The sequence below is a fragment of the Panthera tigris genome, chromosome A2 (assembly GCF_018350195.1).
Source record: "Panthera tigris isolate Pti1 chromosome A2, P.tigris_Pti1_mat1.1, whole genome shotgun sequence".
Lineage (NCBI taxonomy): Eukaryota > Metazoa > Chordata > Mammalia > Carnivora > Felidae > Panthera > Panthera tigris.
Genome location: NC_056661.1, coordinates 109,017,529 through 109,089,617, shown reverse-complemented (window position 1 = coordinate 109,089,617; position 72,089 = coordinate 109,017,529). Strand labels below are relative to the sequence as shown.

Genomic DNA, 72,089 nt, shown 5'->3' with positions numbered 1-72,089 from the left:
CACTACTTCTTTGAATAAGCTTTTTGCCTCTTTCTCTTTCTTTTCTCCTTGTAGAGCCTCTATCATGTGAATATTGGTCTGGTCTGCTTGATTGTGTCCAATAAGTGCCTTCAGTTATCTTCACTGTTTCTCCTTGATTTTTCTTCTTGCTACTCTAATTGGATGAATCCCACTGCTGTGTCTTTGAGTTTACTGATCGTTTCTTTCATTTGATTGAGTTTGTTATTGAATCCCTCTATTGAATTTTTCAGTTAATTTATTCTCCAATTCTATGGTTTCTGTTCGGTAGACTTTTTAAAAATGATTATTTATTTTTGAGAGAGCGCAAGGGGGAGGGGGGCAGAGAGAGAGGGACAGAGGATCAGAAACAGGTTCTCCATTGACAGGCTAACAGCAGTGAAACCGAGGTGGTGCTGCAACTCAGAAATCGCAAGATCATGACCTGAGCTGTCATACTTTCAACCAACTGTGTCACTCAGGTGCTTGCTGTTTGGTAATTTTTAATATTTTCTATTTTTTTGTTCTTGTTGAAATTCTTTGTTCATACTTTGCTCTCTGGATCTCGGTGAATATCTTCATGATTGTTATGTATCAAGTAGATTATGTACATCTTTTTCATTAAAAATCTATTTCTGGAAATTGATCTTGTTCTTTTGTTTGAAACATACTTTGGTTTCTTTATTTTGCTTGCCTTTTTGTTGGTTTCTGTGCATTAGATAAAACATCCACCTTCTAGGTCTTAACAGAGTGGCCTCAAGTAGAAGATAAACCTTATCTATCAGTTTGGCCTGGGCTCTCAGTTTTCTTTCAACCTTTGTGATTGTCCAAGCTGCCTTTTTGTTCTTAGTGAATCCCAGTAGTTGAAGGCATGCCGAGACCTATCATTGTCCAAAAGGAAAGGAGTGCCTTCAGTGCCAGATGTAGATTAAATGGAAGTTGGAAGCTCAGGCAGCAGCTGAAAATGTATGCAGTTAAGTCCCTTTCAGGGAAAAACAAGGAGATGGGTGTTCTGTCATTCTTTGTCTATCCTGGGCTCAGGTATATAGCCATAGGAAGGTGATCCTGACTGACTTCTATAGTCTTACTGGACTTGTAAGTGGAAGCCCCTTAGCTACTACAGTAGGCATACCAGGGATTCACCCTTTGAGCAGAAGCTGCAAAAGCTGGGGCATGGACATGTGTACATGCTCCTTCCAGGGAGATACTGGTGGCTTGGAGAAGACTACAAGCAGTCAGTGGGAGAGGTGTTGGTCAGTTTCCTTGGTTTTTAGGGATGAGTGCAGCCAGCCCCTATATGTGTGCTAAGTTAGAAGCCTGACTGAGGCAGCAGCTTTCAAAGTTTGCAGATGTATGCTTTCAGACAAAGACTAAATGACGGGCAATTTTGCCTGCTCTCTCTGCACTGAATCCTAGGGGCAGAGCCTTAACAGCAAGTGCTTCCACAGTGTTAACAACTGCTCCTTTGTTTGCTGTTGGTATGGACACAGTCTTTGTTAGCTTTATGTTTTGGGGGACTGTCCCTCAGTTGAAAGTCTTAAAAGTTAAGTACTAAATGTTAGGTCCAAACCCTGTGCTCCTCAGGGAAAAGCTGAGAGTTGGGAGTTCCCTCCCAAATGTGTGGTGTTGTGCCAGGGGTAGGGTTTATGGCAAAGTGTACCTCAGCCTTTCCTGCCCATTTTGATGTTGGTATTTTCTCATTTGCCTGATGTGTAGGAGTTGTTCATTAGTTTCTAGATTTCGTTCATTGCTTTGTAACTATAGATTTGATGTGTGGGGGGGAGAAGGGGAATTTGGGAACCTCCTACATTTCCACCTTGATTGAGCTCCTCATTCATAACTATCTTGATGGTTTGTGTCAAACTTTTAGGCACTTGTAGATTTTTACCTGAAACAATTAAGGAAGATTAAAGAATTTGAATCTTCTAACGTGTACACTGGCACCATTATAAAACAAGGAAAACAATCATGTCATGAGCATCATTGACATTGTATTCCAAGTTAAGCGATGAATGTTAAATGATCTCACAGCATCAGTTATAGCCAATACCGCAGCGTGTAGTAATCACGGTTGGAACCAGAATTATTTTTCTTTCTTTTCTTTTTTTACATTCTTAAAAATTATTCCAAGAACTAAAAATGAATTTGGTTAGAATGAGAACACATAAAATAAAATAGGATAGCATGAAAAGAAAAATAAATGCAAAATAAAGCAGTAACAATATAAACTGGAGTAGGAGGTTAATGCAAGTTAGGGAGAGATAAAAATGTAACCCAAATGTGCAAGCTCTAAAGGCATAAATCATTGTTCTAGTTGTTCCCTGATTTGGTTTTAAGTTGCCTGGTGTTCAAAATAAAAAGAGAGTCAATTACAGTTTGATGAGGAGAAAACATGCTGTTTTCCTAGTTCTAACACTAAGCATATGGATCCTTTCTAAGGGACTTAAATACATCCCCCACTGTAAATGCCGTAATTTCTTAAAACTGCTTTTCCTAGTACCCCGCAATAAAAATTCAGATCAAAAACACCAAAACAAAACTCAATGAAACTCTCTGCGAGGATGGTGAAAATAACATGCCTAAACCACAAAGAGTTTTGTGATGGTTAATCTTGACTAAAAGAAAAATTTAGAGTATGTTTATATGTGATACAACTAAGAGACCATACAGTGAGTACTTTGGGTGTGAAAATAACATTAAACTCTTCCACATATTAAAAAGCTGGATAGGGGAATCTATGTGCTTAGGCAGAGAAATGGCAGATAAGTTTAATGTAAAAGGGCATACCATAGCTATTCTAATCTTACCTATAAAATAATAGGACTCTGAACCATAGGAACAATCCAAGAGAAGATCCTGGGATCTTTTACCATAGTTCAGAATTTTCTCAAAGTATTTTCCTTGGAATAACTAACATCATTGGATGAGCTCTGAAGATGGTTCCATCGTCAAGTAAGTTTGGAAAATATTAAACACCAGTTCCCTCTCTTGGATAATCATGATATGCAGTAACACATTAGAGACCTGTAATAAAGGATATTTGATTAACTTTTCTTTGCCTAAGTTTCCCCAAACTTATTTGATCATAAAATCCACATGTTGACATCTTGTGTGACTAATATTCTATAAAACCATGCATTTACAAACATTTTGTAGTTTCAGAAGACATTGACTTGATGTGCTGTTAAGATTAAAATAGCTTTAATAATGTCATTGTGAAGAAAGTTCTAACAAAGGAAACAATAGACATTAACTCAAAGCTCTTGCATACCACAGCCAGAATACAATTCTGGTCAATCTATTTCAAAAAAAGTGTGGCTTCCTCAAAATACCAAAAGGCTAGTGAAAAATTGTATATTGAACACTTGGAACATGGAAGAAAAACAGAAGTCAGAGTTCCTTTCTGTACTATTAAATCTGTTTGGTAAGATGACTTTTAAATGAATTTTTAAATGCTGTAGCTGTGATTTCAAAGAAAGCATGGGAGTCTATTATCTAAGTGTTGTCATACTTCTGTTTTAAACAGATACTGATGTAAGTCTTGTAATGTCCATTTGTCAATTAAGAACTTTGATAAATACACAAATGTGAGTATAAATTTTACAAATGGACTTTGTGCAGAGAGGCACATGTTAATTTTCCAGGAAAGATTCAGTTCTGTCAAGAGCGAGGAGCCATCATGAACATCTTAGCTGATGAATGTTCAGTGGGAGATACTTAATTTTACATTTCACTTTAATAAAGGAGGGAAACTTTCTGAATGATTGGTCAGTCAAATGGCCAAATCTTAAATTTGGTTTTATTTGCTAGACAAATGAGTATTTTAGGTAGAATAAGCATTAATTATCTCCCATTCTAGTCTCAATTTCCTCAACTATAGTGATAATAACTTTTCAATAGTAACTCCTCAATAGATTCCAAAGTAGTAATCCTGCCTTGCTATCTGAGAGTTAACCCAGTTGAGCACTTGACCTTCAAGAGAAATTGTAGCTGCTTGGTGCATGTAGTTAAATAGACGATTCAACTCTTGTACCCGATCAGAGACCACCTTGAAATATTTTTTTTTAAGTTAGAACTTGGAAAAAAAAATAATCAAAATTTGAACTTGGAAGACAGATGACTTGAGCAGAGTCTTTGATGCCACCTGTTAGTCGCTATGTGTGCTGAATAATCTTTTTTGATTGTTTTCAGTAAAAACTCCCCTTATACTAGAGTAGTCAAAATTAATTCTGAAAATGGATAGGAAATTGCTGTGCAAATAACACATTGAACAAATGTATGCTGTACTATCTTCAGAAAAAAAAGCTTTTCTGATAGTTTTGGGTGGCTTCCTCTCTTTTTTATAAATTCTATTTCTTAAGCATATGCTTCTTGCCACTTATTCTTTTTTAATGATCTTTATTAGACATGAGTACATGATCACATCATGGTACCTACCAGTAAAAAAACAAAACCAAAAACTTTTCATACTCAAGCACTTTAAATGCATGGCTATAAAAGGATGTGCAAAATAGTTTTGTTAATTTTAAATGCAGAACAAACACTTAAAGATGCATATCTGACGCTACTTGTGTAATGTCTAACTTACTGAAATAAAGCAATTTTTCTTCTAGGAATTAAGCCAATTTTTTGGGTTATTTGGAAAGATCAGACACATTTATCAGGACCTTCTTCAGAAACACATGTGGGGCTGTAAGCAATGTATTTCCTGGCTTCTGACATGAGCTAAACATCTGGAAAAGCCAAAGCTGTAATGAAGCTGTGAGTTGGCTGTGTTCTTGCACATTTCTTTGCAATGCCAAAGCAAGGCTGGAGCCCATCAGGCACCACTATCATCCTCATAAAGTGGAGGTCCTTTTGCAGGCCCAGATGTGTCTAAGGGTGGAGAGGAAGGATGGGGAACACTGCCAGACCTTCCTGATCCTCCCTTGCAGAAAGGCCAAGAAGAGATATGGAGAACAGCTTGTCTATTCTTCTCTATATAGTATTATAATGGAAGAGTAAATATTTTCCTCATAATGGCTCCCCTGCCTTCTGAAAATTTATAACCATGGTGTTGGTTTTCTATTGATGCTGTAACAAATAACCACAAATTTTGTGGCTTCAAACAATACAAATGTATAATTTTGCAGTACTGCAGGTCAGAAATCCTAAAATCAAGGTGTTGGTAGAGCTGCCTTCAAGCACTTGGGAAGGCTTGGTTTCCTTGCCCTTTCCAGCTCCTGGAAGCTGCCCATATTCCTTGGCCTGTGGCCCTCCATCTCCAAGGCAAGCAGCAGAGTATCTTTAAATCTCTCTGTCTCTCTCTCTCTCTCATTGACCTACGCTTCTGTCATCACATCTCTTTATCTGACCCTGACATTCCTGCCTTCCTCATAGGAACTTGGTATACACCAAGATAATCAAGGATAGCCTTCCTATCTCCATCTTAATAACATCTACAAAGTCTTTTGCTATCTAGTCTGGGGATTCAAATATGAACATCTTTGGCAGTTGGGGTGGGGGAGGCATTAGTCTGTCTACCACAATCATCTTGGTCATTTTGATTGCTTTTTTAGAATACTTTCATCATGTGTCAATTGGGACAATTATATTTACCTTATGGGATGTATCATGAGTCAACGAGATAATCTGGATTAAGCAATATGGCAAAGCCCTTGAATGATGGCCTTGGGAAAATTTACTCTTTGAAAGTATTGTTCATTCAGAAGTACAAAGCTTGGATTCTGTACCCACTACTGCCTCTGTGACCTGAACAGGCAGCTTTGCCTTTTGGCTCTGTTTCCTCATCTGTATGCATAAGTGGAGTTTTCAGATCAGGCTATGAGGATTGGTAGCCCTGACATAAGTTTCAATATAACCCCACCTACAAAAGAAAGGACTTACAACCTTCCCACAGTCCCACCCACTTATTTATAAGAGTATTGGGGCAATGTTTCTCTGGTGTCCACACATCAGTTCTCAAGTCATCGCACTGGGTGCCCTCTTGGTTCTCTGGTCCAGCCAAGAAAACTGAGAATCTATAAGACAGGAAACAGTACAATATGTTAGACAACTAGGATTGGGAATATGAGAGGGGCCAACAAACAAAAAATCTCATGGACATTGCAAATAATTTTACAAAAGCAGCGTCAAAGAGAATGATAATGAAGACACTGCCATAGCCTCTGGAAAGGCAGACAGGATTAAAACCAGTATTCAGAGTCATCATCACATTATCTTAAGGCACTACTTCTGCACTGAGCCAGTCTATCTGCTGTAAATGCTCCTAAGTTTTATTGGCCAACATTTTATCTTACTCATCCCTCCATAGGAGAAAGGCCAAGTGGGTGACAGCCACTGTCCACATTCTTCAAATATGTGAAACAAATCCATCAGTGGTCCTGGGCACAAGGGATTTGATTTTTTCCCATTTTTTCCTTTGGTTGAAAGTGTAAGAGGCAGTGACATGGAAAACTGGGCTGGCTCTGCCAGCTCAGAGCATCTCAGAATAGTCCATTCTAAGGTCTAGATGGAAGACTGGGGAATAGAGCAGGTGATCCCTGTTTGACTTTTGGGCTAAGTTACCATTTGTAATGATGACAAATTTTCATATTTCTTCCTTATTTCTCAATAGCTTCAAAATTCAAATGGAAAAGAGAAGTGCTGTTTGTTTTTTGTTAAATGCTTTATGCTATCAACCAAAATCTATTTCTTCTTCTTCCATAGAAATATAATGTTAGCTGGGCCGATGGTTGCAACCAGGTGTGACCACGTGACTAACTTCGTGGGTACAGAATGTGGGCAGAAGTGTAGTATGTGTAATTTCTAACTTACTTTCTCAAAGATCCACGGTCTGGGAGAGTTCCTTCCTTTCCTTCCTCCTGGTTGGAAAAGACAGTGGCTAGAGCATATTGAGGATGGAAGGGTTGCCCGACCTGTCTGGGTGGCTTTGTGGAGTAAAGCCTATTTATAATAGACCAATGTCTATTTTTGACACGATGCACTTTTGGTCTCTTCATTATTACCAGATTGGCCTTTACCCCAACTAATACAGTTTACAAAAATTTTAAGAGCTAGCAATTTTAACATTTATTATCATGTGCTAGTGACTATGCTGAGCAGTTTACATGTATTATCCTATTAGTTTTCCAGAAGATCCTATAAGGTAAACCTCATTATTTTATCTTCTTTTTTTTTAATGTTTTTCATTTATTTTTGAGAGAGAGAGCGAGTGAGCAAGCATGAGTGGGGGAGGGGCAGAGAGAGAGAGGTGGACAAAGAACCTGAAGCAGGCTCCAGGCTCTGAGCTGTCAGCATAGAGCCCAACATGGGGCTCCAACTCACAAACTGACATCATGACCTGCACAGAAGTCTGAGGCTTAATCAAGACTGAGCCACCCAGGTGTCCCTATCTTCTTTCTACATAGAAGGGAACTAAAGGCACATAAAATTTAAATAAGATCCTCATATCACACGTCTAACAAGAGAGCAGAGCCAGAGTTCAAACATAATGTACCCTGGCATATTGCGTTGGGACAAGGACTTGGGGCAGAGTGTTAAAGTCACAGTTTCAGAACAATTTCCAAGGAGCTTTAGAATAATGTATTTTGAGGATAGAGAGTATTTCTGGTTTGTCATGTTATCTCTGTGGTCAAGAATGGAGAGCATATCCAGCAAGGAAAGCGGTATGCTTGAAAGAGCAAGCAGAACAGTCATAAGTCATGGAGGCAATTTTCTGTGGGCTTTCTGCAAATTTTGCAGAAGGTACCGATTTCTTTTGTTCGGAAACAATCTTTTCAAGATGTTCGCGTAATGAACAGCCTCAGAACAGGTAGTGTCTCCTTTCACAGCAAAGGGTCAGGCATGCCTACCACCATTAAAAAAGATGAGCGTTCCCTCAGTTTAGGGTTCCTTTCTTTTAAGTGCATGTCAAGATGTTTGTCTTGCCTTGTGGGGAACCAACACATGCTAATCAGTTGATAGAATTAAGAGGAAGGGAAGTATCTTCAAAGGGAATAGAAATTAATACCCGAGAAAATAGATACCCACTTAGAATTTGTTAAATTCTAACTATGTTAACCTAATTCTAAAACACAGATTACAGTCTCTCTTCTAGGTCTTTATGCCAGAGTCCTCAAATTGGATGTCAATACCCTAAAATGTCAATAAATAGGTAGTTTAGAAAACATTTTAAAGATACAGCATCATGGAAAAATGAAGTTGAGAATAACTGTATACATATTCTGCAAGCATTACAATATCCAGCATTATCTGAAACTATAATTCTGAATAAAAGAAAATAAGCAGTTTCATGTATCAAGGGTAAAAAAGGTATTTGAGTATTTTGATTTTCCTAAGTGGAGAATAATGTGACCTTCTTGTATTGGGGAAAATATACTGGACCAGAACTCAAGATACATGAGGTCAGTGTATCACCAACTAAAGAGACTTGTACAGGATAGTCTGTTTTCTTTTCAAACATAAAATGGGGGGACATGAAATCATTCCAAAGATCATATCTAACACAGAAATTATGTAATCACAGATTGTCAGAAGTAGAAGGAAATTGAGTAGTGATAATGTGATATATATACACATCAGAATTTTGAATTTTCTCATAAATTGTAAATGATCATTTCTAAAGACAGATCATTATAGTTCATATCTGCCTAATTCATCTCCAAGTATCTTTTAATGATAGTCTTCTTTACATTAAGGTAAACTCTAATAGCTTGTAACTTTTATCATTGATCCTCAATTAACTTCTGTACCATAAACAAGAATGTTTTTTCCCCCACGTTAGTATGTCAGTTATCTGAAGCAATCATGTCACAGACAATTCTTTTGTTTTCTAGTGTCTTAGTTCCTGATTTCTATTAATTCTTCTATGTATGAATTTGTATTCCCTCATGGTTCTCATTGGTTTTAAAATGTGAGTTGCTTCATGCAGGCTGTATACATCAGATACCACAGATATAATTTTGTCTATCCATCCTCCTGAAAAATTTCATTGGAGCCTAGGGCCTAGGGCCTTTCTAGGGCCTAGTTTCAGAAGCTGATCCTTAGGAGCTGTGGATCCTGTCCAAGCTGGTGGTGGGATTGGAGGTGGGGAAGGAAGCCAAAATGTGTTCTGCCTAGGGTGAAGTTTTAAAAATTTCAATTAAACAGCACAGGAAAGCAAACTAGACAGACATAAATTCTATCCAAGCAAGTGTTGATATCTTAAAATCATATACTAGGAAAGCAGACAAGTTTACCTAATGAAGGTGATTTTGCTTCTCAGGTGGGAGTCAGAGGGTCCCCAGGACAGGGTAGCCTAGGGCGGGCCTCCACATTCTAATAATTAAATCATAAGAATGTGTTGTTTTCCACATTTTAATGTACATATGAATCGTCAGAAATGCTTGTTAAAAATAAGATTTTCGGGGCACTTGGGTGGCTCGGTTGAGCATCCGACTTCGGCTCAGGTCATGATCTCGTGGTTTGTGGGTTCGAGCCCTGGGTCAGGCTCTGTGCTGATGGCTCAGAGCCTGGAGCCTGCTTCGGATTCTGTGTCTCCTTCTCTCTCAGCCCCTCCCCAACTTGTGTTCTGTCTCTCTCTGTCTCTCAAAAATAAATAAATGTAAAAAAAAAAACAATTAAAAAAACCAAGATTCTCAAGATTTTTGAGCATGAAGTGTCTTCAGAAATCTAACTTTTAGCATTCTTCATATGATATGAATGCAAGATGGCCCATGAACACCCAGGAAAATACACTATTTCTGGTTTATTCATGGACCCCATGTCCTAAGGACCTGGACCGTTAGTGAGGGACTCCCTCCTGATGGGAGGGAGTAAAATAGAAACTATTCAACTGGGTTCTTGAACATCAATCTCAAACTACACCCTATTGCACTTGGTTGGCTAAATGTTCATGGAATGAATGATTTCTTACTCCCTCTCTCTAACCACTCCCAAATCCTTGCTTGTTGAAAACATGTCTTTAATTTTAAAACTTATCTCAATCCCTATAATTGTTTGTCTCCTACACAATCCTTTGCCATCTTATGTAGAAGATTTTTGCCCCTTAGTTTGCCTTTTCCGAGGTGTGGGTCAGCACATCATTCTAGCTGAGTTCTAGCTGTGATTGTAATCTAAAGTTTGTAAGATCGTTGAAGTACAGAAGCAAAAGATGTCACTGTCCAGTGGAAGTGACTCCTATGGTAATGGAGAGGGAAGCACAGAGATGGAGGTGTGAACAAAAATGATGGGAGAATCACTAGATTTATGAGGGAGAATGGTTCATTCAGTTTTGTTCAAAGACCATTTAAGTTTCTTGTAGGATATTTAAAAACGGTACTAAATATTGTACAAAATAAACCATGGAAAGTCCGGGCCAGAAACTCAGAGGAGAGGTCTAGACCACACACAGTCATACATAAGTGATATAATTAGGTGAGATCATGAAGACAGAAACATACAGAGACAAGAGGAAAAGGGACAGACCAAACCTTATAAAAATGTCTATCTGTAGAGTTACAGAAGGTTGGACAGAGGGACAAAGAGTGATCCGAGATCAAGAAATTTGAGGACAATGATAGGGAAGCCAAGGAAAGAAAATATTAAGGAAGAAAAACTTTCCCCTTAATAGTACACTTGCACCCCATAAAATTGGAAATAGTGAAATTCAGAGTGTGAAGATTAAGTAAGAGGTCAGTGATGAAGTAAAGCAAGCAAGTCATAGCCAGCTGCTCTATTCAGTAATGAAAACAAAACAGAAGAATGATATAATTTGATTTCTTTTCCTTAGAAGGGAATGGACTATGCTTGTATGCTGAAGAAACCATTGCACTGAAGATGTGAGCAAGTGGAGTAAGGGAAATCTGAGAGGATGGTTGGCAGAAACGTAAAAGTCAAAGAGTAGAATACTGAAGTTGATGTCAGACTGTTTCCAGTCAAATTAGAATGTTATTGTAGCCAGAAATGAGGAGGCCACGGGGCCGGGGGGTAGATATTAGAAAGATGGGGTTAGATGAAGATATTAGATGGGTTCACTGAGACAGAAGTCTTACGTTTTCTATAAAAGAGGTACAGAGGTAGGCAGACAAAGGTTGGGTTTCTGGCTCTAAGTTCTGAGGAACCTTGGCTCATCATATTGTGGCTTCACCTTTCTAGTTTCTAGCTTCTGTTTTACAGGCTCCAGGGAACTTCTAGCTCTGTCTTCATCACGTGCACACGTGCTGGCTAGCAGAGGAAAGGGCAAACGCAAACTAGGTTCCGTGCCGCTGCATCATGTGTATTGAGGCATCCTTTCTGGAAGTTACCACACAGAATTTCCTTTCATATATTTGGCCAAAACTCACATTAGCTACACTTATCCATGAAGGAGGCTGGAAAATGTAGTCTTTTTCCCTCATTGTGACCAGAGGAAAGTCACAGTTCTCCTACAACGAAAGAAGGGAAGATGCTATTGCCAGTCGCTGCCACAGACACGGTAAACGTTTTTGGTGAGGCCATCAGTTCTGTCACTTTGTCTAGTTGACCAGGAAAAGAAGGTGTTTTGGCCCGGGCTATGGATGGGAGTGGCAGTTGCCAAGGAGGTGGTGAGCAATTTAAGTATACAAGCAAAAATACTGTTGAAATCCTGATACTGAGGTCCAGGCTGAGGGACTGAAAAAGAAGGGACTGCACGCTAGGAACTGGAGAGGACAATAAGGTGAAGAGCTAGTTGAACAAAGAAGATAGGATTGGGAAAGGAGAGAAAATAGTGTGATTAGAAAAGCAAATTTCAAGTTGGCAGAGTGAAGGCATTTACATGTGCTCCAAGTCTGAGCTGTGGCTGTACTCATCTGGAATGGAAAAGTAGATGATTAGAGTTGATGTGTAGGAATTACAGAAGGATCCTTGAGGATGATGATGTCAGGAGATAAAAGTGGAAAGGGACATTGACCTGGAGACTAAAAACCAAGATGTTCATCAAATCAACAGTGAACAGATTGAGAAGGATTATTGTCCTGGAGTGACTGGGTGGCTCAGTTGGTTAAGCGTCTGACTTCAGCTCGAGTCATGATCTCGCAGTTGGTGGGTTCAAGCCTTGCATCGGGCTCTGTGCTGACAGCGTGGAGCCTGGAGCCTACTTCAGATTCTGTCTCCATCTCTGTCCCTCCCCTGCTCATGCTCTGTCTCTCTCTCTCTCTTTCTCTCTCAAATATAAAATAAAACAATGTAAAAAAAGGATTAGTGTCAGGCACAGATTTACCTCCAACTGAGAAGAGGTTGCATGGATATCACAGGGAAATAGTAAAAGCAGATAGTTATTGAGTAGTTGCTATGTGGCTATCATCAAACTGTTTATTTAATATGAAAATGATTTCTTTGTTAATGTCTATTTTTGAGACAGAGTGCGAGCGGAGTAGAGAGAGACGCAGAATCTGCAGCAGACTCTAGGCTCTGAGTTGTCAGCACAGAGCTGGACATGGGGCTCAAACTCATGAGCTGTGAGATCATGAGCTGTGACTGAGCCAAAGCCGGACGCTTAACCAACTGAGCCACCCAGGTCCCCTAGAAAATGATTTTTAAATAAACTATTTTGGAATAATTTTAGATTTAAATTAGAGATGCAAAAATAGAGCATTTTTTTAATGTTTATTATTTTTGAGGGAGAGCAAGCAGGGGAGGGAAAGGGAGAGAGGGAAACACAGAATGGGAAGCAGACTATAGGCTCTGAGCTGTCAGCACAGAGCCTGAGGTGGGGCTCAAACTTACTGCGAGATCATGACCTGAGCTGAAGTTGGCTGCTTAACAGACTGAGCCACCCAAGCACCCCGAAAAAATAGAGCAAGTTTTCATCCCCTTCATTCAGGTTCCTCTAACACCACACAGTGTCTTTCATAGCCATGGGACATTGGTGAAACAAGGAAATAAATTAATGTCAAGCAAACTTTATTGGGATTTCTGTAACTGTTGCTGTTTTTTGTCAAATTGGACCCTTGTTTGCAGCTGTGTCCTTTTTCAATGGCAGGATGCAATCCAAGATGCCGTAATATATTTAGTGCCCATTTACCTCCTTAGTCTCCTTTGGTCTGTGACAGTGTCTTGGTCTGTTTTTCTGGACCTTGACATTTTACAGAATACTCAGGAATTTTGTGCATTGTTTCTCACTTCAGGTTTGTCTGATACTTTCACACAATTAGACTGGGATTCAGTAGAGCTGAAGTGTGCTTGTCAGAGCATCACTTAGGGAGAACACGCTGCCATGACTTACCCTTGGTGATGTCAACCCCAATCACTGGGTTAAAGCAGTGCTTGCCAGATTGCTACAGTGTAAAGTCATTATGGTTTTTGTTTTTTTTTTTTTTTTTTTTTTTCCCTTTTCTGGACTCTGTTCTTGGGAAGCAAGTTACTAAGTTCGGCCCACATTCAAAAGGAAGGGGTACTAAGCTCCATCTATTGGGAGAATGTAGTATCTACAAACACTTAGGATTCTTCTGTAAAGAAAATTTACCCCTTCTTGCTCATTTATGTGTTTAATCATTTATATAGATCAGGATGGACTCAGAATATTTATTATATTCTTTGGGTTTTAATACAATGCTGTTGTTATGTTATTCAAATTGTTCCAGTTTTGGCCATTGGGAACTAAGTAGTTTATCATAAATCATTTATTGAATCCTCCAACAATCCAGTGAGGCAGGTATTATGGTTATCCTTATTTTGTAGAAACTATGACTCAGAGTAAGAGATCTTCCCAATGATTCATATCATATATGTACAAAGCCAGGAATCATACTCCAGAGTCTGTGTGCTAAGCTTTGCTATGCTCTCAGAGGGAGAAGATGTTCCACAATGTCAGTCAGTGATTAGCAGAGGTAAGATAAGAGAGAACAGGTTTTGCAGCAGTTCATCATAAAGGCAGGAGTTGCAGAATGGATGAGCTTCCAAAGGTACAGTATATAGAAAAAAAAAAAAAAGACAAAATGTCAGAACCAAGTCTGTTACCAGGTGGAAGAAGGGAGAGTAGCTAACACAGGAAAGACAAGGACTGATAGAAGGTTTCAGGACAATGGATGTCACTGAAGCTAAGGGAAGAAAAAAGTTCACCGATGGTACAAATGGTACAATTTGGCCTGCAGGGAGAGAGAATTAGCCTCTGGTGGGAAGGAAGTTAAGTGAACGTCCATAAAGCATTTTAATAGAAAGATGAAAAATAAAACAAGATTTTAGGAGATAAAAAATTATTTTAGAGAAAGGAGGTAAAGAATTTAGTAAGAAAAGGATGCAGGGTCAAGTAAGTATTTTCCAGGCTGGAGGGAGAAGCAGCACAGAGAGAAGTTTATAGAACAAAGACTGGACAGGGGCAATGTAGACACTATGTGCACAAGACTTGGAAAGGCAGGGTATTCATCTGGAAGTTAGGGGAAGCTCTCCTCACATACTGTAGGTGAGCCTAAGAGATCAAGGGTAGTGGCACTGTTGAGGTCAAGGTACAGACACACTAAGGATGCGTTACAGGTTTCTGATGATTTCAATTGTATTAGTAACACTAGAAGCAAGGTCATCCGCGAACACTGGGAGGCAAACATGAGAGTAGTATCCAGTCCTGTGAGTAACTACCACCACTGGTATTTGACAGGCTCGGTGAAGGGGCACAACTGGAAGTCATTCCTGCTGATCGAAGCCACTGGAGTGAAAGCAAAGACAATTATCATGATCTCGATTTTTTTACTTGATGTTTTCAGATCAAATGGTTAAAACTGAATATGGAACTCTTAGACAAAAGACACAGTATTTCTAAAATGTCCAAATTAAGTATGGTGTTGGTCACTTGCCATGCTTATATGTCGAGCGTTGAGAAGAAATATCTAATGATTGTAATGATTGTAATGGCTAAACATAAGACTAATGTAAAAAAAGTTAATAGAATGAAAACTGTTGTTTTAGGATTTTTTTCTTCAAATAATTCTAATTGCAACATTCTTAGTGAATGTTTTCCTGAGTTTAATGCCAAAGGCGTAACGTATCATTTATATTTGTTAGAGGATAGGCTTAAGCAATAATTTTTCTAATCTGAGAACAAAATACAACATGAGTTGTTTTAAAAACTCATCAAATAGTATTAAAAGCAGAGTTTTAAAATTTGAGACACTAACACCACTACATCTGTAACACCAATACAAAGTTTAAAAGAGTACTCCATTTCAGAAGCATTTTAATCTGCGACGTTACTTGAAGAGCCTTTTTTATATCCATGTAAAGGTTAAAATATCCATGGGCAGAATTTCATAAATTATTGCTTCGTGTCTCCTTCAATATTATAGATTGCCTTTAATATCGTTAAAACACTGTACTAAACATGCTCTTTTCCTCTATATGAACCAGAAAGAATTTACATTAAAACATGTAATTTATACTTCATTTTATTACCATATATTATTGTATACAATTTTGTTTGATAAGGATATTATAAATCATATTTTGAACAAAATATGTATGACATAGGTATGCAGTAATATTTTGAAGAAAAAAGTCATGAAAACATCTACCAAAAATTTAGTAATACTGAAAAACACTAGTTGGTGCAGAGTAATGAATGAAAGCTTCCTCATACACTGGAACACAGGCAAATCTCCTGGTACCGGAAGAACAACTTGGTTTAGGAAAAGTTCAAATTAGACATACCCACATACTCAGAAGTGCACATTATCTAAGAAATGAGTCCCTCATTAGACCAGCACACGGAGCATTCTCTGTTTGGCACTTAGCAATACAGACAAATGTGTATTTGGTTTAATGTGATTTTATTATTCTTAGATACATTTTATTTTATATAGATAAAAATATACAATATTGCTTTAAAAGTTTTTAATTTTGTAAGTGTAGAACTGTCATCCTATTCACACTTTAAAAAGCCTATTTTTCCACTAAATAATTCACCCAACGGCATGTGGAAGACACTAACAAAAATGGTTATTGTGAAGGCTTTTAATGAAAAGTTTAAATGTAAAAATGGAATATTAAGCCAGACCACTGGTCTAAACCTTTAGTGATACCTCATACTGGAAACAAATTATGAAATGTTTTAGACAAATTGGTTTTTTTCCTTAAATTGATTCTATGGATTCAAAGAATGAACTGAAAATTCATAGAACTGACATATTTTTTCTGAAGCCACTTTGATATACATTAATTTACTAAAAAAAAAATAAGTGAAAATAGTGCATTTTAATACTATACCTTGGTTTAAGATTCCATCATGTTTTTTATAGAATACATGAAAAATGTGCCTGCCCTTCAGATGTCACATTTAAATAAATGAGTCTTTTTTAAAAATTACCTGAGGACAGTAGAGTTAGTGGGGGGATCATTTGCCTTACCAGTAATAAAGGCCATTGTATCCTAGAAACAATGTACTGTTTGAAGTTAAGAGAATGGCATGGGTGTCTTAAGACCAAAGTAAAAGCAGTTGGATTCATTATTTGATATTTTGAAAAGATGCAAGACTATATGTAAGACTCAAATTACGTGCATATATAAGGTATGGACTATTTTCAAATGAAAGCTTGAAAATACTTTAAATATAATTTTGTTCATTATAAACTATATAAATGCACCAATCGTGTCACTCATAACAATACTTTGCATCAAACATTGCCACGTTCAACCTTCACGCTCCTCAAATATGAGAAAAAACAAATAGTTTCCACTGTACTAGTAAGTGAAAGTTATAAAGTCAACACATTCTACCTTAAAGTTCATTCTAGGTCTAAAGTAGTTTTTAAAGAATTTATACACAGTGAAATGGTGATTAAAGAGCTAGAAATAAAGCTACTTCCTCCTCGTTGCAAGTTGATAAACACGGTCCCATTCAAGCAGATCTTTGCACACCTGCAACACTGAACCACCATGGTGGAGATTTCAGTAAAGGTAAGTTGCAGTGTATCTCTTTCTCCCGAAAACACTGTTGACATTTTAGTGCTGCAGTCTTTATTTGATCAAAAAATAATTTGGAAAGACATTTTACTTTCAAAATTTTTCAACGTAAGGCACATAGCAACATTTAATACGTAGAAGCAACTAGGTAATAAATATTTTTTCAATCATAACTTGCCCTTTTCCTGAAGAAAGTGGGTGAGTAGTGCAGTTAAAACATGCCTGGACTAATACAAATGACTGAATTTAAGAAATACAAATAATATTTGTGTGCAGAAAGTTATTAAAAAGTTTACTTTCTATCAAATATACATCCTACAGTGTTATAAAAAATTGTGAGGCACTTACACAACAAAGGAGGAAAGCACTGAGATTATCTTTTTATAAAAGCACCAAACCACTTATTTTAACATCTGAGATAAAAGAAGATAAAAGGAAATAGTTTGTTATTTGGTGTACTAATAAGAATAGATAAGTTGAAAACTCAAAAGTATTCCATTTCTTTCTGACAGAAATTTTTTATTTAAAAGTGTCATAAAGTTCCCCTGAATGAATTTTGTATATTCTCTACTACTCAGACTATAAAGTGAAATAAAGATAGCATCTCCCTCTCTCTGGCAGTACACTTTCTTTTTTAATGACTATAATATATGTAGTTTTGGTAATTTTTTTTAACTCTTAAAAACATTAAAATTTGGTTTGGAATAATAGTGCGAACAACATACATCAATGCCTCCATGTAAAGTTGCTGATGTCCAACACTGATAGTTCTATTATTCTGTAATCTTCTTTAATCCATGGTGAAAAATGGGCTTGGCATTACAGGAATCCACTGGATGTCAAATCGGGGAAAGGTCTGGCTTCTGACATGTGATGAAGGGGCTGAAGGTGTGTGGGAGTCTGAGTGCTATTTATATTATTTAATTCAGCTGGATAGGTTTCATTTAAAACTCCTCCATTCTGAAACTGCAAACAAAAATAGCAATGCAACTTATTAGATTTTTCAAGTATCTTAACCCACTAAATGATATATTAAAAAGTATTTTTAAAATCTTTGTCTTGCATGTTAAACTTCAGATTCTTTACATCATTCAATGAAGACCAACACAGCAAATATTATGTATTAGCTGCATTTATAACAATCTGGTTTCTCCATTAGATGGTACAGATGTGTGATACATGGGTCTCAGCTCAGAAGTGGTATTAGGAGAGTATTTGATTAACAAATTGCCTTTGGTCTGGATAGGAAATGATGGATCAGAGAGTACCAGTTATGAATCACAGTTAGATATATCCGTCATACATAGGTTAGCTTTGACCAGATTTCATCTCAGGCAAGTTCTGGGTACCAAAGTCTTGACTGCATTCAAAATGACTAGACTGGACTGCAGACGTAGAACTTTTCTATAAGAGGTCATTTCTGATAGAAGCATCTTAATATTCCTAAAATATTACAGCATGGGTATGATTTCCTAAACCATTTTTATTTGTTACAGGCTTTTAGTAAGTGCTATTAAAAAGTATCCTAATTATAGATTTTTATCAGATAAAATGCTTGCTCTTGTCTTCTTATAATGCAAATAGTCTAATGAGTCTACAATTGCTACTAAAAAAAAAAAAACAAAAAAAACCAGATACATAGTCTGTACGCTTTTATAGATTATAGGGCCTTTGTATTGGATATAGTTAGTGAAAGTTATGGAAATTTTCATATAGATCAAAATCATACCCTTAATTCCTTGAAACACAGATTTAAAAGATCCTCTAAAACACACATTAAATATATAGTGAAAGTCATATAATCCAGGTCTTCAGTGAATGGCAGCTGTGGAGCCTTCAAATGGAAGTTATTATGCAGAGAATGGTAGCCTTTAAGTTACTCTTACCAGTCATTAACACAATGCAAGTCAGCAATTGTCTTGAAGTATGTTATCAAAAACAATGCTATGCAATAAAATAATACTGTGAGCCACGTAGGCAATTTTTAAAAGTAACTCCCTGGGGAAATACATAGGTCTACAGACTTGCTATTAACTCACTGTTCATAAAGAAGTAACACAAAGTGGCAGGGAGGGGAGAAAAACAAAAAACTTGAAAGAACCTGGTAATGAAATTTTAGGTTATGTAAATTATTAAGTTGTCAACAACTTACTCAAGTTACCTATCCATGGTACTTCATAGCAATGTTGTGAGAGTGTACTGAATAATTCTGATATAATTGAAGATGTCAGAAATGAGGATAAGAAAAACTTTCATTACCATTTTCTATCAAAAAACTCATATACAAGCCAAATGTAAGACAATTACAAATGTTAACTTGAATCTTTGTTGCTAATCTATAATACACAGAAAACAGAAACCACTGAACTTAGTTTAAATCAAGATTTTCTTCAAAAGCCTACTTAATTATACTATAAAATGAACTCAATATTTTCTAACAGAAAAGCATGAATGAAAAAATGATGTATTCCCCAGTGGCCACAGAGAGCAGCTACCATTACTGTTTAAATATATATATATATATATATATATATATATATATATATATATACACACACACACACACACACATATATATACACACACACACACATATATATGTTTAAATGTAAAAAATATATATACATAATCTAAAATATATATATATACACACACACACATATATATATATATATATATATATATATATATATATATATATATATTTAGATTTAAAGTGTGCTTGCTGCTAGAAGTATTCTGATGACATAGTTTAAAGATATAGGGGCTCCTGGCTGGCTCAGTTGGTAGAGCATGTGAGTTTTGATCTCAGGGTTGTGAGTTCAAGCCCCTTAAAAAATAAGTACAAATTTTGGGGGGTCCTGGGTGGCTCAGCCTGTTAAGTGTCCAACTCTAGATTTCGGCTCAGGTCAGGATCTCACAATTCATCAGTAAAAGCCCCGCCATGGGGTTCTGTGCTGACAGTGCAGAGCCTGCTTGGGATTCTCTCTCTCTCCCTCTGCTTCCCCTGCTCGATCTTTCTCTCTCTCAAATAAACAAACAAAACTTCTAGACAAGTAGAAAATTTAGCACAGTACCCAGCTTGACCACATGAGAGAAAGCCAGTAAGTTACACTTTTTTACAAGATGCTAGAAAAAAACATTCCATCTTGAAGGATAAAATGAGGATTGGGCAGATAACATGGAGGGATTACCATAGAACACTGAGGAGCCTCAGACTGAATTCAGGGATCACCAAGGACAAAGGTGTCTGAAAAAAGCACAACTGTATTGACTTTAACCTGATTTTAACACATACAAAAAAGATTGAGCTTTAAGAAATTACTTTTAAAAATGCAAATATATATTTGAAGTCTGATATTTAAAAAAAAAGTTTTTTTTTTTTTTATGTTTATTTACTTTTGAGAGAGAGAGACAGAGAGTGAGTGGGGGATGGAGACACAGAATTGGAAGTAGGCTCCAGGCTCTGAGTGGTCAACAACAGAGCCCAAAGTGGGGCTGGAACTCACAAACCACGAGATCAAGACCAAAGTTGGACGCTTAACCAACTGAGACACCCAGGCGCCTCTGAACTCTGAATTTTTAAAGGGTCCTGTAATTATTAAGAACAGAGATAAACCAAAGGATCTATTCTAAACAATATATGACATACTCATGTTGCTGTAGCCCTTGATTTTTTTCTCCTTGGCTGTTCAGTTAAAAAAGATCTATTAGTATTAGTAACACACTACTACTGGAAAAGTACTGGCTTATTAAAAAATAGTCAAATAAAAAATTTACAATTGAGGTCTATAAATGTAAGAAGAATCACTAAAAAGGTTTACTCAGCCTGAGAAAACCCTTACCTTGTTTAAAAATGCCTGTGGGTCCGGCATTGTTGGATTGTACTGCATCTGGGCCTCGTGGCCGTGCGGAGGTTCCGGCTGGCACTGGTACATGGACACAGCCCCGGCATAACACGTCTGAGGAGTTACTATGGGCGGCTCTGGAGTAAGTCCGTGTGTTTGGTTCTCAGGAGCTTGTAAACACGTGAAAAAATCTTCTAAATTAGAAGTAGTAGGGTACGGGGATGGTTCGAAGTTCCCTAAGGGAAAGTCTAACTGTGGCCCCTGGGAATGTTGTGGCAGCACAGACTGATCACAGGGGATAAAGTTGTGTGTATAAGGCATAGCATCCGTCTCAGATTTGTAGGGACACTCTTGACTGGTCCCAGGTAAGTCTGAAAGGACATTATACTGCTGTAGCTCTTGCTGCGGACAACCAAAAGGCACAGACTGGTTAGCGCTCCAATTGGCAAACATGCCATTAACTTGCATATGCTGCATTTTCTGACACAGTTGTTGCTGCTGCTCCGATGCTACGAGGTTTTGCTGGTGCTGCAGCCGCTGCTGCTGCTGCTGCTGCTGTTCTAGCTGCAGGTGCTCCTGTACCATACAACTTGAGTTCACAGCCACGGCCTGTTGCTGCTGGTAACCGGGACACTGGAAGGCAGGCTTGCTTAAAGAATCTTGGACATAGGTCAGGATTTCATCTGTGAGGTCAATATCTCTGAAGTCATCCTCACCAGAAAAGTCAGTTCTGAAAAATTCCTCATTCTGTTGCATGTCTTTGATATCTTCAAAATCAATGCCTAGGTGTTTCATAATGCTGTACAAGTCACTATTTCTGTTGTCTGCAAAGGGCCCTGATTGACCTCCAGAGATTGCTGGGTTCATATCCTGAGACTGACCTATTTGCTCATGTTTCAGGATACTGTTATTTCCCACTGGTGCCATACTGTCTTGCCAATTACTGCATTCATTCATAGGTTCGTTAAAAAGATTTCTTTCAAAAGCTGTGTTACTGGAAGCAGGATAGAGATAAATAGACTCATCTTGTTGCATCATGGCACCCAGGAGGGAATTGGGATTGAAAGATTCCTTATTTAGAGTTGATGTGGTAGCAGACTCTCTTCCACAAGCAGTAGTTTTAGTCCTCACTGGTAAGGGATCCATCATGGGAGGAAAAGGGTTATTTACCTGGTATAACACAGCTTCTCCAGAAGTAAACATAAAAGGCAACTTCATAGTTCGTTTTCGTAAATGCTCTGTTCCTTCTTCATCTCTAAAATTGGGTATGAGAAAAAAAAAAGTTATATCAAACACTTAGAAAAATGTAATAGAAAAACAATATAAAAGCAAAATACATTGTAATTGAGTTTGATCTGGAGCATGAACTTTACTTTGACATAAATGTTCCAGATAACAAGTGTTAGAAAACTTGTTAGAAAAATTTAAGTGATTTAGAATTTATCCCAGAATTTAGTCATTATATCCATTCTCAGTTTCCACCCCTGAAATCCTCCTGAAAAAAATAAATTCAAAGTGGAATAAAGATCCAACTATAAAAACAAACTATAACACTTAGGAATTAACCATCCCAGCCAAGGCAACCCCTGTGCAGAGCAACTAGGGACTCCTTGCCCTCTACAGCACTAGTCATTCAGCCAAATGTGCCAGAGACATGCAACCTACATAGGAGATCTTCCTACACAAGTCTGCTCCTTCAAGATTGGGAGTACCTGTTAAACCTAATGGGAAAGTCAAAATGAGAAAATAGGATAACACTTCGAACAAAAGAGTAAGACAAAACTTGAGAAAAACTAAACAAAATGGAGATAAACAATCTACCTGATAAAGAGTTCAAAGAAATGCTCACTGGACTTGGGAGAAGAGTAGACAAACTCAGTGACTGCTTCAGCCAAGAGACATAAAATATAAAAAAAAAAAAAATCAGAGTTTAATACAATAACTAAAATGAAAAATACAGAAGGAATCAACAACAGGTCAGACGATGCAGAAGAATGGATCAGTGATCTGGAGCACAGGTAATGGAAAGTAGGCAAGGAGAACAGCAAAAAGAAAAAGGATAAGTTAAGGGGTCTCTGAGACAACATCAAACACACAAACATTCACATTATAGGGCTCCTAGAGGAAGAAGACAGAAGGAAAGGGACTGAAAAATTCCCTAAACTGGGGAAGGAAACAGGTTTTCTGGTCCAGGAAGCAGCCAAACTCTGCAGGCCAGAAGGGGCTGTCATGAGATATTCCAAGTACTGAAAGGAAACAAACCTACAGCAAGACTATCACTCAGAATTGAAGAAGAGGTGAAAACTTTCCCACACAAAAGTTAAAGGGAATTCATCACCACTAAACCACTTAAAAGAAATGTAAAGGGACTTCTTTCAGGAAAAAATAGGTCACAACAAGAAGTGAGAAAATTAAGAAAGGAAAATTGTCACTGGCAAACCTAGAGTACAGGCAGGAGATCAATCATTTATAAATGCATGATTTAACCTTATGATGATGAAAAGACAAAAGTAGTAAAAATGAATTAGATCTAAATATTAGTTGAGGTAATCAAAGATAAAACATACCATCAAATATATAAAAAATGGAGAGGGCAGCAAAAACATAGTACTTTTAGAAATGTGTTCAAACTTAAGCAACCATCAACCATCAACTTAATATAAACTGCTATATACTTGGGATGTTATATATGAACCTTAAGGTTACTGCAGACCAAAAATATGTAAAAGATTTAAAAAATAATATCAAATAAAGAGAAAGAAATCCAAGTATGACACTGAAGAAAGATACCCATCAGAAGGGAAGCAAGAAAATAAGACGGGAAAAGAGAAGAACTACAAAAAAAAATCAGAACAGTGAACACAATGGCAATTAATGTATTAATTAAATATAAATGGTCTAAATGCTTCAATCAAAAGATACAAGGTGACTGGAAAAAAAACAAGACCCATCTATATGCTACCTATAAGAGACTAACTTCAGACTAAAGACAAATTCAGACTAAAAGTGAAGGGATATGAAAATATTTTCCATGCAAATGAAAGCAAAATAAAATAAGCTGGGGTAACAATACTTAAAAGACAAAATACATTTTAAAACAAAGACTATAACAAGAGACAAGGAAGGCATTGCATAATGATAAAGGGATCAATCCAACAAAAGGATATAACAAATGCAAATATCTATGCACCTAGTAGAGGATCAGTAAATATATGAAGCCTAAATGAAAGACATAAAGGGACACAAAATGACAGTAATACAACAGTAGTAGGGGACTTGAGCACCCCACTTACATCAGTGGATAGATCATCTGGGCAAAACATTAATGAGGAAACAGTGGCTTTGAATGATACATTAGACCAGATGGAGTTAATCTATAACAGGGAATTCCATCTAAAAGAAGTAGAATGCACATTCAAATGCACACAGAACATTCTCTAAGACAGATCATGTTAAGTCACAAAACTAGTGTCAGTAAATTTGAGACTGAAATCCAAACAAGGATTTTTTCTGACCACAAATAAATGAAACTAGAAATCAACTGTAAGGAAAAAAAAAAAAAAAAAAACCTAGAAAAAACACAAATACATGGAGGCTGAACAACAGGGTATTAAAAAACCAAAGGAATGACAAAGAAATGAAAAAGGAAATCAGAAAATACCTGGACACAAATGAAAATGGAAATACAGTGGTCCAAATCTTTGGGACACAGCCAAAGTAATTCTAAGTAGTTGAAACCAATACAGGCCTATCTCAAGAAACCAGGAAAATCTGAAACAAATCTAACCCTTCACCCAAAGCAACTAGAAAAAGAATAAACACAAAGTTAGAAGGAAGGAAATACTAAAGATCAGAGCAGAAATACATGAAATAGAGACTACAAAGAAATGATTAATGAAACCAACAGCCTTTGTAAAGATAATCAATAAAACTTTAGCGAGGATCAAGAAATAAAGAGAGAAAATGCAAATAAATAAAATCAGAAATAAAAGAAGTAACAACCAACCCTACAGAAATATGAGAGACTATATGAAAAATTGTATGCCGACAAATTGGAAAACAAAAACAACACCAAATGATTAGGACTGCACCAAAATAAAAAGCTTCTGCAAAGTGAAAAAAACAATCAACAAAATGAAAAGACAACCTACTGAATAGAAGATATTTGCAAATGATGTATCTAATAAGGGGTTAATATCCAAAATATATAAATAATTCATACAACTTACCAAAAAGAATCTGATTAAAAAGAGAACCTGATAGACATTTTTCCAGGGAAGATAACAGACGACTAACAGACAGATGAAAAGATGTTCAACATCACTAATTATCAGGGAAATGCACATCAAAACTACAATGAGATACCACCTCACACCAGTCTGAATGGCTACCATCAAAAACAAGAAATAACAAGTGGTAGTGAGGGTGTGGAGGAAAGGGAGCCCTCATGCACTGTTGGTGGGAATGTAAACTGGCACAGCCACTGTGCAAAACAGTATAGAAGCTCCTCAAAAAATTAAAAAAATAACCACCACGCAATTCAGTAATTTCACTGCTGGGTGTTTACCCAAAGAAAATGAAAACACTACCTCAAAAGGAGAGAGACACCCTTATGTTTATTACAACACTGCTTACGATAGCCAAAATATGGAAGCAACCTATTGAACACAAGAGAGGATAAAGAAGATATGGTATATTGCTCAGCCATAAAAAAGAATGAAATCCTGCTATCTATAAAAACATGGATGGACCTACAAGGTGTTACACTAAGTGAAAGTTAGAGAAAGATGAATAGCATATGATTTCACTTACATGGAATCTAGAAAACTAACAAAACACACACACACAAAAACAGATACAGTTTCATAAATAGAGAACAAATTGGTGGTTGCCAGACTTAAGGTGCTGGGAGGATGGGTTAAATAGACGAATGGGATTAAAAGGTATAAACTCTCAGTTATAATAAATTATGGGGATGAAAAGTACGACACAGGGAATACGGTCAATAATACTGTAATAACTTTATATGCTGACAGATGGCAGCTACACTTACGGTAAGCACTACATAATGTGTATCATTGTTGAATCACTATGTTGTACATTCAAAACTAATAAAATATTGTATGTTAATTATACTTAAAAAAATCTTAGAAATCTGAGTGGGAAGAGTCACATGTAAATAAAATGTAGAATCTCTATAGGAAAATACTAGCATAATTGACATAAAAATTAAAAATCTTACATGGCACAAGCATTCATAAATCAAGTTTATACATGGATAAAACATGTCACGTTTGTAATTTCACATGTATACTACATATAGTATGTGTGTGTATAAATATATCCAACTTAACACCCATAGGAAGTAAAGAGCTCCAATGAGGACCCAGAGAGAAGCAAACAACATAGGAGAAAATAGACAAACAATATGAATGGACAATTCATAGAAGGAAAATGCCCTAGAAAGATACAAAAGATGTCCTGCCTCATTGGTAATGAGAAAATGCAACCAATAACCTTTGAATAACTAACAGAACAAGCAAACTCAAATAGTAAAAATAAGAACAGCCCAAATGAAACCACTGATAAATGAAGAGCACTATACCTGCAATAGAACATAGATTCTTTACCAGAGCACATGGGATATGTTACTAACACTGACTATATATTTGACCATAAAACATTTGATCATAAATGATACAAAAAATACAAATTTCAAAACACTGACATCACACACAGAATGTTTTCTAACTTCAGTGGAATTGATGTAAAATTCAATAACAAAAACACCAGGGGCACCTGGGTGGCTCAGTCGGTTGAGTGTCCAACTTCGGCTCAGATCACAATCTCAAGGTTCATGGGTTCAAGCCCCACATTGGGCTCTGTGCTGACAGCACAGAGCCTGGAGCCTGCTTTGGATTCTGTGTCTCCCTATCTCTCTGCCCCTCCCCCACTCACGTGCACTTGATCTAGAAGACCTTAAGAAAATTTTTTTTAAAACAAAAAACCCAGAAAATCCCCAATGTAAAAAGTACATACTACTATATTTAAAAATCACGAATAGAAAAAACAAGACACATCAAAACACGAGGACTGTAGTTAAAGTTGTGCTTAAGGGGGAATTGATAAAGGCTGGAAAAATAGCAAATATACCCAAAGAGGGTAGAAGGAAAGAAGTAATAAGCAGATATAAATGCAGCAGAAAACAAGCAAACAATAGGAAAAATCAACAAACCAAAAGTTGGATCCTTGAGAGGATTAGAAACTAATGGCTTTGTAGCAATATTATTTGAGAAGGCACAGTTTGCTAATAACAATGTTTCTTTAAAAGTCAGTACAGATACTACAAAATGAAAAGGAAATACAGCATAAAAGAGAAAAATCATCATCATGTTAATGAATCCAGAAGTATTTAACAAAATTCAGCACCCATCATGATAACATTTAGTAAACTAAAGAGAAGGGAAGCTCTTAAATTAAAAACATATATATATATATACACACACACACATATATACACACACACACGAATATATATTATACATATATATACATGAGTGTACATATACTTAAACAAAAATATATATTTAGTAGCAAAATGTATATAATCTATATGGATATATGAATATAATGTATATAAATACAGAATATATGTATATATGTATGCATGTAGTATCTAGATATTGTATATGTGTGTATACATACACACACACGTGTGTGTGTGTGTGTATATATATATATAATTTAATAGCAAAAGCACTACCACAACATCATACTTGATGGTAAAATATTAAAAGATTCCCCCTGAGACTGGTAATAAGACAAAAACAAAACCTGATATCATTATTTCTTTCACATTTTACTGAGGGCCTAACCAGTGCAATAAAGGAATTTTAAAAAATAATAAATGTCTAAAGATTAAAAAAATTATTGCAAATGTTATGTAGTAAATTGTGAAGGATCCAGACACTTATGAGAATAAGTGGATTTCAATAAGTTCACTGAATACAAGCCAGCATTAAAAAATTCAACAATTAGAAACTGGTGTACACATGCATACTATTCTTTTTAATGTTTTATTTATTTATTTTTTTGAGCAAAAGAGTGGAAGGGGGAGGACACAGACAGAGAATCTCAAGCAGGCTCCATGATGTCAGTACAAGAGCCTGACTTGGGGCTCGATCTCACGAACCATGAGATCATGACCTGAGCTGAAATCAAGAGCTGGATACTTAACCGACTGAGCCACCCAGGCACCACACCATGCACACCATTTAAAAACAGCATCACAAAACATCAAACAACTAGAAATAAAATTAAGAAAAAGATACGTAAGAGTCAGGTAAGAAAAATACAACCCATTATTAAGATAAAGACATAGGTACAGACTCATGTACCCATATGCACATACATATATTAACCATGTTCAAGGGTTGGAAGAGTCAGTATTGTAAAGACGCTGATTATCCCAAAATAAGCTCTAGTTTCAATGCTATTTCGTTCAAAATCACAACAGATACTCCGGTGAAATCTGACAACTTATTTCTAAAATATAAAGGATAAAGAAGAGAGGAGACAATGCTAGAGGAGAACAAAAATTCCTCAACTAATATGGAAAGCTGACACACAAATATCAAGATTTATTATAAAGATATAGTAATAAAGATAATGTGCTATTGAGGTGAAAACAGACAAGTAGACTAATGGAATCCAAAAACAGAACCACAGACACAATCCCCTGATCAAAATGCAGTGGAGCAGGGAAAAAAAGCAGCCTTGTCAATAAGTGATTCTGATCAACTGGATATACATATAAAGGAAAATATTAATATTGATCTTACCTCAAGTCACATACAAACAAAACATCAGCTCTCTAGAGCGTAGAAAACATTTCTAATACAAATATCTGACAAAATGCTTACTTACAGAATCTATATGAAACACAAAAACCTCTGCTTGTTTAGAAAACATGTACTAAGCACAGGACTGTTATGCATTTATTTTATTTTATATATGGCACTAGCTTTTCATCTTTCCTTCATACATCAGAAAAAAACCTGGAGTTTTCTTTGGTTATTCTCTTTCTGTAATTCCACCTATTTAGTTGTTCAATAAAGTTTGTCAATTCTGTCTTCTCAATGTCCTTCATTTATTTATGCCTTGTTTCTTTACATATTTTCAGTTTTTACTTCCAGAGAAAATTCTTATAGAATTTATTTTGAGGTTTTCATGTAAGAGGATTTAAAAACCAAAGTGTTATTAAAAAAAAAAAAAAAAAGAAATGAAGACATGAAACATTTTGTCTTTGTACTTACGTCAGTGGTCTCTGAGTTGCAATGATATAATCTGGTCTTCCATTTTTATACACTAAGCGTGCATTAGACTGAACCCAGGTCCATCGATTGTCTTTGGTGAGAAGCCTGAATACTATCATGCCACTTTCTCCAGTCTTAATCACTAAAACAAAATCCAAAAATTATCAAACCTGAAAACAACATTTTAATTCTTTTTAATGTTTGTTTATTTCTGAGAGACAGAGACAGAGACACAGCATGAGTGAGGAAAGGGCTGAGAGACAGGAAGACACAGAATCTGAAGCAAGCTCCAGGCTCTGAGCTGTCAGCACAGAGCCCCACGTGGGGATCGAACTCAAGAACCATAAGATCATGATTTGACACGAAGTCAGTTGCTTAACTGACTGAGCCACCCAAGTGCCCCTGAAATCAACATTTTAAAGAAAACGTCTGAAACAAAGCCCCTATGACATATTTTTTGGACATATTTCTTTTATCACCAAAGATGATATATGTCTTGATAACTTTAAACACAATATATTAAAATGTATGGAAACAGTTCTTCAGAATTGTTTATTTTCTACTACAGACTGAACATTATTTAAAAAAAAATTTTTCTTAATGTTTATTTTTCAGAGAGAGAGACAGAGCACGAGGTAGGAAGAGGCAGAGAGACAGTGGGGACACAGAATCCGAAGGAGGCTCCAGGCTCTGAGCTGTCAGCAAAGAGCCCGACATGGGACTCGAACTCCCAAACCATGAGATCATGACTTGAGCCGAAGTCAGTCGCTTAACCGACTGAGCCACCCAGGAGCCCCAAGACTAAATTTATTATTTAGTAGATTAAAGGGAAGATTAAATCAGAAAATTCTGGTAATACATCTAACTACAGAGAGGGTACACAATTTGAGGAAAACAAAACTATTAAAATTAATTTCATTTTAAAAAGGGAATGTTTCTACCACTTAGGATTTTATTTAACCATTTTAAAGCATAATCTATATTAGCATAGATTTATAAATTAATGATACCATTTAAAATGCCGTTAAAAATTGAGCAAAACATTGGGCAAAATGTTCATTTTCATAGTAATTAAAGTACTAGACTCTTGCATGGTAAGTGTAAGGCAGTTAATAAATTGAGTGTAATTCAGGTTAATCATAATGGTTTGACATCAACTGTAAGTTTATCCAGTTGCTTTAAACTCATTACCTTTTGTGAAATTGGAAACATGTACTAGAATATATGCAGTTTTTTGGGACACATTCATAACAAAATACAACTTACTCCGGATATGGTACTCTGCACAATAAAGCATATCAGCAGCATGAATAAATTGATATCCTGATCCTCTCATGCACAACTCTGCTTCAGTGTAGCCTAAAACAAGTTTTCCTCTGTTTAAAAAAAAAAAAAAGGTAAATAAGAAATTAAAATTTAACATAAATGAAAAAAACAACCTAACTGATCAGCTATATGCTATTTTCTGCACTGTTTTCCTTGATTCAGAATTTCATATGAGCAGTAGAAAAAACCATATTCATGGAAGTGCTCTTTTGTTTATGACTGTTAATACCAGTTTTATTTTCTTCTTCTGAAAAAAAAAAAACTGTTGAAAATTAGCATGGCTAAAGAAGAATCTAACAGAGTAGATTATGTAGGTAAAACAGAATCTTTAATAAAAACCTAGAAAGCATATACTCCATTTCAAGGGGCAAAGCTTTTCACATCTGTCTGCATTCCCGTATTAGGGGAAAACCAATTATAGGTTTTGACACAGTATGAATGCTAATATCACAGTCTACCTCATAATTTTCTGGAAGTTACTCAACTTCTAGGGCTAAAAATCAAAAAGAGTCTGTGCATTAAAAAATGTAAAACAAACCAACAAATGTCATCAGGATAGTGAATCTTACTAATACAAGCAAATCATCTTTATGACACAGAAACTGTGACAAGTATCGTAAAAAAAATTACAAGAGGATTTGTGAGCCTGATGAAATTATTTTAAAAGACTACACTGAAAGAGTATGAAATAACAGCTAATTTAATAATAAACATTATAATTTACACTACATGTTTTACATACTAAGAGAGATTTGCTACAACAAAATATACGTTTAATGAAAGAAAACTGAACAAGTTTTACTTACTTGGCATCACAACCAGTAGGTGTAAAGTCCAATTTGTGTTTGGTTCTAAAGATGAAGTTTTTGGTTCGAATTTCAAGTATGGAGGGTGGCTGCAGTGGAGTAGCTATTGCAAACAAAGCCAACTGAGGTGGAAGGATTGACCCATCTTTGCCTTTCTTGTTCTGTCCGTGAAGATACTTTAACCTCCCCTGGAAATTCATTGCCTTTAAAAAACCAAAACCGGCTTATTAAAATCAACCCTTTAAAACTGTTAATTTCCAAAGGCTCAATCATGGCCATTTCCAGTGTTGTTGATAATTCCATAAAAGTTCCTGAGGCTGACTGATGTTACTTCCATTCTTTTCTCCACAAGAAGCCCATTATAATTATCCCAAAAGGCAATACGAATTAGATGCTAAAGGGGCAGCCCAATAAGGTACTCCTTTTTAACTGTCACAACAAAAATACCCGTATCATCTTCTGAGCTCACAAATGCCCTGTCATTCACACCTAGAGGACGTAGCTCCTTCCCCCCGTGGCATTCAATACATGTTTCCTGAATGAACGAATAATGCTAAAGTCATCAAGTACACATTAATTTTCAAATAGAGATGAGCTATATTCCACAGCTCATGCTCTATTTCATAACTCATGGCAATCTTCCATATACAGATAAAATGCAATTTCATTAAAATGCTAAAATTAATCATAAAATCACATAAAGAATGAAGAACTCAAAGTAACAATAAAGGGTACTTTTAGAAAGAAGATCGAGGAAACAAAGATGATTTAAACGTGAACATGATCAACTTAGTTGCTTAAAACAGTATTAATCAGGCTGAGGGATGATTCTGACCTCAGTATGATATGGTAGCAGCACAAGGAACCAAAGACCCAATTACGCAAATTCCACCTGAGAAATACATATTAGCTGATCATCAGTACTAGGAAAGCTATCTCAAAGCACAATTCTAACTCTGGGTCAGCAAAATTATCTTCAGAAATAAACACATTAACAAAAATCACTGTTTGCTAATAATGTTTAAGATCTGGTTACTTCAAATTCCTGCTAATTCACAAGAGTAATATGCACTATGCTTTGTACTGTATTCTGTGCCTAGTGGAGTGCACTTCCTTAAGGACAAACACAGTATGAATCTGAGCATCCTGCGAAAGCTGCTCCCTGATTATCCTGTTCAGGTGTTCAGAACAACAGCATCTCATACCAGATGACTACTTTGCAATCATGAATATACAACCATTTTTCTTTCTTTTTAAATGTTTTTATTTATTTTTTTAGAGAGAGACTGCAAGCAGGGGAGGGGCAGAGAGAGAGTAAGACACAATCTGGAGCAGGCTCCAGGCTCCAAGCTGTCAGCACAGAGCCCAACACGAGGTTCAAACCCACAAACCATGAGATCATAACCTGAGCCTAAGCCGGACGCTTAACTGACTGATTTACCCAGGTGGCCCTACAACCATTTTTCTATATGGCAGTTACTGTAGCTGTGTAGCAAAGTACATGATAATTTTCTGTTCAGCAGGAATTAAATGCAAAGAGGGTTTAAAGCAACAGTCTGCTGCTAAACGGCTACTAAGTTCTCTTTTACATAAAAAAGTCCCAGAAATATTTTGCCAAGATACAAAGTCCATGTTATTTCACTCAGCCTTTGTTACTATATCCTAAAAGATAGAGATTTGGAGTTATGGAAAATACTAGAAATCTGAAAAAAAAAAAAGTTACTTTCCTTCATGCAATTATTTTATAAAGGAGGTTTTTAAAATCAAACTCAAATCTAACCGAAGAAAATGGTTTTGACATTTCTTACTTTCTGAACTGCAATTGCCAGTATCATAAGATTTTGCACCTTACCAGGAAACCGGATGAATTATCCAGGAGACACCTTAGTCGGCACACGAAGCTCCTCTCCATAAAGGAAGAGTTTTCTGGAGGAAGCTGGTCTGGGTTATAACAGACTGCTGGCTGCGGGAGGCCATTAGCTTCTAGAGAAATAATAGCAACACAAATTTACATCCCATTTTGCTGTACAATCAGGTGTTTTGGGATAGATAAAATTTGTGTTAATTTCTTAACCGGATTCTATTCTGAATACAAAAATGAAGAATCATTTTCAGAAGAGGAGCTAATGAAAAGAAATACACGTACAGAATATCACTTTGACTACGCAGAACTTCACCTACTCAGTTTTGTTTTTATTTCTATTGTCAATAATCTTCATATTCTCTAACACTTTTTATCTTCTTAACACCTTCACACATTTCTAAAAGCATTGATTGATAAAAGATTTTACCCTTGGATTTTTATTTGGTGCATTTTACAGACAGAACAACTTCTACACACTCCAGGATCAACCTTATACATTCCTTCCAATCTTTCAAAAGTTATTTGTATAAAATATATTACCAGGTATGGTAACACTTCTTCGCTTGAAATTCATCAATGGGGGTCATTTGTCAAAATATTCCTTAGGTCTTCAGTCTGTGACTTGACTGTGACATACAACTGCAGACTCCTGTCTTTCCACTTCTTCCCAACTTTAACCAAGGAGTTATATGCCTCCAAAAGTTCTCTGCCTCCTTTCACAGACTTACATTAAAAACTCCCCAACACTATCTTTCGGTAAACATTCTTACCATCAATTCTTTGTCCAGAGTCTGCACACTGCGTAGGGTTTAATGTCCAGTGCAGCTGACGCTGAAATTCAGGCCGATCTTCAGTGTGAATAAGTTCATACACACTCTGGTGTATGACATCAGACTAAAGAAAAAACATACAGGGAAATTTTTTTAAAGCCGTGATTAAAAAAATGTGTCTTACTAAGTTAATTTCAAAATGTAGCTACATTACGGGGTGGTCGTTAATGGTGATGAATGCACATGAATCAGACAGATGATCACAGAGCTGTCCAGTCATCCAAGATAGGAAAAGCTAGAGAGAGGGGAGCACTGTCACTGGTGAGCAAGAGTTCCTTGCCATCACTTCCCTAGCTGAATGCTCTTCAATTATAGAAGTCAACTCTTCACTCCTTCATGGCAACACATTAAGTTCTGTGTCTTTTTAGCCACTTCTTGATCTTTTAAATCCTATTTCTTTCACAAACGGTTGTCTGAAAATCCAGTTGTCTTAGACTTCTCTAAGCTTAAGAGTATTAAATTATTTCTTTCACTGTCCTCTAATGACTTTCTTTAACGTTAAATTTTTATTTCCGGTCCACTCTGGAAGAATAAGGGATTATACCTTTACCAGGTCAGAATCCTTCTTCTACCACTTGACTCTCCACAAGATAGGCTTTGTCTCAGAGCCAGGTTCCGCTGGTTTAGCTATCTAGACTTAAACCTCCTTGTGAACGTAACTAGCATTAAACCATCTCTACGCAGTCCATTACCCGATTACCAGAGTTCTTCTCTGAAACACAGACTGTAGCACAGGTTCCCTTAACAAAAAAAGCTTAGAGGCTTCCACTGTGTACTTAACAGAGTTTAAACTTCAGTCGGTTTAACAGTGTAGACACTGTTACTCAAGCCAGCAGTCTCAGCATCACCTGTGAGATTGTTTGACATACGAATTCATAGGCCCCACTCTGACGTACTAAATCAGAGTATGTCGGAGTGGGGACCAAAGATTTTAGTTTTGCATCAAGTTCTTCCAGTGAGTCTTAACACATTAGAATTTAAGAACTAGTGATACATAAGAATAGCTAGCAGTCAAGTGTACTTACAAACTGTTCTCACATCATATCAGATGCTCTTGTCCCTCAAATACGACAAACACCACTCCATTTATGCACCATTTATTCAAGAGCATTAAACAAACCAAATACATTCATCTCTTTAAGCACTTCCAGTCTACTGCTTATAGTAGTGCTCCTATCTCTTCTTTCCTGTGCTCCTCCTACACTAAAGTCCACCCTCTGAATCTTATGCTTAAATACCATTTGCATCAGGAAAGCTTCCATTATCAGCATTAAGTCAGAATTAAAGATATAAACCATGGTATTTTGCCTGTACCTTTACATATCACCTCATTCATTTCAGAGCTGCCGCATGCCCTCCATAGTATCCATAACTAATTTGATGGCAAATAATCTCCTGTCTGCCCCCCATCCAATGTTTCTATATATAAGAGATTCCTTAATAAGTGAAAGATGAAACACAATATCCATGAATCTCATATAACATTTAAGAAAATTATAATGCAGTAAATTATTAACAGTATAGAAACTATTAGCTGCAAAAAGATGATTTTTATTTTATAAGCATATTTTAATTGACATTTTCTATATATAAGTCAACTCTTCACTCCTTCATGGCAACACATTAAGTTCTGTGCCTTTTTAGCCACTTGTTGATCTTTTAAATCCTATTTCTTTCACAAACGCTTGTCTGAAAATCCAGTTGTGGAATATATATATATATATATATATATATATATATACACACATATAATATATATTACATATATAACATATATATGTAATATATATTATATGTATATATATAGAAAATGACATTTTCTATATATAAAGTATCAATTACATCCCTAAAATGTATGATACATAATTTCTAAAAAGATTTTAAATGACCCAAGAAAAATATATTTACCTGCTGGAACCCTAAGTAATCTTGTATAGTAGAAGAAGCATAAAAGACCAAAGCATCTGTAGTGACAACCAGCACGAAGCCATTCAGAGCCTACAAAGAAAAAGATTAGTAATTAGAAAAAGATTCTAAAATTAGTAATGTGACTAAATAACAATATGGTCACTCATAAATAATGAGGTTGCTTAAGGCTGTTACTTTATTGCTGAAAATTTTTCTCTTTAAAATGGCTAAAATCACACCTCATAAACACAGATACACTGTATACTGTGGGATGAGTGGAATCTATTCATACCTTTTGATTTAGGTAAGGAAAAGCTTACAGCTAAATTTAATGCTCAGTCACATAACTTCAGTAAAATCGGTTTCGTCTTCCTCGTGCTTCAGATATCGCTTTAAATATACTGTATATTTTTACTGTACATGTTTTTTAAATTGTATAAACATGTATTATAATCTATCACATTGCTTTTTAGAGAAAGATAGTCTGTAAAGATGCTTATTATTTTCTGAAGAGAAATTTGATAGAACATCTTTGCACAGACCATTCACACATTGAAGCAATTTGAAATCTGAATACTCCCAAAGCATTAAAACAATTTAAAAACTTTTATTGGCAACATAATCACATATATGGACTGCACATAAAATACACATACATGTAATACAAATATACACTTTAATTACTAATATATTCAAGTTTAAAGCTGTCATTTTATATAAGACAAATGTCCATCTAATTACTAATATAGTCAAGTTTAAAGCTATCATTTTATATGTGCTATTTCTATTATTTTCATCTATATTAAACTTCTTTTTCTTTCAATTTTACCTGCTTTTGGCCAATTTTTATTTTTATTATTCCCTTTGCTCCTCTACTTTCAGCTTGGAAATTTATATTTTTTTCTATTCTTTCAATCATTACTCAAGTCCACTGTTAATATTTCTATACTCTTGGATAAAAGAAAGAGTATTTATTTGGATCACTTTAAACATTTATGGTTATCACATATTTTATCTCTATAAGCCTTCACTGTTTCCTGCTTCAGTTCAGCTCAGCAGAGTTCGATGTGTTCTTTGCTGTTATCATGCTAAACCCTTCTGAGACTCTCCTCTTCTTCATGTAAAAGGAGACATGGTGTGGTTTAGTGAGAACCATACAGTTTGGAGTCAGATTTGAACTGGATTGCTTTCCCAGTCTCTTATTATCTCTGTGGCTTTGGTTATTTATGCCTTCAAATTTTAGTGTCATCATTTGAAAAACAGGCAATTTGGTTAAGAGCCTATTTCATCTTAGCGCCTGGCACAGAGTCGGCACTCAATTAACATAAGGCACCATTACTATAAGGTTGTGGAAATGAGCAAATATTTACATGACCATGCTTTGTGAACTGTTGAGGTATATAATGACAACAATTAGCTAATTCAACACTTAATCAATGATGACAAACTGAAGAGGACACCTATCAAGTACTGGAACTAGAGAATTACCAAGACATTGCCACTGTGCTTAGAATGCTAGCAAAGTCAGGTAGGTATCTACCTTAGTTATTAGATACAGTAGATGAACAGCAACTGTCTTCCTTTTCACTCTAATTTTTTTCATCTTCAAGATTCTTGGTCTCTAATATACGCCTGCAAAACTGACTGCAAAAACAATAAACAGCATCTACTATTTAACAGCCACTTTTCTAAACGTTTTTGTTTATTCGTCAACATTCCATTGAGGTAGGTTCCATATTCCAGTATTGCAATCAGGTAAACGAGGTGAACTGCAAAACAACTTGCCGAAGGTCACAGAGCGAAGCTGAGCCAGGAAACAACTAGCCTTGCTCAATGAAGCCTGTCCACGTACCTATCATGGTCTGCCTCCTCTAGGAGTATTGCTCGCCAGCTGTGGCAGGACTGTTACACTTTTAATCCCAACTGGGCTCTAAAGTTCTTGATTTCAGAGATTATGGCTACAATGCCTGGTGATTTCCCCAGAAGGAATGGGGCTGGCACCCACCAGGAACTTAAATATTTACTCATTAACACCCTACAAATTATTCTTAAATTTCAGTTGGCAGTAATAATAGATACACCGTTTTTGTATTTTTTCCTTCCAAAAATATCTTCTTTTTAGATAGGAGTATCCATTTACCATATGCATTTTATTTTGTAGAGTGTCCTGCTTTCTCAAACAGTGAAATGAATTTAGTACTTTCCAATGAGCTCATTATACCAGAAGACACAAAGATAATTTAAGTTATAATGTCACACTCTCTTAGACGGTGAATTGTCAGAAATAAAAAGCCTTTATAAAGAATATATGCATCCTGATTTTATGTATATCTCAAATGATCTTAAATACTATATGGAAGAGAGTTATTATACTGAAAGAGTCAATAACAATATGGTAATTACATATTAATGAAAGAAATTATCATTCTTTAGACTTACAAAAATTTGCCCTACCTATCTGAAAGTCATGTTGAGGTTCACTTACTATTTAACGTAAGACAAATAAACTGCAATCAGTAGTGTTACTTATTGTTTCAATGGCTGTTAACTCAACAACAAAGCTGTTGATTATAATCAGCACCACAGTAAATAGCACCAGACAGAATGTGATGAAATAAATGAAAATAAATGTCTGAAATAAATAATGGCTAATGAGAAGATACAAAAAGTCATTTTTTCTTCATTTTTATTCCTGGTAAAACAGTAATAAATTTAAGCTAAGTTTAAAAGTAATTATTTAAAATTTTTGCTAATAAACTATTATGTAACATTTTCTTTATGTATCTCCTTAGTTAAAGCCAAAGGAAAAGATTTCTCATTAAAAAGTTTCATGCCAGAGGGTATACTCTACCTCTGGAAACATTCTCTATGTCTGAGGGATAATTGGTTGATAATCACATGTTGAAAGTATAAAGTTAGATGCCATTATGGCAACTGTATATAATGAAGTATGCCATTTTCACGTGTCTACAAGGTTTTTGGTCAGCTATTTCAGAAGAGATAACAGCCAAGCATGATACTAGCAAATCAGATAACGTGTGATGCTTCCATTCCAAATGGAAAATCTACTACTGATATGCAATATAATTCATAACAGATGCATTTATTTTAAAGACCTAAATGTTTTCAATTTTCAGATAATTAAAAAAATGAGACTAGATTTTCATTAGTATTATTTTTATTCTTTGTCGTTGACATAGAATATGTTTACAATTTGCCTAAATATTCTATGAGGGAAAAAAAAAATCATTGGCCCATAATTTAAACAGTTTTACCAAATGTTAAGCATTCCATATGTAATTATTTTCATTTGAAATAAAGGACTTCCTTATTACTTTACTACATAACCCATGGTGTGTGTTTAATCACATGAAGCAACAATTATTAGAATGTTTTCCTATAACCTGAAGAAGGAGTCTTCACGTTTCAAGCTATTATATACATAAACATCCTCAGCCAGGGACAGGTTGAGTACTCATGCTTGAATATATTTAATTTGCTTAACCTAATGGGTGCAAAACTTAATTTTCGTAATTACAAAATTATAATAAAAAATGTTATAAATTGTTGGGTTACACATAAGCATTTTCAGAAAGAATTAATGGAGCTACCAAAGTTGCGGCTACTTTCTGTTACAACGGCAAACGAAGTTCTTCACTAGGTTCACCGGGTAGAATTGAAGATGATCACTTAATAGTAATAACATATCAAAGCACACATCCTCATTCTATCTTTTTTTAACAAAACAAATACCTGAGAATTTTAGCTGACAATCAAGCATCCTATCAATTCCAAGAAATAGAGTAAAAAAAAAGAAAATTAAAATGTTTTCACAGACAAATCTAGAAACTAGATTCTAAAACAAAAATTAGGCCTTACAGCTGTTAAGAAAATCTGTAGCGTGTTGATAAGACATACCCCATAGCTAAGAGTTAAGAGCATAGTGAAAAATAAAATTCAGGTAAGAACATTTTTGAACTGTTAAGTAAATACAATTAACTGCTTTAATGAAGCTATAGTCCTGAAAAGGTACATATAAATTCGGTGTCTTAAATGAGAACCTTTAAAATAATGTAGGAGTTTTGCTATTTAAAGAAATACAATAGGGAAACTGATAGGTAGACTTCTAATCTACTCGATACCATTACACTTTTTCATATAGTAGCATTATACCACTGTTGCAGTCCCAGTAAACGTGGCATGAAGCACCCTGGGTGAGTTCTAAGTAAACGGGAGTAACTGAAAGACTGATCAATTAGTCTTCCATTCACAATGTTTTTTATTAGGAGAAGCTATATTTACTAAAATTCACCTGTAATAAGAATTCTCCTTCTTGCAGACTCAGGCCTTCTCTGAATTTTGTTCTACAGTTTTCCTGAACTCCATTTCTGTCAACTGGGGAGGCCTGTAATGCAACTGTGGAGAAAAGGAAAAAGCAACGATAGAGTGAGCGATTTCAAAGGGCTATAATGGAAAAATCTCTATATACCTAACAAAGACACAATTTGAAATACTGGTATCTACTGCTACTATAACGACTAAGCAAATATTCCTTTGTCAATGAGCGGTTTCCGAGTCAATGGACAGATTGCTAAAAATTATTAATTACAAATAAACAATTTATTTAAATTAATAAAAACAACTTCTGATGAGCTCATTATGATTTCTGGCACATAACTTAAGAGTTTTAAAGACCTGCATGGTACCTCTATAACTACGCTTCCCATTTCTCTTTACTCATGAAAATAAATGATTTTCATACTAATATACACTTATCTAAACAGTGAACTAGTAGTGGTGAGGAGAAAGAATCAACCATATGCTTTATTAAGAAATATATTTCCATCAAGTTTAGAATCTTCTTGTCTAACTTTTGGGTAAAAAAGGGATTAGTATTGTTAGCAGAGTCTTGCTAAATTTATAAATCAACTCATGGAGAATTAACATCATTGTGATTTTGAATCATTCTATCCAATAACATGCATTTTCTTCCTTTTGTTCATATCTGTATTTTTTTGTCTCACTAGAATATTTTAAAGTTTCCACAAAAAAAGATTTGTACATTTTTATGTTTATTCCTATGTATTCCATCCTGTAAAGTGCCTTCCCCTTCCTAACTGCTTGTGGATTATGGATTGAAGGGGAAGTCTGTTGCCATGGTGGGATGCTTGCTTACTTCTGGAGGTAGCATGTTATAATGCTCTCTCTCTTCCCCTCCCATCTCTCTTCTTCATAGTGTGTGTGTGTGTAGCTTGGGAGGCACCACAGCTGAGGGTACTAATAATTGCTGCTATGTTCTTAGAATTTTTCCAAGCACTCTCAAATATTATCTCATTTAATAGTAGTATCTGGCAGAATTAAGTTCAAATCTTAGCTTTGCCATTTATTAAAATGTGTAGGGTCTTTGAGCCTCCGTCCTAATATGTGAACTGGTAATCAAAAACTAACAAACAAAAAAACAATTTTGCAGGGTTATTGTTAAGAATAATGAGAATATATGTGAAGTTCCTGGCATTCAGCAGCTCAATAGTAGTTCAATAAATGGTAAATTATTAGCAGTGTTTCCCAGATCCTATAGATTATCTTGTTATAATACGCAACCTTTTAGATACAATTACAATACAGTATTTCCATTTTTCTGATCTATTTTTAACCTTCAATATCAAATAAGAGAAATCATTAAGTGAAACTGACTATGACATTCCTTTTAAGACTCATTTCATTAGATTTTTATTGCACCAAAGATAATCTGGCTTGGCAAAAAACAAGATTTACTAATAACCAGATTTTCTCTCCAGTTGAGCAAAGCCTCACATATAAAACATTTTCACGCTGAAGTATATTTTCTGGTAAGTCAGTGCATGTGTCACACTGGAATCTTACGCCAAGTTCTTGCTTTTGCAGAACTTGAAACATACCACTTTGAAAGAAGAGGCCAAAAGTTTGGCCTCTGAATGTAACAATTTCAAGAGGCCAAAGAACATATTTCCTTGGGCCAAAAAAATAGTTTGAGGTACATAAATTGATCTAACAGTTAATCAAGACCAAAGGAAATGGTTAATCTTTCTCAATGTAAGTAGAAGAGAAAAAGGCTTTTTCTCCTTTCCTGTTCTGTTGCTGCTTGCTTTCTAATGGTCAAATTTGACTGAGTGCATTAAAACCTCACAATGTCAGGGTTAACTATACTCTCACTTTTCCAAAAGCTCCAGTGCAAGGCACCATTTAAGAGTTACACCAGGGGTGCCTGGGTGGCTCAGTGGGTTGAGCGTCTGACTTTGGCTCAGGTCATGATCTCACCATTTGTGAGTTCAAGCCCCACATCAGGCTCTGTGCTGACAGCTTGGAGCCTGGAGCTTGCTTCGGATTCTGTGTCTCCCTCTCTCTCTGCCCCTCCCCCACTTGTGCTCTGTCTCTCTCTCTCTCTCAAAGGCAAATAAACATTAAAAAAAAAAAAAAAAAAGAGTTAACACCAAATATCAGTAAGATTTACTGTTAACTTCCGAGCAGTGCTAGTGCTGGGTCATAGGGTAGATCTATTATTAATTTTTTGAGGAACCTCCACACTGTTTTCCAGAGTGGCTCCACCAGTTTGCATTCTCACCAACAGCGCAAGAGGGTTCCCAGCAATAACACTGCTAGGAATTTACCCAAGAGATACAGGAGTGCTGATGCATAGGGGCACTTGTACCCCAATGTTTATAGCAGCACTTTCAACAATAGCCAAATGATGGAAAGAGCCTGAATGTCCATCAACTGATGAATGGATAAAGAAGATATGGTTTATATACACAATGGAGTACTACGTGGCAATGAAAAAGAATGAAATATGGCCTTTTGTAGCAACGTAGATTGAACTGGAGAGTGTTATGCTAAGTGAAATAAGTCATACAAAGAAAGACACATACCATATGTTTTCACTCGTATGTGGATCCTGAGAAACTTAACAGAAGACCAGGGGGAGGGGAAGGGAAAAAAAAAAGTTAGAGAGGGAGGGAGCCAAACTATAAGAGACCGTTAAAAACTGAGAATAAACTGAGGGTTGATGGGGGGTGGGGGAGAGGGGAAAATGGGTGATGGGCATTGAGGAAGGCACCTGTTGGGATGAGCAATGGGTGTTGTATGGAAAGCAATTTGACACATTTCATATTAAAGAAAAAAAGGTTTACTGTTAAAAAGAAAACAACAAAACCAAAACCTACACATTGCAAAAAGCAAAGTATGTAATTATAAAAATGGATAGATATTACTAGAATCAAATTTTAAAATGTCTAAATTATCAGGAATCTCTTAAAATTAATTTTCAATTAAAACAACTGGTGTCAGTTCCAACCAGAGCTACTGGACCACTGACACTATTCAACTCAGAACAAGTTACAATTTGTTTCTGGCTTTGTATTAGGGATATTAGCCGATGTAATTAGAAATCAGACTCTGCCCTTAGCTGGGAATATAAGTTATAGAAATAAAGAACCAAGAATGTCAGAAATGATTAAGTAGCAAAATGGGATTTAATTAAAGTTTTACAGGATCTTGGAAGAAAAAAGAAAACAAACCCTTTTTAAACAACAGGGCTTACAATTCTAAATGTTGGAAGGTTTATGTTTAATATGTGTAACTGCTTAAGTAGGAAAAGTGACAACTACATTTTAGGGAAGGATCACTGGAGAGTTCTTCCAAAGATATTTCTGTTGCTCTTAGGTTTAAGATTAATAACTAGTTAATAACTAGTTAATAAGGTTAATAAGGATTTAAATAAATACTGTGCAAAGATGAGTCCAGGAATGATGCATTCCCTTCGCATTCTCGTTTTACAAATATACTAATGTGACTTTTTAGAGATCTTACTTTACGTCTGGGCCTCCAGTCCCAAACTATGCCCCTCCATGAAGTTTGTCCTCTGTTTCCTGACCTCATACCTACCACCTCTCCCTTCTTAAAACTGCTTGAGCTACTTTAATACTAGTCATTTTCATGTATGCATTTCTCCCCTTGATTAGAAAGCCACAGAAGAGTGAGATGACTTGGGGTACTGGCACCAGTGTACTTCCTACCATTGAAGTGGCCTAAAATAATTTCCTTAGTAATAAGATGTGATACGTAACTGAGCACACACTGTATGCCAAGCAGTTTCCATACACTAGATCTTATCAGTCTTCCAAACAGTATCCTGGGAGATTGGTATTATTTTGTCCTTTCAATGAAACTGAGACTTAGAGAGGTTAGGAAACCGTCTCCAGGTCAGAGGGCTTAAAGCAGTGAAGTCTAGATCAAACCCAGGTAGCCTACTCGTGCAAGCTATTATTAACCACATGCTGGACTCCTCACCTACGGCAACCACCTCTGACCTTTAGTGTCTTCATCTTTAAGTGAGGACAAGGATACTTCTGGAGACAAATTCTTGTTAGGGCTAAAGTAAGATGTGGAGTACCTAAGTAATACCTAGAATCACAATTTACAGCCCAGGATTGAGATAATTGCGATAATGGGCTATATGTTGAGTTGATATACCCTCAAATCATTATGAAAATCAACACTGAAAATGCACATCAGGGGGGCACCTAGATGGTTCAGTCGGTTAAGCATCTGACTCTTGGTTTCAGCTCAGGTCATAATCTCGAGATTTCATGAGTTCAAGCCCCATGTCAGGCTCTGCACTGGCAGTATGGAATCTGCTTGGGATTCTCTCTCTCCTTCTTTCTGCCCCTCCACCACTCATACTGTCTGTCTCTCAAAATAAATAAACTTAAAAAAAATTTTTTTTAATGCACACCAGAGATAAGTGAGCGTATTTTCATTTCTAAACAGGGAGTATTAATGAATATCATCTATTAGGACTGCTATGATGCCTATACATTACAGATTTGAAAGCACTTCACAATGATGAATTGTTATAAAACTTATATGAATAATCAGATGCATAGGACACTTACACATTACATCACTGGAATGAAATATACAATATTTCACAGAAACAAAACGTAGCATCTGAAAGTAAGTCACAGCCAATTCTGTTACATGAGAAGCATTTGCTATAATAAATAGACACTTGTTAAAATCCTCCCCATCTGCAAGAATACACTTTCTAAAATATAAAGATGTGACTTTGAACAGTCTGAGGAATATTAAGATTTTATAGCATCAAAATATTTCACCTAATTCTTCATTGAGAAGTCATTGAAGCCATTATACAAGAATTTAATCTAATGGATGAATGAATCTAGAGGGTAAATATCATCGGAGCATTATCAAATGGTCATTTAAACAAGTGATTCAAGTCTTAACTCCCACATGTATTTAACCATATCCATTTCCTATATGACACCTTCCTTCCTTATACATCTAAACTAGGATTTCCATTTCTCCTATAAACTAAAAATCTCCTCTTTGAAAGCATGCTCTGAAGTGTTCAACAGAGAAATTCATGAGGAAGAAATATTGCATATGGTAAATTATATTTTGTAGGCTACTGTATTTGTAATTAAACAGAAAGATGACATGGTAAGTATCTTGCCAGGAAAAAGCATAAGATTTTTAAATCTCTACTTATTGATTTAAATTCAATTTATTTTATAATAATTATTATCCCCTTTATTACTTCTGGCAGAAAAAGTTAAATTCCATTTGCACACTGATATAAGCATAAGAGAGAGCAAAGCTATCACTATAAAATTCAACCACATAAACTTCTATAAATTAGGAAGAGTTAAGTAATGCAGTAATTCTTAAATATAAACAAAACATTCCTAGTTTAGTCCAATATGGATCAGTATTTGTAAATAATTTCCAAATAATATATTAACTGTACCTAAGGAGAGCTTCTTCTACATACTTTGGGGTAAAAGAAATATTTCAACTCTAAGTTTTTGTTTGTAAATGGAGTGTTCTTCTTTCGAGGAAAAGAAGGAAGAAAAAGAAGGAAGAAACTGAAATTCAAGAAAACTATGCTACATGCTGAGTTCCTAGGACACAAAGACTAGGTCTATATAGTTTACACAATACTTTCCCCTATGATATTGACAGATTTTTTTTTTCTACCTAGAAATTTCTAATCACCAAAGGCAGAAATAAAGTAAATTCAGTTTTTGAAAATGCAAATGCATGCTTCTATCTTTAAGAATGAATGTAGGTTGCATGACTGGTAGTCTATCTTTTTAGCCAATCTAAAACACATTATTTTAAAGCCGAGTAAGTCCTTAAAAGTTAGACCTATTCCTGCTCTCAATTAAGTGGAAATTGACTAGATGTTATTTAACATTTCCCCAGTTTTCCATTTAGCGATCATCAATTCTACTGTAACTGTGTTAGGGCCCTGAGGTAATGGAACCAACAAGAGCAGTTAGTTTACCTTTGTAGTGGGGAACGAGTTGCACTGAGCTTTCTACATATTCAAGACTGGAATTCAAACTGCATTCTAAGTAGCAGAATATAACCAATTAAAGCAGTGATTCTCAAACGTTCATAGACAGTACAATTACCTAGAAGGCTACCACTATTAAAAGACACTGCGGGACCTCACCCTCTAAAATTTCTGATTTAGGAGATCTAGGATGGGGCCTTATAGTTTGCGTCGCTAACAAGTTCCCAAGTGATGCTGGGACCAGGTGCCACATTTTGAGAACCAGTGACTCTAGAAATTCACAAACTTTTAAATGTTCTGAATCTCATTCTATTATTTTTTTTTAAATTATTATTCCTCTGCTTAAAGAGTGCTTTCATTAATATGAATGTCTTCAGTAAATGACTCAATGCCACTTTTATAAAGATCAAAACAGAAGCACATAATTTAAGACTAAAATATAAAGCAAAAAATTCTGTATATATATAACAAAAATGTAACAAACATAAATATATGTATAAATATAAATGTACATATGTATAAATATATGTACAAATATAAATAAATGTAACAAAAAATTCTGTATATATATAAATACAGCAAGTAGCACATAGCCCACAGTGTATTCCTCACCAAAGCAAGCCATGTCACTTTTCCCTGAACAAAGTGTCTAGATTTCAGTGTGTGCCACTTCTGAAGAGGAAACAATATGGGGAAATAAATAATTACATATTATGCTTAAATGCTAAAAAGTTTACTAGCAAATTTCTATCTCTAAATCAAAATATAAAATTAACTCAAGAGATTGTCAGAGAATATTAACGCCAGGTCTGAAAGGCCTCTATGCATATCCAACAATGACAACAAAATTGCCCATTAAAAGAAGTAAAATATCAGTGTTCCGTAATTAATAATTATAATTTATAATTTTAGTTGTAAAATTTACTTCATACAGCTCATACTTTTAGGATAAATCCACCATAAACTTAGCACATGAGGGAGGCAAACATTCTTATTGTCCATGCTGAGACGATGAAGGCTCTGGGCAACAGTGAGGTTAAAGGTCTTATCTAAGGCCAAAGGCTTAGCCTCTATGTCTCCTGCCTGCCAGTGCTTTTGTTCCGTGACAATCCGCCTCTGCCATCCTAAGATAAAGAGACAGGAGGCTGACTCCATAACAGAGAGACCAGACGTAATGACACTAGACACTATTAACACTCCAGTTGACAACAATATCTGTAAAAGTGACCATAAGAGGCACGCCACATCATATGAGAAAATTTAAGGCTAGAAGAAAGCAGAATAATTCAATACAATTTTAGGTTAGATTGATTCGAAGTGACTGCTTGTTTCCCTTCCCAACCTCTACGGCAAGCACCTGAATGGCTTTCTGGCTTCTATGGACAGTCAGGGACCAGAAATGATCTCCTGCAGGAATATAATTTTTCTCTCTGGACTGTGATGTCATTTTAGTTTACACTTTCATGTGCAATTTTCTTTTGAGCCTCTAAGAACTTGAAATAGCAAAAGAAGGTATCTTTTTTTTTTTCATGGATATACATCTTCAAATTTACATCCAAGTTAGTTAGTATATAATGCTGTAATGATTTCAGGAGTAGAATCCGGGGATTCGTCCCCTACATATAACATCCAGTATCCTCCTTAATGCTGCTCCCATTTAGCCCATCCCACCACCCACAACCTCTCCACCAACCCTCAGTATGTTCTCTATATTTAAGTTTCTTATGTTTTGTCCCCCTCTGTTTTTATATTAGTTTTGCTTCCCTTCCCTTATGTTCATCTGTTTTATATCTTAAATTCTGCATATGAGTGAAGTCATATGATATTTGTCTTTCTCTGACACTTCTCTAATCTCGCTTAGCATAATACACTGTAGTTCCATCCACCTTGTTGCAAAAGGCAAGATTTCATTCTTTTTGACTGCCAAGTAAGACATCCAAATGAAGGCATCTTTAAGCAAAGTCTCACCTCAGCACAGTTTCATACTCCATGTACACACAGATTTGCTCTCCTTCACTGCTCCTTAAAAGATCTCATCTCTGGTATTTTTCGTCTTATTCTATATGCTCTCCTCTGGAATATTTTATTCACTTTCATGGTTAAAATATTATTTCAACTGTATTATAATGATTCCAAAATCTAAATCTCCAGCTATTGAACAAACAAGAATTTGAGCTATGGGGTGCCTGGGTGGCTCAGTCAGTTAAGTGTCTGACTTTGGCTCAGGTCATAACTTCACGGTTTGTGGGTTCGAGCCCTGCATCAGGCTCTGTGCTGACAGCTGGGAGCAGGGAGCCTGGAGCCTGCTTTGGATTCTGTGTCTCCCTCTCTCTCTCTGCCCCTCCTCCACTCATGTTCTGTGTTTGTCTCTCAAAAATGAATAAACGTTAAAAAATTTTTTTAAAAATGGTTGATCAAAAAGTAGAAAAGCTGTAAAAGCATGATTTCAAAATACGACATAAATATGATTACTAACTAAAAATGATTAATGGTAATGTAACTATATTTCAGGCCTTAAAGCGATTAATTAATGTAACTATATCAGGCCTTAAAGCGATTAATTTTCTACTATACATAAATACAATTTCTAAAACACTACAACAAGATGATGCTGTAGATTTGCATTAACCAGATCACACACACACACACACACACACACACACACACAAATCAAATTAACACACACACACAAAATATCAAATTAACTACAGACATTTAAAATCTTTATTTGGGGGAAAAAAGGAAAAATTGCAAGTTGGAGGGCTTTAATATTACCCCAATGGGTGTGCCCGGGTGCCTCAGTAGGTTATGCGTCTGACTTCAGCTCAGGTCATGATCTCATGATTCGTGGGTTTGAGCCCCACATCCGGCTCTGTGCTGGCAGCTCGGAGCCTGGAGCCTGCTTCAGATTCTGTGTCTCTCTCTCTCTCTGCCCTTCCCTTGCTCATGTTCTGTCTCTCTCTCTCTCAAAAATAAAATAAACATTAAAAAAATTGTTTTTAATATTACCCCAATGGTAATCTTCCTAAAAAAAAAAAAAAAAAAAAAAAAAAAAAGCTAAATGCATCAATTTATGACCACCTGGACCTGCTCATGGCCAAGCAATTAAGGATCCTACAGACATACAACGCTAAGTATGATCAAAGAGGAAACCCATTTAAAAAGCAGTAAATTTACAAGAGGAAAAAAAGCAAAACATAATAAAAGATATAGCAAGTTCAGGTTCAGTCTGAATCTTTAATATGCACTTGTTGTCTTTTATGAAAATACCTATCAAAGCAAATGAATACTCAGTGATGAAAGTATCCTATATAAAATATCATAAAATGTTAAATTTATTCACAGAATCTAATGAATCTTGTAAGTTACAATATCTGAAGAAAAGAGAAAGTATATTCCTTATCCAAAGAGATCATATTATTAAATGTAAGAGCCAGGATTTAATACAACTTCAACTGGGCTCAATAAAAATATTCTATTATTCCTTTTATTTGTCCCGGTTTCAGTTTACATCGATTAGATTATAGAAAGTCCATACATTAAAATTTAAAAGAACCTTTACATTTTTAAATCTTTACATTTTATAGCTTTAATTATGTAGCTATCATGAATGTTATAATTCGTTTCATGTTTAGAATATGAATTCTGGAAAAATATATATAATTCAATTATAGTAAGGTAGATAACACCACACATAAGTGAAACTGAATCCTATATGATGATTTCAAACATGCTCATCATTTACACAAACAAACCTACCATAGAACTTTCTGGAATTAAGAAATCACATTTGCTGTGGTACCACATTGCTGAAACTTTTGCAAACTACTTGCTATACAGTAACTTCAAAATTATATAATGTAGATGAATATAGCGTACAAATCCCATGAATGAAAAGCACACATATAATAAAACCCTTAAACTTTATAAAATTTCAACCCCTGAAAGGGCTTTTTATTTAATTCATTTCTATGCCTGTTCAAGCTCATTCTCTGCACATGTTTCTCAAGACAGTGTTCTGGGTTACTCAGACACCAAAACAGGATTGAAATCCAGAGAAACACACAAGCTCAAGATGAATAAACACAATAGCTCTCTTTTGAAAACCTAATGAACTGGAAATGAACTGTTAACTAAAGACAAAAGGAAGACCAAGAAAAGAGCACGGGCAATTTTTTAATTTAAAATAAAGTCAACAAAGATCCATATTCGACAATGAGGTTGACTAAATGTTAGATCACCACATCATGTAAGTTAACTATTGTTATCCTCCCCTCTTAGAGCATTTTTTAGACGTCATGAATTTAGAACATTCCACTATGTAAATAATACTACACTTTATAAAATGGTGATTATTTTAAGTACATGTAATGGTTCAGAATGATTTTCCCCTATGTTACTTAGTTTTTAAAATAACCAGAAACTACTCCCTATAACAGCTGCCTATGCAGGAGTTGGGAATTAGATCTCAGGTCCTCAAACTTGCCAGGCTTACTGAAACCTAAACAAAATCATCTCTTTCTTGTGTTTAAGTTTTCCTTTCCACAGGTTAAATTTATGTATCTCAATTATAAAGATGTCACAAAATATAACCCATGACATATATAATGGAGTATGTAAAAGACTTCACAGTTAATAATTATATTTTAATGGTGTAATATATACTATGAATATTTTATTGACATAATACTACATGCCACTGATCCGTACTACTGCCTCACTGAAAGAAAACTTTTCTGCCTTTTCTACCTCATTAGATACTTGTGCCTCAGCAGACATATGAATTGTAATTTTGGGAATGCTGTCCAAAAGTAAAGTAATTTAAATGCAACACTGACATAATAATGAATATTTTAAAAAGAGACAATGAAATCTAACTCAAATTTTTTACATGCTACAATTACTCTTACCAAGAATATGACATTACCATACTGATTCCAATCAGTCAACAAACCCAATGTCCACTGTTTGACTTGGAACTAATAGACACAATACAGGAAGAAACAAGCCTTTCCCTTAATACCACCCAATTTTAAAGGCTGGGTTATAACTACCCAAATCCTAGTCTCCCTGAATAAACTATTACTGGTCATAGTCAGTAAATTATTTAAACTTCTTAGATATTTTCCCTCTCAGAGGTAACATGATATTTGAGTTTAATACTCATTTTGTAACTCGGGTCTTCCTTTTATGCTCCTCTTTTCTTTTTAATTAAAAAAGTATGTTTTAATCTTAACATTCTAGAATTTGGTGAAAAAGTTTAAATATAATGTTAAAGACTTTAGTCTTCCATTCTGTATTTCCAGGACCTAAGTCCACACTGACTTGTCAGGTCACAGCTCTATGTGATCCTATAACTGTCCTCAGGCTCCCCTCTGGTCTGATTTAATTTGCCTTGACAGGCAAAAATGGCACTTTACTGTGTTTAATCACCAACATCAGAAAACATCAATTTTGGATTGTGGGTATTTTTTTCTTTTTTTCAATATTTGTTTATGTTTATTTATTTGAGAGAGAGTATATGTGCACAGTTAGTGGGGAGGAGAAGAGAGAGAGGGAGAGAGAGAATCTGCTGTTAGCAGATGCCCAATGCAGGTTTCGATCCCAGGAACTACAAGATCATGACTTGAGCCAAAATCAAAAGTCAGACGCTTAACCAACTGAGCCACCCAGGTGCCCCTGGGTATTAATTTTCTAAAGACAGAAAAGACTCTACAAAGAAACTTCAAAGATACATAATTTAGAGGAGTCTTTATAAAAAGAAATGGGCATGGAAAAATAAAAGAGAACCCAGAAGAGCAATGTTACTGAGGAAATTGAATAGAACTTCAACAGCTTTTACTATTTTAATCTATCATTATTAATATATTGTTATTAATCCTTAAAATAGGTCTACGTGTGTCCATTGTGCATAAATTAAAAATAAAGTATCACCTTATTCTTATCAAATTTACAAAAGAGAATGATTTTTTTTTAAAATACATAGCTCTATTTGCACATTCCATCTACACTAATAAAAATTTTTTTAAGTCCCAAGACTGCCAGACTGCTGGCAGGTACAAAAGGAGCATCCAACAAAGAAGCAAAGAACCAGCGAATCAGGAACAATACTCATAAAGAGAAGGCAAAGGAACATAGAGACAAGCAAGGAATGCAAAGGGAAGTACTGATTGGAGAAGGATACAGGTGATACTAGTTCATCCTAAAAAGATGTATGTAGCTTTCACATTTGCATCTTTAAATTCTTGTACACACTTCACTGTATGACCCAGCCAATCAGAGACCATGTAAAAAAATTTACTGCTACAATTCCATAAAATATTTCTCATATTTGCATATTTATAGATAGAAAATAAAATAACCGATAGAACCAAAAAACTGTAATTGGCTACTAGCAGAGAGAGTATCTGGCAAAAGCAAAATATTAACATCTGAAACTAAGTCCCACAACTGTACATTTAAATCCATAATCTAAAATTTCAACATGAATTTTACATTGTTTTTCAGATATAAGTTAGTGAAACTGAGTTAATAAATATTTACTGAATGCCTACTACGGGACGGACATTGTTCTAAGTGTGTTAAGGTACAATAGTACACATAATACCCTCAAGGAGTTTCCATTCTAGTTAGTGAAACAGGCGATATATAGGAATTTTAAGTGCACCAGAAAAACCAAAGCACTATAACATAGAAATGAAAATGTTTGTAATGATTACTTCATTTGTGACATAAACAGAATACAGACTGAAAAATAATTGTCTGAGCTTTATTTTCTAGAATATAGTTTACAAGTTTTCAAGGATTCAGTATTCAAAGATTCCCTCAATTATTTCTTCAGTTCAAACCAAAATAACTAACAGAACTTCTAATCTTCTTACTTCCTTTGAAATATTCCCTAAGTAGTGCATTATAAATACTGAATAGGTACATTTTTAAAGGATTTCACATACTATATTTATCACAGTTGCTGAAACACTAGACCTTGAGCTATTAGAGAGCGGAAATCTTTTTCTACCTCTTTTTCTTTTTTGTGAATTCAGCACCTGCACAGGGTTTAGAATAAAGTGCAATCCTGAATTACAAATTTATTATATAATAATTTTAATCTAATAGTGTCAAAGAAAGTGCTAACTTTATCATACCTGAAAAATAAATATTTTGTTCAAAGTTGTATTTCAGAATGTTTTGATCAATTAGAAATGGATAAATAGTAGTGTACTTAAATCCTAAGTGCTGCTTTTCAGACAGTCAGAGCAGTATTAGAGTCATGGCTCCAAAGTTTAAGAAGATCCACCCAAGCTGGATTATTTAAACTTGCAATAAATAGATGTATTTTCTTGGAAAAATATCTATTGTTACTGTAAAACTTGAGTTTCCTTTTTAACAAGATTGTATGATTACTCGTTTATATTGTTCTTTCCGCAGGAATCACACACCCCCTGTTTGCATCCTGTTATTCACTTAGAGCTTCCCTTCACTTCGCTATACTGTTTTCCCTAGTAGGAGAGTGGTTTTACTGCACATTAGAATCCTAAACTGTCCGCATGCTCCAAGTCTCCTGGTTTGTAGCATTTAGCATCTGTTCAGATCTTAAACATTACCTTGAAAAATGAATTGTCTGCGTCCTTTCAAAATATTGAATTGCCATCCTACATCACTGGAGGCCTGGAAAAGACTGGAATCTTTTCTACTGATTGTATCTCTCAGTTTCCATCTAATTCTGTGAACAACTTAAGAAACTACTTAGGGTATACATTCCACTAAAACCTAAGCAAACACATTTATATTCTTCTTAAAATTTTGTACATTTGGATTTGTTTTTCTGAAGGCAAAGAGACAATTTTTTAAGTAATTCAGGCGTAATCAAAACCAAGTTAAACCAATGCCTCAGACTCATCTAGGATCCGTAATAAAAATACAGATTCCTTGGTTCTACACTGAAGCCACTCAGAATCAGCAATAAGAGGGGCATGCCCTAGAATGTGCCTTTTAATAACCTTTCCAGGTTATTCTGATACACACTGAAGTTTAAAAACTGTAATGCAAATGACCTAAAATTAAAGGTAATGTAACTGATGAAGGAATGATGAAGGATAATAAGATCCTATTGTTAAATACATTGAACCAGAATGAAAAATTAACTCATTAATGAAGAGCTAAGAAAATAACTGTTAATATGTAAGACCTCCAAAAGGAGCCCAGCTATGCTATAATAACATTCTTTGTAAGGTAGGTTTGAAATCTACCTTACTTGGGGTATTCAACAGGACACATGTGTCTCATGAAAAAAATATATCTATCTATATAAACTTATACATTAAACATACATATATTACTTTAATTAGCATATATGTGTATGCATAGATATAAACACACACACTGCCTAGAAAATGGTAATTATGTTAGCGCTTAAATGGTACCTGGCTACTTGCTAAGTAGCTTCAGTGCTAACCCACTATTTCTTTTCTTTTAATTTTTTTTTGAGAGAGAAAGGGAGAATCAGTGTGTAGAAGGGGCAGAGAAAGGGAGAGAGGGAGAGAGGGAGAGAGGGAGAGAGGGAGGGAGGGAGGGAGGGAGAGAGAGAGAGAGAGAAAGAGAGAGAATCCCAAGCAGGCTCTGCACCTTCAGTGCACACCCCGATTCAGAGCTCAAACTGACGAACCGTGAGATCATGACCTGAGCTGAGATTGGTCCAATGCTTAACTGACTGAGCCACCCAAGAGCCCCTTGCCCACTACTTCTAAACAGGGCACAATCTATACATTTTTTCTTTTTTTTTTTTTTAAGTGTATTTATTTATTTTGAGAGAGAGAGAGAGAGAGAGAGAGAGGGAGGGGGGCACTTGTGCTCACACATGCACAAATGAGTGGGGGAGAGGGAGAAAGGGAGAGAGAGAGACACAGAAAGAGAGAGAGAGAGAGAGAGAGACAGAGAGAGAGAGAAAGAGAGAGAGACAGAGACAGAGAGAGAGAGAGAGAGAGAGAATCCCAAGCAGGCTCTATGCTTAAAGGGCAGAGTCCTACATGGGGCTTAATCCCAGGAACGGTGAGATCATAACCTTAGCCGTAATCTAGAGGCAGATGCTTAACTGAGCCACCCAGGTGCCCCTTTTCTCTTTTTAACATTTATAGTTTGATTTCCTATCATATAGGAGCAAGAAACGAAAAGGCAAAAATGACTAACATCAATGCATCTTTACCAAAGTCAAGGAATAACATCTCTCTGGCTTCTAGTCAGTCAACTTTCTAAGGGCAGAAACCAGATCCTGTTTGTCATAGAACCCCTTGCCACAAGGTCAAGCAGTAAGCACTGCATGTGAACTAATGCCGAGGATTAGGACAGCATTCCACAAAGCTGGGAGTGGTTACAGTCTATGATACGGGCTCCCAAACTTCCACATACATCCAGCCCCACCACTCTACCAGAGTTTTATTCTGCAGGTCTAGGGTGGGCCCAAGATCTGGCATTTGTAACAAGTTCCCAGGTGACACTACTGCTGCTTATCTGGGGACTACACTTTGAGAACCACAGATCAGGGGAAAGTCCTCAGGACTGTGCTATATAAATGGTTCCCAGAAAAGAGAAGTAATTGGAAGATGGTTAGGAAAAACAACACAGGGCATCCAGAAACCAGGGTTCTAGTTCCAACTCTATCAAAGAATTACTGTTTAGTTGATAAACACACACTCACACTCTCTCACTCTCACACACACACACAAACACACACACACACACACACACACCACTGAATCCCACATAACCCATCCTAGAGATGAAGAATCTGGTGTAAAGGAAAATTCAAAGACTTTATAGATAAGAAACAATTTTAAGTGTCTACTATGAACCTTTAAACATATAATCTGACCTGAAATGATTATCCTCATAATCAGTGTGTATTGCCTAAATCACAACTGTTAAACTACATAGTTTTTATCCAAAATAAAGATCATACACAGCAAGCAAATAAAAAAATGCCCAGCCTAAACACAGCAAACCATTTAAATATAAACCTGCAGGGAAATAGCTGTTTTCCAATATTCTAAACACATATTATAAATTCAAGTATCTGTAGATGGGTCTAGGGCAGCAGCAGCAGCAGCATCTGAGACCCTGTTAGAAATGCAAAATGTTGGCCCACTTGGGTGGCTCAGTCGGTTAAGGGTCTGACTTCGGCTCAGGTCATGATCTCACAGCTTATGAGTTCGAGCCCCACATCGGGCTCTATGCTCACAGCTCAGAGCCTGGAGCCTGCTTCAGATGCTGTGTCCCTTATCTCTCTCTGCCCTCCCCCACTCGTGTTCTGTCTCACTTCTGTCTCTCAAAATGAAATAACTGTTAAAAAAAATGCAAAATCTCTGACTACCACCTAAACCTACTAAATAAGAACTCCCATCTTAGTAAGATCCCTATGTGATTTGTAGATACTCAAAGTTTGAGAAGCACTGACTAGGGCACTCAGATTTTATCACTAATTCTTTACTCTATTTGTAAAATTGCATGATATATTTAAAAGAATCAACATTTCCCCCCCAAAAAAAATCTATTTCTGACATATAAACAGATAAAAAGGGAACTGAGGAATTATTTTACATAAGAATATGCAATGAAACTTTATTTTCCAACAAAAATTTCCAATAAAATACTTAATTGCTATGAAATCATATATGATTAGAAAGTAACTTCATGGCTGAGTAAACTGAGGTACAGGGATGCTAAATGGTTTGGTTAAAATCAAATAGTTTATCATGGCACAATGAGATTGAAATCCAATTCTGACTCCTGTAATATAATACTCCTTCTGGTGGAAAAAAATTATTTACATTTTCCTGGAGTAAACACACGGTTAATATATAGTAGTAGAAGTGTACATAATTTTTTTTAAAGAATAAATATCTACCCAAACATATTGAAGGAAATGAGCAAAAATATGTCATAGTATATATGTTTTATTCCCTTCATCGAGAGATTGAGAGAGATTGAGAGAGAGAGAGAGAGAGAGAGAGAGAGAGAGAAGGAGGGAGGGACAGAGACTTTAAAAAATTGCATTGGAAGGAGTAGTGGAACTGGAAACTATATGGACATAACTTTCAAACCTATGATTTTCACAGAATGACACTACAAATCAGGCAAGTGGAAGCATCTTTCTGATGAATGAACCTGGAACATGTATTTTTAGAAATACTACAAGTTTGGCTCTGCTACTTAAATTTTAATATATAGCAATAAACAAAACTTCTTCTTACCATCAAAGAAGCTCTTGGCTCTTAGGTAACTGACACTGAGCCTGAGAACTGAAAGTTTGTCCAGCTTATTAATAACATCTTGTGGAAAAGGCAGCAGGCTAGCCAAACGGTCCAACTCTGTATTAAGTCGGTCTCTATGTCGCTTGGAAGGATTTGACTTGATTCCTTCAGGTGGGATTGGCTTGACACTGAAAAACAAACAAAATACCACGAAATAAGATAGATGAAGTAAAAATTTCTATTGCATTATAGCTCTTCAGGTATTTCTCTAATGAAACAAACACCAAAAAGTCTACTCAAGTTTACGTAAATCCCTTCAAAAGGCTCCTTTGTATCGTAATTAAGAAAAACAAACAAAAAAAAATTGGTAAAATTCCTCATAATGTTTTATTAAAAGCTTATGAACTCATCTTAAGAAAATGCTGAGTGCATCTTATATACTTCATACTTCCTTCACTTCATACATTTGTGGTACAGTGATTCCCAGTAACAAATCCAGTAGGATTATTTTTTCAAACCCAGACACTGTTCCAGAAAGAAATGAAAAAGAAATCTGCAATTAATTATGTGAAGATTACGCTTCCTTTGCTATCTTCCTCAAGAAGCATCTTGGCATCATTTATGATGTAGATAAATAGGAGCTACCCTAATCACCCCAGCTTCCTATATTTAACACTTTCATCCTGTCAGTGACAACTATTCAAAGTCCTTCTGGCACCTCTATATGGTCATCTAGGCATTTAATGGGGTCCTCCAATATTTAAAAAAAAAATTGGCTTTGGTTATTTATATTTGTTGAGTGACAGATATTAGAGGTTAACTGTGATTCCTTGCAAATTTTGCTTTTAGGGCTGGTCAATAATTCTACTTAATTACTAGCTTTCATAGCTTATGTCTTAGAAAATTCAATGAATCCCCAACATGTAGCATGATTTTCATCTGAGAGAAAAGATATTTATAGTTAGGAGTAGAACCTGAGTTCAGATATGAGAAACTGCATAACTTCACAGAAAGGTCTTAGCCAGGATTTCACAGCAGAAATTCATTATTTAAAATGAACTGACAGATCATCACACACACAATGAAATATAGACAAGATATTAAAAAAACAAAACAACAACAACAAAAAAAAACAAAGATCATGCCTCTTCACCTTTCCATTTACCAGAAAAATAAAATCTTATGCAGGGCATTCTTACAACAAAGACATTTCCCTCCAGTTTTATTGAGAAGACAAAAGCAATTCAAATGATGGAATCTTCAAAAGTAGAAATTGGCCTGAATATAGTGCTGATTTAATCAAAATATTTCTAGATACTTTATGTTTTCAATGTTGTATGTGGAGAAGTAATACTTTATTTAAAAATTAATAAAAAGTCAATAAAGGGGCACCTGGGTGGCTCAGTCAGTTAAGCATCTGACTTCGGCTCAGGTCACAATCTCACGGTTCACGTGTTCAAGCCCCGTGTTGGGCTCTGTGCTGACAGCTGGGAGCCTGGAGCCTGCTTCGGATTCTGTGTCTCCCTCTCCCTCTGCCCCTCCCCACCCCTCTTTCTCTCTCTCTCTGTCTCTCTCTCTCTCTCAGAAATAAATATTAAAAAAAAATCTTTTTTAAAGTCAATAAAAATTTTAATGTTTGTTATATATTGTCCCCAACAAGTAATTTCTTCAGAACTTATCTATTTCTGTTTTTATTACAGTTCATGTTCTTTCTTTCTTTCTTTTTTTTTTTTTAATGTTTTACTTTTTAAGACAGAGAGAGACAGAGCATAAGTGGGGATACGGCAGAGACAGAGGGAGACACAGAATCCGAAACAGGCTCCAGGCTCTGAGCTGTTAGCACAGAGCCTGACGCGGGGCTTGAACTCACGAACTGAGATCATGACCTGAGCCGAAGTCGGACGCTTAACCAACTGAGCCACCCAGGCGCCCCCAGTTCATGTTATTTCTACAAAAGTAAGAATTAATAAATTGATAAAGTATATGGCATACATACAAAATAAATCAGGTACTTTCTCCAGACTGTGTAATTGCATACTTAGCAGAAACAGATGATTCTTTCTCTATTTTTCCTTAATCATACTGCATTTGTAATCAAATTCAAGTCATCTCTAAATTTCTTCAATTAATCAAATGATTTTCAAAAGTTACCTATAATGCATGTCTACCTCCCTGAATAATTCTCTGATTAATCTCTTGTTGACACAAATATTTACTTGCAGTTATCATGTCCTGGGTAATCTAGGAAAACATTCCTCTCCTACATATTCAAAAAGTGTTATGGGAGCAAAGTATGTGAGCAACTAACTACTTGAATTAAGATCTTTATAGACAAGGTAGTATCTGAGATAGACCTTTAAAGATGAACGGGATTTCAGGAGGAGGCAGGGCTGAGAAATGGTGGCCTGTGAAAAGTCCCCTGTCCGTAGTGTGAAGCATAGAGTACAAGAGAGAGGAGAAAGGGGAAAGTGGTTGTGGCCACATTCATGCAACAAATAGTAACCACCTACCATGGGCAAGGCACAGAAGACTCAGCAGTGAACTATACTACATGTACTAATGTTCCTGTTCTCATGAAGCTTACATTCCAGTGGCAGGAAACATAAATAACTAGTTGAGTGAATAAATAAACATATAACTTTCAGAGCTGCTAAGTGTTAAAAAGAAAAATAAAGCAAGATAAGGAACTAAAGAGTGACAAGCATGCTGGTTTTGATAGCCAGGAAGGGTCTCTGATGTTACATTTCAGCACAGACATAAATACAACGAAGGAGTGAGCTATGTGGGTATCTGATGAAAAAAAATGTTCAAGATAGAGCAAACAGACAATTTCCTCACAGAAATGGTGTAAAATTAGACTCTGGTATCTGGGAGTCATCTTAAGCTCTGAGCTGGGATTTACATGACCAGTCTTGTGTTTTACTAAGCTGACTCTGGCGATGACGAGCATGAAATGTAGGGCAACTCTCAGTGAAGCTAGCACTTGTTTCTAAAATACAAATCTACAACACTCCTCGGATTTAAAAATTTCAGTCGCTCTGGACAGTCCATGTTTCTTAGCCTAGAAGCAAAACACCTCTTGATCTTTTATAGCCCCCTAACTATTCCTCTGGCCTCATTTCCTGCAGCCAAAGCCTTTCTTGTCCATTATACTCCAGACAGAAGAAAGTACTTAGTTATCAATATATACTTTGGTGCTTTCATACATGTTACTCTCCGGAATCCTCTTGTTCTGTCTCATCCGCTACAAAGCCGTGCTCAATTAGATGACTTCTGTAAAGTCCTCCCTGACCTACTCACAATGGATCCCTCTTGTACTACTTCTGTACCTTATGCATCTTAAGCAAATGTCTTATACAACCATTCCATTAAGGAATACCCTGTGCAGATAGTATTTCCAATAAACTGAAAATGCATTTCGTCTCGCACTCTTGATAGCTTTCCAGTAATGATTATAAAACATCGGGGACAAGACAGTAACACAATGAACCAAGACAAACTAAGAGGACACAGAGAAATAAAAATCACGATACAAAAAAAGAAAAAAAAATCATTCAAGATATTGCTCCATGAAGTCCTGCTGTCCATCTTGTGCTGTCTCTCTGCAGTGCTCAACCATGAGCTAGATGAACCTACTTCTTTGCACAACATAAAACTTTCCACAGCTCTAATGTGTTATCTATCATACACATTATGGAATATTTAGCATGAGATCAAATTTCTTAAGTGTTATGTAACTGGTAATACTTAGACTTGTTTATTGCTCTTATGCCTGTAAACTTGATCGTTTTTGTATCCCCAGTGCTCAACATAGTACTATCCACAGAGTGGACCTTCAATTAATGTTTGCTGATCAAAAGTATCTGGAAAAAGAGTTATCAGGACCTGACCAAAGGCAGTGATAGGAAAGAAAGTAAGGCCTGGTATGAGATACTTCAACACAGCACTTTATGCCCATCATAAAGCTTGCTATATAGCAAGACTCCAATGTTTGCTGATGGGGCACAGGAAGTACGGAAGAGGAAAACATGGAGTGAGGAAGAAGCAGGTTGGGGTAAGGACTATACTTCCTAATGGAAGGTACACCAAACAAAGAGAACGAGACGAGAGGACAGAGCTTGATGATACAGACATTTAGGCATAACATTGGGGAAGAGGCACAGGCAAAGACAACAGAGGAGGAATTACAAGAAGACAGGAAAAGAACCAGGTTGGAATATTCTGGATATTACAAAACAAAATCAAATACACAGAAAAATTAAATGAGAAGTACCCACCGGATGTGGCATTTCAAATGCACTACTGCTAAAAGTAAAGCAACCGACGAGGCATACTCTGTCACTGATTTTGTGAGAAATGTTTACAACTATTTTGTGAAAGTATTTGATTCTTATCTACACATCTTAAAGATGCGCATAATAATTCGATAGAAAAAGTAAACTTACATCGGTTACACCTGACTTGGGTTATGCTAGTACTTTTACTTTCGTATCGCCTTTAAATCTATGCCAAAATATATACTGCCAACTACCTATTTAAATGAGAGGCTATATTTGAAATATAAACAAACATCCCTGTAACCTTAGACTTGGGAGATCTGAAGTTAAGATATCTCTTGACATAGAGAGACCACTGATGTTGATAAAGAGAAGAAGCAATTTATTATTTTCTTAAAGCCTTACCTCAAAACCTTGTCCCAACCTGCAAATCAAAACTGTTGTGAAATCAAGACTCTAGCTGACTGTGTGCCATGCTTCTGTTTTCAAAGCCCTGCATGCTGTAAGTACTGCTATTGAGAAGCCCAACGCCACATCCAATGCTAATATGAGTGCCATCTTTAAAGCCTTTTCAATATCCCAGTGTTGAGTGTCTATTAGACTCCTCACTTGCGCCCAGTGTTGAAAACAAGTTAAATGTCTAACCCAGTTTAATCTGGGTTACTATAAGTTACCACAACTGTAAATGTTTATGTTTTCATATGACATTTATCATAAAACCGCAAATCTCACGCAAAAATACAGTTTCAGTAATCCTATGAGATTAAAGCAATGTTTTCTAACAGATCGCAGTACTGAGTCTGCTCTATCAGCTTTTTCCTCTCAGTGATTTAATCTATTCCCACTGCTTCTGTCAATTTACCAATAAATTGCTAATCTTTATTTCCAGCTCCTGTACCTGGGTGTCTTCTCATTTACATTTTCCAGAATTTAGGCACCCCCTTCTTAGCATGTGATACGGTACTACTCTTCACTTTAGCCAATGGCTATGAAACTGAAATAATCCTCAATAAATCTCTGCCCCATACTGACTTTACTCAAGCCATTCATTCACCATTTCCACCTCAATGGCTTCAGTGTGTACTTATTTATCTCTGAAAGTAAATGTTAAATGTTTCAAGTCATAAATTATATAATTAATGTAACATTGGACAGGTGATATGTGACACAAATAAAGTCATATTTCATTGGCAGGGTAAATACAGCTGGATATTTTACTTTCCCAGATGAAGGGGGAAAAAATCTACAGAAACTTCTGAGAATTCTAGCTGAAAGTCACTTTTAATGAGCCAGAATTCTTCAATCACCTGCTGCTGCCACTGTATAGTTGTGATGAGTCCTTCCCTTTCCCCCTTTTTGCTATACCTAAGGATAGGCAATAAGGTTCAAACAGCACATAATCTCTAGCACAAGACTTTAACAGTGAAAACCTGGAACATGAAAGATGCCCTAGAAATCACGGTTACTTCCAAAATCCTGAAAAAAGTCATTGAAAGTGTTTCCTTTTTCCTTTCTTATATGAATGTATATATTTTTTTCAGTATGTCCTTTGGAACCCATATAAAAAGTATCTACTATACTAAAATCACTAAAGCATGACAATTTTAAGTGGTGGTCAATTGTTTAGTAAATAATTGTAAATACTGACCGTGTGCATGGTATTAAGAAGCTCTGGTGGCTACAAACGCAAATAAAAGCCTGAGCTAACCTTGAAGAACTTATCTTTCTTACTAGGAGGAGATGCATTATAAGAAGGCAATATCAAACAAATGTGTCATACAGTTGCCATAAAAGTGATGCTCAGGAGTTCAGGAAAGTAAGAGCAGGTAGAGCAATAGGGGAAGGTTCATGAAGATCTGGCATCTAAACCAGGTCTAAAAAGACAGGTAAGTCACTTCTGGTTTTGAGACAGCCAAGTACATAGCTCTCTAAAAAGATCCTTCCCTTCAGATAATTCATGCTAGAAAGGAAAACAAGAGACAGAAACAATCTGTATCCAATAAACCTAAAAGATAGCTAAACCCAGATATAAATAATACGGAGATGAAAAATGGGTACAAACAAAATCAATGATAACAAAGAACAGGAAGGAAAATGTACTCACAGTATATTACTTAGCTCAGCAGTAAACAATATTTACAGTTAAAAAATACGGAAACACCCAAAGTTAATTTAATCCGTAACAGTGAAAAAGTTATATTGGGAGAGTGAAGAAGGTGAGGGGGGGAGGAGATATGAAGTAACAATCACTTTAACTATGACAATAAAACATCAACAGAAAATACCTAATATGCTGAAAAGATACCATGATACACATACCCTTGACTTATTTAACCATGCATGTGTTATTTAATAGGCATACTGTCCCAAAAAAGTATTTCAATCAAAGGGAAAAGAGCAAAATGAAAAATATAAGACAAAGCAAACAATACACTTCAAGTAGAAAAATCTGCAAATAAACTATTACTACTAGTATTACAACTTCATACACGCATGCGCGCGCGCACACACACACACACACACACACACACACACACGCTCACAAACCCAACATTTAAGTTGAATTACCTACCCCTCCTCTCTTTTTTGCCTATGAAATTGACAATTCACATTTTAAAGCAAAAATGCAAGGACACAGGCACTCTCCCATACTATGCACAGGAATAATTTTTTTTTGTAGAGTAATTTGATACTATTTCAAAGGATATTTGGCTCAACCTTGAAAGTATGCATACACACCTTTGTACCTCCAAATTCCACGTAAAGGAATTTTTCCTAAGGAAACAACTAAGAATCTGCATAGAAACTCATGTATCTCAAGGATATTCTCTGAAATACCAGATAAAATATTAAGAAGTTGGAAGTAACAGAATTTCCCCCCAAAACAAAAATAGTTAAATAAATCATGGAACATTTATAGAATGGAGTACTATGCAGCCACTGAAAACCATATAGGAATTATAAAGAAAGGGAGGCAGGTAGTAAATCATAAGAAAGACCAAGAGGAACGACCATGAATGCAAGTACGGAGGTAAGCACAAGTCTGGCAAACAGTAAATCATTTATTTCATATAACACTAATTAATGTTATTATTGCAAATAACACTAATTATTTAAGGAGAAACAGGGGGCATTAAGGAAATCCCTAGTATATGGGTGTGCCATAAAAATCACTAAACTTACTTACCTGAGCACTATTGTGAAGTTGGTAATAACATAAGCTTTGTAGCCATAAGACCTGAAATCCGATATTCAAACTCAGCTTTCTCATTTGCTACCTAACAATTCTGAATCTGAATCCCAGATCCCTATCTATAAAATAAATAGTAATACCTTTTCACACTACCATCATAAAAATAAAATAAAATGTAAAACACTGTGCACATATATATCACAATAAGTACTAATGAACAGTAGCTTTTTGATAAACTTTTGGGCAAAAAAAAATCCATTTAAAAAAAAACTGCGGAAGTAGAAAGGTACTGTTGTTAGAGATTTGCATGGTATTTATTTCTAAGTAACTGTCCTAATTATATACAATGCTAAGCATGCACTATATAAGTTTAGATGTCAGTGAAGTACCACATTTCAGCCATAATCATAATTGAGAACATAATCATATACTGCCTCTTACAGGAGAACTGATTGTTCTGTGATAATGTAAGCTACAATTATTTATAGAATAGAATTTTCCATTTCATTTATATCATTAAACAATGACTTACAGTCTTTACAGTTTATAAAAGTTTTGTTCTTCTCATTTTAGTTGTGAGACTGACTGTGTAGGTATTAACTGTGCTCCTTTGCTGGTCAATCACTTGCTTGGATCTACAAGAGCAAAGAAACTAGACTTCATCCTTTAGTTTAGACCTAATGCTCTTTCCATTTATTTCTCATTTTTCCCTCTTTTTGCCAGTTATTTTTCATAAATGCTGATAACTAAACACTTTCACTTATTCATTTCATAGTTCCAATATGTAAGGATCTCTGTAGTCATTATGCATAAACTAAGGAAAGCTATCTGAAAAATACGATAAAACAATAATTATGGAAGTGAAAAGACCTATCCCTTTATTTTAAAAGCTATTTGGGAAATGATACCATAGTATATTTATATGAAATACTTTCAGTAAAACGATATATAATTTTATTCCACTACTATATATAAATGAGGCTTATGAAGCTTAAATAAACAGTAACTTAGCAAATATAGCAACAAAGACCATGCTTTTATATTATATAACTAGTATATTAAGGTAACCAGGATCATCTAATACTGAGAAGTTATTACCCATACAGGCATTTCATGATGGCTGTCTTGATCACCACTGCTGTGACTATCATTTTTAAGTGTGGATGTCATTTACTCAACACCTATTATTTACCAACAATCAGTAATAACTTTGTAGAAAAACAGTAAATTGAAGTACTGCTCGACTTTTCCAGTAGTAACAAAACTTTAAAAAATGTAAAAATATATACAAAGTTATTATCAACAGGAAAAAAAGATTCTATTTAATTCAATGGTATCCTTTTCACCTACCTTCATGAGACAAAGTAACTAAACAAATGAACAATACTTTCATCTCCAAAGAAAACAAAACAGGAACATAATTTAAATTAAAAAGAAGAATTTCATTTGTTTGTGTTCTAAGCAGAGTGATTACATATAGAGCAACACCTTAAGGAAAGCAACGGTAGAATCCATTCCTAAGGGTATCTTTGGAAATTTCCTTTAGGAACATGGGTCTGGTGCAAGGTTGGTTAGGATCCTTTAATTTCCTAACTTAATTATTGCAAAAAGAAGGGAAACATTTACTGAGCATCTACTATGTACAAGATACTTTAGTGGGATTAAATTTAACACATTTAAATTGTATTTGGTGCCAATTAGATAATTTTCAATGTTAGACTTGCCACTAGGGGGAGATTATCTTGTTTAATACAGTCAATTGAAGAGGGACTGGAAGAGCTTCAGATTAAAGTTGTCACATACTTGATTATAAAATTTTATGAAACTGGATATTAAATTGACTGTATTGTTAATAGTCCTATAATTATGATACAACATATCTTTTTTTTCTTTAAGTAAAATAAAATGACTCTCACTTAAGGGATCAAAGTTAAATACCATTTTCAGCTCAGACTAGTCGTGTTTTTCTGATAATGCTGGCATATTTTAGACCTCATTAGCTAAAAACTAGTAATTTAAATGCATGTTAAACGTAGCATTAGGTTTAATGGCCACATTCCTAAAATAAACCTTGACTAACTGCATTATAAAGTAATCCGTTTTTCATTCAGGTAAAAACAACTTATAATCAATTTCACGTGATTCTGCAAATGCCAGCACTAGGCTTTCCTTAAGGAAGCAATATGGTGACATGTTAAGGCATTTATATGACTACAAGCAACACAAAGTACTCAATAAAGATCAGATAAAATCTATACTAAAATAAAATGAACGTGAACATGGATAATGCTTTAGTTATACTGTATTACAAGAGATTGTTAAATACAAATGTATTTACAAGTTTTCTGAAGTATATTAAAACGCTAAAATAAAACAACGAAAGATAGATCTTACATAAATAAAATGCTAACTAAAAGCCAAAGATGTTAAACTTTATAATGAATACAACATTAAGGCTTTTGATTAAAAAAAAAAAAAAGTCATCTAGATGCTTTGTTACGACAATGATTAAAACCTAAAAATTCATCACAGAGATCTTCAAGTTTTCTGACCATACACAGAAAACCCATGATACTGCCTTTATATTAGGCTAAGTACACTACTGTATTAACAAATACATAGAAGAGGCATTTGGGATGCCTCTGGTTATTTTAAATAACCACCAAACACAAGGCCGAGTTAGACAAATACATTTTTATATAAGGAACTCCTTTATAAAATATAAGTATTTTAAGCCAATGCCACAGAAAATTGCTGACTAGGCAGTATTCCTAATGCCAGCCACACTGCAGGATAAGACTTCCAAATTTTAATCAGTCTACTTATAGGTTAGTATCTCCTCTTAAGGCCAAGTCTAGACCTGAAGAACTATAATTGAAATTCTAAAAGGAAATTAAAACTTCAGAATAATGAAACTTTTAAACCTGTTACTGGTTCCAAACACATATTCTGAATTGTGATTTTTCTGATCTGGATTAGTGATCTAAACTGAGTTTTAAGCAAAGTGTACACTTCTGACTTGTTCTGAGTAAACGTTTCTGTTCTTAAAATGGTTTATGAAGACTTGAAAAAAATGTTAAGTAGCTCAAAGATCAAATTAGTAATAAACACGTGAATATAACGATCTCAGCAATCTGTGTCAAGCATTAATTTTTTTTCCTGAACATTATTTTAATGTATTTACCATCTCACACAAATATATATCACCAAAACAAATATCTAAGTTTCTAAATAATCTATTAGAATCGATAAAACTTTGAAGGAAGGGAAAAAGAGAAAAATGCTAAGAATGCAAACGTGTTTCAGTAATTCCAGCTTTAAATCTTTCACTTTACAGACCCTAAAATCACTTCAAAAGTGGTAAGAAAAGTCCCCAAAAGGGTGGCTGAAAATACAAATCCCCCGCTGTATCCTGTCCACTACACTCAATTCATCCCTGCTCCCCTGTATATACATTTTACCGATATGATCACGTTGAGCGCTACAAAATTACTGCCAAATAAGTAAATAAGAGCCGGTTGCAGAGACCAAAAAATACCTTCAGAGGAACTCAGACCCTTTTTTGCAGACGGCACGTGTTTAGCTCTTTAAAACATCTGGCCCTACCAGGATGAAAATAATAACCGTCCTCTAACCCAACCAATGAAAATATTAAAAATCGAAGAGGATTTCAAGGCGGTTTTGTGTTAATTAATCCACCAGTCCCACTGGGCAGGCTAGACCAGTCAACAAATTAAGACCACAGAAAAGAGAGGTGCAGATGGGTGGGGGTGCGGGAGGATGCGTGTGCACCGCGAAGTGGGAGGGGGTGCATTTTTTTTAAATGCGATCATTAAAAACTAAAAACCCAAGGCCTGGGTCTGTCGACCGGCCTCTAAATCTCGATTTCACGGACTCTATCGCGAATGAACCTAATCTCTGCACGGCGGGGATTTGGAGGCGGGGTGGGGCCGCCTCCCGCACCGGGGTGCAGTGGCGCACACTCCGCGCGGAAGACTAGCTCTGCACACTCACGTTTTCTGCACCGGCTTCCGCCGCTTGCGACTGGCGTAGGTGATGTGAGAGCTGCTGCTGTTCATGGTGCCCAGCCGGCGGCGGCTCCTCCCCAGGAGCGGGCGCAGACGGCCAGGTTCCCGGGACCCGGAGCGACCCGGACGACTGCAGCGGCCGGCGCCGGATTCCACGAAGTCGCGCCCGCTCCACCTGCGTCCTCGCGAGGACGCCGCGCGCCCCGAACCCTGGCTCCCGCAGCCCCGCGCGTCCAGGTGCGCCGCCCGGGCCTGGCGCTGAGGGGCGAGGGGCGGAGACCGGAGAGCAAGGCGGCGCAGGTGCCTTCAACACCGGCAGAGGCGGCGTAGCGCTGTCCGCAGGTAGGCGGCCCGGGTGGAGGAGGAGCCTGGGCAGCCTGTTTGCAATACCGGCCTGGGTCGCGCGCTGTGGCGCCGCGCCCCGTGACCGTCGCCGCGGCCCCTCGGGTAAGGGAGGCGCAGCTCCGCTGCTCCTGGGGCTTCCCCTATCCCGGGTGCTTCCCGCCTGCAGAGCTCAGACTTCGGCCGCACTCCCCTACCACCAGCTTCCGCTAGACTACGCAGCTGCCTCTGCTTTGAGCCGGTGGTCCTGATCACTTTTTCGGGACCGAGCGTCGAGGGGACTCTCCCAGCGTTGCCTCTGGACTCAGTGCACAGCGGCTGAAGAGCAGAAGCGCCCCGACTCCACTGCGGCCCCGCCCAGCTCGTTGTAGCCCCGCCCTATGCCACTTGGCCACGCCCCTCATTACATTCCCTTGAGGGCCCCACCCTCCCTGCGCGTGATGACGTAAAACGTAACGACGCCCTCCCCCCTCCGCGTAGCCGTCTTCTTTAGGTCAAGGGGAGGATTCTGTGAAAACATTTCCACACCTCTAGAAGGGAGGTGTGACAACAGATTACGTAGAGCCAAACTCTGTAGCTAGACTAGCTCAAGGAGACATGCCAAATAGTGAGCTTAACTTCACCTATGTGAGAGACAGTGACTCAGCTAACTTTTGGCTAAGAGTTACAGTGAGCTGGCAGATAACCAATGGGACTCTAAATATTTTCCTAGAGGGGAAAGCTTCATTCAGGAGGCCACATCTGAGTTGAACTAGAAGGCTAAGTGTTTCCTTGGTCTTTTGTTGTTGTTGTTTCCTTACCAGTCAGAATAACTTTGTTACTCTCCAGCCAGATTTCGATAGGACGGAAAGGAAACAACGAAGAAGGAAAGGAGGCACTTAAGAGATAAGAAGTGGTCTGGTATGATTGGAGAGAGGCACTGGAAGAGAACTTCAGGACTTCTAGGATCAAATCAGAAAGCCTTGATGAGTCTAGATTTTATTTTGTAGTCAGTGGAAACCTTTTAAAGATACGCAGCATGAAAGTGACATTGTGGTGTCCTAGAAAAGTCACTCTGGGAGGAAAGTGCAAACTGTATTACAGGAGAGCAAGGCTGGATGCAAGGGGAGTAGTAAGAGAGTTGTTGAAATAGTTCAGGTGAAAGTCCAAGGAAGTGGCAGTGGGACAGAAAAGAACAAACAGATGATGATAAAAAGGGATAAGAAAATAGAAGAGAGCGCACTCAAATGGCCCATGATTTCTTACCCTGTGCTGGTAACCAAGATAGTGAACACAGAGAAGTTTATTTGCTTGTCAGCAACAAAGTGCATCTAGACCAGGATGCCTAGATGACATCTCACACCATATTCTATCCTACATTTTAACATGTCTTCAAGCCCTTTCCAAACTGGTAAGTTTCTTACCTCAAGTGCCATTGATGGATAAATTGAGCTTATCATTTTATTTAGCTGAAACTGCTTTATCATTGGCTTTACCATACTCTAGATCAACCTATGAAATATCTTCAACTCCTCTTCGACTTCCTTCCTAATTATTAAAGAAAGTGCTATTACATTTTGTTCTTTGCAATATCCCTATTCATCTCCCTCTACCTTATTCTTCAATAATTACAGAGAGTGCCCAGCTCAAATCCCATACCATTTGGTATTCTTCAACTGATATTATCCTCTCCATACATTAATTCATCAAGAGATATTTTGAGAGTAACACCTATGTGTCAGGAATTGTTCTAGTACTGGGAAGATAATGGTGAACAAAACCAGAAATATAACAGCCTGTCAAGGAATATGGGAATATGGTGATCTAGTAAATGAATTTGACCAAGTCATGCAGGCAGAGATAGGCTTTCCAAAAAAATAAAAAATAAAAAAATAAAAACAAAAACAAAAAAAAATGGTAATTGAGTTGAGGTCTGAAGGATAAGCAGGGTTACCTAGGAGAAAGGAGGGAAGAACATTCCAAGCCATTGAAACAGTACAAGCAACATCGCTTTAGTGGGAAAAAGCTTGACTGATACAAGGGATCAAAACAAGTTCAGGGCATAAATGGTGAAATTTGTGTTTCAAAAATAATACCGTATCTGCAGGGTGTAGAATAGATTAAAGAAGGAGGAGCAGAGTAGAATGGATGGAAGTAATACTCCTTAGGAAATCATTTGTAGTAGCCCAGCCCAGAGATGACAATCATTGATACTAGGATGGAGATGATGATGGAGGTGAAGTAAGTAGACTACATTCTATAGACATCTGAGAGGCCTCAGAATATAGAGTGGATATATGACAGAGAAGAGGATGTATCAAAAACTTAATAATTTTCTGGACTATGTACCTGGCTGTGTGATACTGGCATGTACTTTTGGGAAATCACTAATATAGCTCGGATCTCTTATGTTTGAAGTGCCTTTGATACATCTAAGAGAAGATGTCAAGTAGGTGATAAGACATACAAGTTTGTAATTCAAAGAAGATGTGTAAGCTGGAGACATAAATTTAGAAGTCATTTGCATTTAAGGGCACCTAGGTGGCTCATTTAGTTGAGTGTCTGACTCTTGATTTTAGCTCAGGTCATGATGCCAGGGTCCTAGGATCCCAGGATCCAGCCCAGCATCAGGCTCCATGCTCAGCATGGAGAAGAGCAATTCTCTTCTCTCTCTCCCTCTGCCCCTCTCCCCTGCTCATGCATGTACACTCTCTCTCTCTCTCTCTCTCTCTCTCTCTCTCAAAAAAAAAAAAAGTGTTTGGTTGACAGAGCATGGAGTTTATACGGTACAAATATATACTGGAAAATATATACTGGAAAAGAAGGACTATGTCCCAAAGAACTTCAATATATAATATCTAATAGCTGGATAGAAGATTGTGG

The 72,089-nt window shown here is 36.2% G+C and overlaps 1 protein-coding gene across 1 annotated transcript; it reads right to left on the bottom strand.

Moving 5' to 3' along the window:
- Nucleotides 1–15,358: 15,358 nt before the first annotated feature.
- On the bottom strand, nucleotides 15,359–69,018 carry AHR (aryl hydrocarbon receptor). Its single transcript, XM_007089079.3, has 11 exons — nucleotides 68,872–69,018; nucleotides 57,388–57,575; nucleotides 40,097–40,200; nucleotides 35,785–35,874; nucleotides 33,817–33,940; nucleotides 33,035–33,165; nucleotides 31,183–31,385; nucleotides 30,317–30,426; nucleotides 29,051–29,192; nucleotides 20,733–21,990; nucleotides 15,359–17,853 (listed from the first exon to the last, which is right to left on the bottom strand). The coding sequence occupies exons 1-11, from the start codon at nucleotides 68,934–68,936 to the stop codon at nucleotides 17,707–17,709; spliced, it is 2,562 nt and encodes an 853-aa protein (XP_007089141.2). The 5' UTR covers nucleotides 68,937–69,018; the 3' UTR covers nucleotides 15,359–17,706.
- Between the last annotated feature and the right edge of the window lie 3,071 nt (nucleotides 69,019–72,089).

Coding starts and splice junctions, on each gene's coding strand:
- AHR (XM_007089079.3), bottom strand. CDS start 68,936: ATGAACAGCAGCAGCTCTCACATCACCTACGCCAGTCGCAAGCGGCGG. Junction 33,166..33,816: donor CTCTGGACAAAGAATTGATG/GTAAGAATGTTT, acceptor TTATTTCTCTAG/AAGCTAATGGCCTCCCGCAG. Junction 21,991..29,050: donor GCAACTCAGAGACCACTGAC/GTAAGTACAAAG, acceptor ACCCAATTTTAG/AGATGAAGAAGGAACAGAGC.